General features: G+C 38.8%; 6 protein-coding genes across 14 annotated transcripts; 3 read left to right on the plus strand and 3 right to left on the minus strand.

The window, feature by feature from the left end:
• The first annotated feature begins 993 nt into the window (after window positions 1–993).
• On the plus strand, window positions 994–15,598 carry LOC135468615 (sodium/hydrogen exchanger 9B2-like). The gene is made up of 12 exons (XM_064746960.1): window positions 994–1,284; window positions 1,621–2,219; window positions 6,976–7,063; window positions 7,483–7,665; window positions 8,244–8,425; window positions 9,986–10,095; window positions 10,587–10,751; window positions 11,141–11,249; window positions 12,386–12,522; window positions 13,060–13,137; window positions 13,625–13,694; window positions 14,424–15,598. The coding sequence occupies exons 2-12, from the start codon at window positions 1,715–1,717 to the stop codon at window positions 14,810–14,812; spliced, it is 2,016 nt and encodes a 671-aa protein (XP_064603030.1). The 5' UTR covers window positions 994–1,284; window positions 1,621–1,714; the 3' UTR covers window positions 14,813–15,598.
• A 3,176-nt stretch (window positions 15,599–18,774) lies between these two features.
• On the minus strand, window positions 18,775–19,248 carry LOC135467227 (uncharacterized). Its single transcript, XM_064744990.1, has one exon. It carries the CDS (start codon window positions 19,246–19,248, stop codon window positions 18,775–18,777), a length of 474 nt encoding a protein of 157 aa, XP_064601060.1.
• Window positions 19,249–22,093: 2,845 nt separating this feature from the next.
• On the minus strand, window positions 22,094–29,202 carry LOC135468389 (serine/arginine-rich splicing factor 4-like). The gene is made up of 5 exons (XM_064746625.1): window positions 28,925–29,202; window positions 27,907–28,074; window positions 25,020–25,637; window positions 24,154–24,557; window positions 22,094–23,219 (listed from the first exon to the last, which is right to left on the minus strand). The coding sequence occupies exons 1-4, from the start codon at window positions 29,200–29,202 to the stop codon at window positions 24,173–24,175; spliced, it is 1,449 nt and encodes a 482-aa protein (XP_064602695.1). The 3' UTR covers window positions 22,094–23,219; window positions 24,154–24,172.
• Window positions 29,203–32,250: 3,048 nt separating this feature from the next.
• LOC135468390 (serine/arginine-rich splicing factor 7-like) lies at window positions 32,251–40,933 on the plus strand. Of its 2 annotated transcripts, none has more exons than XM_064746626.1 (6): window positions 32,251–32,310; window positions 34,881–35,089; window positions 36,564–36,794; window positions 38,345–38,401; window positions 38,927–38,974; window positions 40,063–40,933. In XM_064746626.1, the coding sequence occupies exons 2-6, from the start codon at window positions 34,905–34,907 to the stop codon at window positions 40,127–40,129; spliced, it is 588 nt and encodes a 195-aa protein (XP_064602696.1). In that variant the 5' UTR covers window positions 32,251–32,310; window positions 34,881–34,904; the 3' UTR covers window positions 40,130–40,933. The 2 variants fall into 2 exon arrangements, with proteins under 2 accessions (XP_064602696.1, XP_064602697.1); XM_064746627.1 differs by lacking the exon at window positions 40,063–40,933 and adding an exon at window positions 39,284–39,472.
• A 2,480-nt stretch (window positions 40,934–43,413) lies between these two features.
• Window positions 43,414–52,589, minus strand: LOC135468391 (RNA-binding protein 1-like). 6 transcript variants are annotated; one of them, XR_010444220.1, is made up of 7 exons: window positions 52,471–52,589; window positions 50,346–50,580; window positions 49,673–49,807; window positions 48,748–49,196; window positions 47,612–47,659; window positions 47,315–47,359; window positions 43,414–44,208 (listed from the first exon to the last, which is right to left on the minus strand). XR_010444220.1 is itself a non-coding variant. In XM_064746630.1 (7 exons), the coding sequence occupies exons 2-6, from the start codon at window positions 50,555–50,557 to the stop codon at window positions 46,035–46,037; spliced, it is 468 nt and encodes a 155-aa protein (XP_064602700.1). In that variant the 5' UTR covers window positions 50,558–50,580; window positions 52,471–52,589; the 3' UTR covers window positions 43,414–44,205; window positions 46,026–46,034. The 6 variants fall into 6 exon arrangements, 4 of the variants coding, with proteins under 4 accessions (XP_064602700.1, XP_064602698.1, XP_064602702.1 ...); XM_064746630.1 differs by lacking the exon at window positions 48,748–49,196 and adding an exon at window positions 46,026–46,062 and having other exon boundaries at window positions 43,414–44,205; XM_064746628.1 differs by lacking the exon at window positions 48,748–49,196 and adding an exon at window positions 46,026–46,062.
• A 247-nt stretch (window positions 52,590–52,836) lies between these two features.
• Window positions 52,837–58,585, plus strand: LOC135466470 (probable splicing factor, arginine/serine-rich 6). Of its 3 annotated transcripts, none has more exons than XR_010444119.1 (6): window positions 52,837–52,945; window positions 54,666–54,886; window positions 55,116–55,268; window positions 56,303–56,759; window positions 57,794–57,850; window positions 58,110–58,128. XR_010444119.1 is itself a non-coding variant. In XM_064743961.1 (6 exons), the coding sequence occupies exons 2-6, from the start codon at window positions 54,672–54,674 to the stop codon at window positions 58,399–58,401; spliced, it is 474 nt and encodes a 157-aa protein (XP_064600031.1). In that variant the 5' UTR covers window positions 52,837–52,945; window positions 54,666–54,671; the 3' UTR covers window positions 58,402–58,585. The 3 variants fall into 3 exon arrangements, 2 of the variants coding, with proteins under 2 accessions (XP_064600031.1, XP_064600032.1); XM_064743961.1 differs by lacking the exon at window positions 56,303–56,759 and adding an exon at window positions 58,398–58,585 and having other exon boundaries at window positions 58,110–58,154; XM_064743962.1 differs by lacking the exons at window positions 52,837–52,945; window positions 56,303–56,759 and adding exons at window positions 52,995–53,172; window positions 58,398–58,585 and having other exon boundaries at window positions 58,110–58,154.
• The last annotated feature ends 1,429 nt before the right edge of the window (window positions 58,586–60,014 follow it).

Consider the following 60,014-nt stretch of genomic DNA (forward strand, 5'->3'; position numbering starts at 1 on the left):
ACAAAGTGGTTTGTGGTGATAATTTATTATATGTTAGATTTAGGTTAGTGATTTATCACCTGTGTAGAAGCGGCACAATCCACTCGTCTTGATCCCTGATCAGACAGACTCGAAGAAAGCCAAAGTCCGCTTGTATGACACAGTTCTAAAAGCCACTGTTTTGCCAACATGTACTTGTTACGTCATTCCAACATTCGGAAGACAATCGTATAGTAGATGCATATCATCTAGCCATCTGGTTGATTATTCAATACGTCTGATTTATTGGTTAATTCACTGCCCTATAACTAGTTAAGGTAACTATTTCACACCAGTGTATGTTTGAGAGGTGTACAGAGGGCATTTGACGATATATCAACATGACGTTTATAGTATTATACGAGCAAAGAACAATACACGGATCTGAAAAACGACTGGGAGGGTGTGACGGCGTTTGGCATGACGATGTGTGTTGCTTGAAAACAAACGTACACTGTTTGTCCGATATAAATCTGTCCAGTCCTGCCCAGATCTGAAGAGTTGGTGCGATTGGTGTAAACAATTGAACAATAGTCAAAATACTCACCATATCGTGCAGGAAAATACATAAATGTTGATAAAGGTCATAAGAGAAAACCCACATCGGTGTTGACCGGTGCATTTAGGGAGGGGAGTAAGATATACTGAACGGTTTTATATCTCACATCTGAACAGCGTACTAATATTGTACTCTACACATACATCCGGTGGACATATATAAGTATTTGTGCCTCTCGACATTGCGCTCCTCAAAATGTTTTTTTTTAAAACACTTTATCTGTCAGTTAAAACTTTTTGCAGTCGGACTGGTCTTTCGAAATGATATGTTATATAAAAGAGTCATACAAACGAAAAATGTGTAATTTAGATTTAAGCAATTATGTGTCAGAAATTAATGACTTGTATATGAGGATGTCACGTGATATGCTAAACAAGCTCAGAGATTCCTGTTCCTCGCAGTCGGCGTGGATTGGAGGAGGTCTGCTACATGCAAGCTGGACACTCTGCTGCTTGAATGACAGGCGGGTCCCTGTGACTCTTCTCCAATAGTTTAGTTTCTAGGTATAGCATAAACGCGATCCTGTAATCTTTCTCACTGACCCACAATTGGTCTGTTCAATTGTTAATACGTATACTGAGGTAAACGATTAAGAAAAAAAAACACAATTGGAATAGACAACAAATAGTTCGGGAGTTCAGGAGCTCGATCATATCATGGACTTTTTTCTCCTCATCCAAAACACCTCGACGGGATAAAAACATGGGGTAGGCCATATATTTCTTTCCCCAAAGTGGTTGCTTTAATACCTATGGTAAGAGCTATTAAGTGTCTTATAAAATGACTTCTTATATATTTATCTAAAACTGCTCGAAACTTCTATTGGAGCTTCTATCATTCATTTTTTGTCAACAATTTTTGGCACTTTTGTAAAGGTTAACTTTATGGTTTTGTTCAGTTTTAGTTACCTGAACGTCTTTACATTGACTTTGCTTGTTTTGAACATATTTCTATTGTAAAGTAATGTGATATTTTCCAGAGGTACAAGTATTTTCATTTAAAGGTAACAATTCTTCAAGAATTATCATCAACTGATTTCTTAGACACTGTGAGCCGGGAAAGCGTTAACCAGGAGTTGTATACATCAGTTAGCTTCTATCACCAAACCTATCCATCCCCACCACCACAGCGTCCATAATGTCCGTGAAAAGCTTACCAATATCAAGGCCTAAATCGGCCTTGGACGGACGGAGAGATTCGTGTCCAACTTGCCAGAATCTGCCCGCTACCCCCAAACTTGGAAAGAAAACTCCTTTGGACAATGACATACTGATTAACACCATCAACTACGCCCGAAGACGTTCTGGAGCCGAGCAGTGGCTAAAGAGATCTGGTGTTCAGAGATCAAACTCTAGTATCAGCCATCGTTTCTGCTTCCCGTGTCTGGCCAAGTACCGCAAGCCCGTCACAGATGCTCCGATACAGCTTAAACTTCGTTACATGTTCTCCTGCCCTCCCCACGGGAAAGTGGCCTTCTGGATGACCCTGGGTCTGCAGGCTGTCCTGCTCTGGGGCACTCTGTGGGCTATCCTGGGCGGAGACCTGCTCCCCGGGGGTAACATCTTTAGCATTGTTGTCCTGGCCATCGTCTGTACGTTCCTCGGCCTCCTCCTTGAGTTCATACGGTTACCTCGTTTGTTAGGTGAGAAGCATTTGCAATATATACCTAAACACTCTAATAACCAACGGTGTACTTTCACAGTAATACTTACTGCCAGTTTGGGTTGTACCGTAAATTTCCGTAGATGAGCAACTCTCTTCTGACTGTAAATTGACACCCTATTGCGAGGTTACATGAGTATGGTTCTGCTCAGTACAGCATCGCCTTATGGTTTGTTTCCGTAGTCACCCTATTCCGAAATTACATGAGTATGGTTCTCCTCAGTACAGCATCGCCTTATGGTTTGTTTTCATAGTCACCCTATTGAGAAATTACAGGAGTATGGTTCTGCTCAGTACAGCATCGCCTTATGGTTTGTTTTCATAGTCACCCTATTGCGAAATTACATGAGTATGGTTCTCCTCAGTACAGCATCGCCTTATGGTTTGTTTCCGTAGTCACCCTATTCCGAAATTACATGAGTATGGTTCTCCTCAGTACAGCATCGCCTTATGGTTTGTTTTCATAGTCACCCTATTGAGAAATTACAGGAGTATGGTTCTGCTCAGTACAGCATCGCCTTATGGTTTGTTTTCATAGTCACCCTATTGCGAAATTACATGAGTATGGTTCTCCTCAGTACAGCATCGCCTTATGATTTGTTTCCGTAGTCACCCTATTGCGTAGTTACATGAGTATGGTTCTCCTCAGTACAGCATCGCCTTATGGTTTGTTTCCGTAGTCACCCTATTGCGTAGTTACATGAGTATGGTTCTCCTCAGTACTGCATCGCCTTATGGTTTGTTTCCGTAGTCACCCTATTCCGAAATTACATGAGTATGGTTCTCCTCAGTACAGCATCGCCTTATGGTTTGTTTCCGTAGTCACCCTATTCCGAAATTACATGAGTATGGTTCTCCTCAGTACAGCATCGCCTTATGATTTGTTTCCGTAGTCACCCTATTGCGTAGTTACATGAGTATGGTTCTCCTCAGTACAGCATCGCCTTATGGTTTGTTTCCGTAGTCACCCTATTGCGATATTACATGAGTATGGTTCTGCTCAGTACAGCATCGCCTTATGGTTTGTTTTCATAGTCACCCTATTGCGAAATTACATGAGTATGGTTCTGCTCAGTACAGCATCGCCTTATGGTTTGTTTTCATAGTCACCCTATTGCGAAATTACATGAGTATGGTTCTGCTCAGTACAGCATCGCCTTATGGTTTGTTTTCATAGTCACCCTATTGCGAAATTACATGAGTATGGTTCTGCTCAGTACAGCATCGCCTTATGGTTTATTTTCATAGTCACCCTACTGCGAGGTTACATGAGCATGGTTTTGCTCAGCACGCATCACCTTATGGTTTGCTTTCGCAGCCAAGCTGTAAGTTGTGAAGCAACAAGCACGTCCCTATGGAATGACATTTGAGCGTATATGCAGTTCGATAAGTTCATAATAGCTGTAACTCAACATAGGTCCATGTATTAATACAGTCATTTTCACAGCTCTATATGACTGTGTGAAGTGTTTACGGTACTTCTCACAATTCTAAAATATTGTAGCGAGATTTAATACAGTACGTATTGTGAAATTTGGAAGTGGAGAACAGACCACAAGTAGGAATATTCTGGAAGTAGAAATACATCTAACACAGTACACAAGTAGGAAATTCTGGAAGTAGAAATACATCTAACACAGTACACAAGTAGGAAATTTCTGGAAGCAAAAATACACCTGACATAATACACAAGCAGGAAATTCTGGAAAGTAGAGATACACCTGACACAGTACACAAGTAGGAAATTCTGGAAGTAGAAATACACCTAACACAGTACACAAGCAGGAAATTCTGGAAGTAGAAATACACCTAACACAGTACACAAGTAGGAAATTCTGGAAGTAGAAATACACCTGACACAGTACACAAGTAGGAAATTCTGGAAGTAGAAATACACCTGACACAGTACACAAGTAGGAAATTCTGGAAGTAGAAATACACCTAACACAGTACACAAGCAGGAAATTCTGGAAGTAGAAATACACCTGACACAGTACACAAGCAGGAAATTCTGGAAGTAGAAATACACCTGACACAGTACACAAGTAGGAAATTCTGGAAGTAGAAATACACCTGACACAGTACACAAGCAGGAAATTCTGGAAGTAGAAATACACCTAACACAGTACACAAGTAGGAAATTCTGTAAGTAGAAATACACCTGACACAGTACACAAGCAGGAAATTCTGGAAGTAGAAATACACCTGACACAGTACACAAGCAGGAAATTCTGGAAGTAGAAATACACCTGACACAGTACACAAGTAGGAAATTCTGGAAGTAGAAATACACCTGACACAGTACACAAGTAGGAAATTCTGGAAGTAGAAATACACCTAACATAATACACATGTACCACATTCTGGAAGTAGAAATACACCGAACACACTCCACAGTAAGAAATTCTGGTAGTAGAAATACGCCTAACACAAACTTATAAAATTCTGGATGTATAGGGTAAGTGAGTGAGTGGTAGGGGTTTATCGTGGCACTTAACAATTTTTCAGTCATATGGGTGTATAGAGATATGCCTATCACAGTATACAACATGAAATTTTGGAAGTACACATACACCAATAGCACAGCGCACAATTATTACATTTGAAAGTAGAGATACACCTGACACAGTACACACGTATATGGAATTATATAAGCAGAACTACATGTACGCTTAACACCTTTCCCAATTATGAAATTCTTATAATTCTTGAAACAGAGATACACCCAACACAGTTCACGAGCGTGATAAACTGGTGCACTCAACAGTGGAGTTAAAAATTATGGAAGTATAATAGAGGCACTTTACATATAACAAGTATGAAGTTATGGAAATACATTTTTTTAAACGCAATAAAATTGTAAAACTGTACACTACACATCATTCAGAGTACAAGTAGGAAAATCAAGAAGGGATGGAAACGCATCACCGTTCAAATTTTAAATTGGGAAGATATAATACAAACATACACTTGCGATACAAAACAAGAGTGATCTTCTGTAACTTGAAAATAGATACTTGCAGCACATGTCAAGGCAAATTTTAAAGACACGTAAACTTAATACAATACAAGAGGGAAATTCTGGAAGAAGAAATGATGAAGCTAACACAGTGTATGTGCTTGATGTTTTCATAATAGATTGAGAATAAACTACGTAGAGGTAAAGTAGTGTAATTTTGAAAATAGAACATGTTACATTGCACAAACGCAAAATTCAGGAAGTAGAACAAAGAAAATGTCCGGGGGATTCATCCACATGTAAGCATCCTAACTGTCATGCTCACAACTTTTATTTCCGTACGGAATGACGAGTTGAAAGTACAGAAAGTTTATATATATATATATATATATATGGGGACGGTAAACGCCATTACAGACCAATCCCTCACCCCTTCGTATCACCATAGTTCAACGGTATCGGTATAACATGATGTCGTCTTCACATTTTCAATTAAGTATATTTCAATCCACGCTGCTTTACATATATAATACATCGTATATTTGTGCATATATTTTGATTCTTGTAACGTATGGTCACGATGACTGATTCTAAATCAATTAAATACTAAAAGACTTAGGAAAACTGACACGGTATATATTACATTGTACATTAACATGTATTGCTTACAGATCCTTGTGGACTTTATTACTGACTACTGTGTTGTTAGATATGAAATAATTTCACTGTCAGGGCGCATATGGGCATGAGATAAGGTAGACCGTTAAATAACATATTAACTGGGTTGCTCAAATAGACGTGTAGTTTGGCTGTCAAGTGGGGTATACCAATCTCACATAACGAGGACACCTCTAATGCCTGGAGACAGAAAAACTCCAACTGATCACAGCAGAGCCAGATCATTAGCGTTGCCCGCCCTGGCGATGTATGTCTCTCTTCTTTAGTATATTCTGCTGACAACCGTTTAGAAAAAGAAAGAATAAGCAGGAACATTCATTGACACTTCAATAGAGAAAGTGGGGCCTCCGTGGCTCAGTCGGTTAGCGCGATAGCGCAGCGTAATGACCCAGAAGCCTCTCACCAATGCGGTCGCTGTGAGTTCAAGTCCAGCTCATGCTGGCTTCCTCTCCGGCCGTGAGTGGGAAGGTCTGCCAGCAACCTGCGGATGGTCGTGGGTTTCCCCCGGGCTGTGCCCGGTTTCCTCCGACCATAATGCTGGCCGCCGTCGTATAAGTGAAATATTTTTGGGTACGGCGTAAAACTCCAATTAAATCAATCAAAAATCAATAGAGAAAGTGAGCGAACGATATGAGTCAACTGCAAACCGAAGTGCCTCAAACACTTCGAAAAATGCTATATTTATAGGTTTACAAATTCAGAATATTCCAAGCCCTGAATTCCTGTTGGAATTCACTTATGATGAAATCAGAATGTGGGTGTATGGGTCACATGTATGTATTTTGGATTATTTGGTAGGGTAACCATTGTAAAACATTTTTTTTGGTAAACCTTGTCTTATAGTTCTAATAGTTAATCCATTTCCTTTTACAAATCACATATTCCAAACCATTTTGTTTTTTAAATATAAATTGGCCCTCATATACATTGCATTTTGTTTATTCTTATTTTATTGGGCGCATGAAAAATATGAAAATATTTTTGCTGAAAATAATAATAATCTAGCGTAAGATGAAACTGTTCACTCCAGCCAACTATTTTGAAACTTGGTGAATGTAAATCCTTTGTAAGCTATTTTATAAGTGCTCTTCTGCTACAGGCGTCTTACTGGGTGGGATCTTATTACGCAATATACCAGGAATTTACATCGTAGAAAACATTGACAGAGACTGGTCATTTGCCATCAGGTATGCTTAGCCATGTTTTACCCAATTTCTTATTTTTCTTAATATATGAACAAGCAACACTTTCGTATGCTGGAATACTCTTGCCAGATGTTGAAAAAGACTTTTGTTAAACAGCTAGTTTTCAACATTGCCTTCAGTAATTATGCATGACTTTGAGACACAGTTATCGTCAGGTTGTATTTGGTATTCTCAATGTAGCAAATAAAAAGAGAAATGTGCATACGTATGCCAATAATGCAAACATGTCTCTTCGCAAAATGTACATAACAAATAAAAAAACAGTTATCATTTGTGAAAATTATCGATGTTAGGTATTAAGTATTACTGTCACCCCCTAAACGCATCCGAGTGAGTTGTTCAGCAATCTGCTCTGGCAATGCGCATTATAACTTCCTTGTACCTCTCTGTTCTGTTACCAGGAAGATCGCAGTGGTGGTAGTCCTCATCCGTGCCGGAATCGGCTCCGATCCCCGTGCTCTCGTTCAGCGGAAGTGGATGATCCTGCGGCTTACCCTGTTCCCTGCGATCGTGGAGGCCGTCGCCGTGGCGCTGGCAACGCACTATCTGTTGGACTTCCCCTGGCTTTGGTCTTTCATACACGGGTAAGCACCTGCAACCCATCGGATGCATTCTGTCGGGTAAAAAAATCCTTAGGTAAGCATGCGTGTATTAAATTATACCATTAAATCCATTGTGATGTCAGCATCAGCGCAGCGTCCAATGTCTTCGAATAATAATACGTCTACGGTGTGTTCCCTTCGTCGGTATGATCGCAATTTGGCAGACGATCGAGTAACAATAGGACGACATGGTGTGACAACATTTTCAATATTCTGAAATAGGCGTCAAATCGCATGAGGAAACAAAAGCCTCTGAATCCAGTGATGGCAACGATGACCAATAGTGGACTATTGCCGCGAATTCCATTGGCCGCTGAGAAGTTGGACGCATCCGTAAATACGTGATTCATTATGACTGGTGTCGTTTAAAGATAGTGAAAACGAGTGGTCACTACATCGGTAAAAAAGTTGCCTTTTACATTTATATGATAGCACTTACCTTTAAGGGTTGAGGAAACAGGAGTGTCAGGGTTAAATGACCCACTTTTGGCAAGCTAAAGTATCCCGTAACAAGAGTTCCATTTCTCTTTCACTGTTGCAATCTGGTTCGTGTTTTGCAGATTTGTCATCGCTCCCATGTCCGCGGCTGCTGCAATTCCATTCATGCTGCAGTTCCAATCAGCGGGCTATGGCGTTACCAAGGGAATCCCCACAACTATCAAGTTTGGGGCCTGCTTCGACAATGTTCTGGGTATCAGCATATTTAGCGTCTTGTTGGACATAGCATTTGACCACGATCAAGGTGAAGACATAAAAAGCATTTTATACTTTATTAAAATACAAAGTTATTAAAACAGACCTGAGAGAGAATATATTTGATTTCTAACCCCGTCGCGAGGACTTCTCTTTGAGGAAAAATACCTTAATAATAACTGAAAATAACCTATTTTGACTCTGAAGCTAATTACTTTGTGTAGGCCTAGTGTACTTACCTTTGTTTCGCTTTAATGTATCCTTTCGCTTCTTTGTACCTTAAAGCAGAACTTGCAGGCCTGTCACAGACAGGTTTTGACCTCAGATTTTATCATTGGCACTATCGATATATGTCAGATGTTCCCTCGGAAGACGACTATACCTCTTGACCAATTGAATGAGATCCCTTGTCACATTCCAGCTTCCAGTCGTTTGCTTGCAATGTTTAGCCATAAAAATAGCCATTTAGCCATGAAATATTTATTACTAAATGAACGTAAAACACCAATCTATAGAATCAGTTCTGTAAAGCATTACTTGAACTGCTATGCTGAAGGTCTGAAGATAACAGATAAAGCTGTGTTCTGTACTGGATGAAATGAAACAGTCATTTTGGACAAGACCACATAGTCTTAATGATCTTACTCTTCATGCATCACATCGTTCGATATTTAAAAAACTTTAACAGAGGCAACAAAAATTCAACTGATGCTAATTGTTCAACTGGAGCATTTAATTCATATTTCTCTTCAGCAGCAGAGCGTCTTTGCTAAAAAGTCTGATCATATGGCCTATCTTTCTGATCCTAGTCGTGTGACATTTGAATTTTCCAGTAAAAGATAATGTAGTACTTAATACCATGTGTATTTTGAAGTCTTCCTCGCCCGGTGTCGATGGTATTATAATGTCAGTCTTAAAACTTGTTGCCAGTTATATTCGTAAGCCTCTTGTCCATATTATAAATATATTCTTCGTGCCATTGTCATTAAAACAGCTTGAAGTACTCACATGTACAAATCTGGCGAAAGTAACAAAGTTGAAAACTACAGACTAATCTCTGCAAAACATTCGATAAGCAAAATAAATGGAAAGAATAGACACGAATATGACAATCGAACATCTTAATGCTAATAACATAATTGCAGATAGTCAGTACGGATTTAGAAGCAATCATTCTACTTTTTTGGAGTAAGTGCTCTTTATAACAAACGTTACATTCGTTGCATTTCTGGGCCTATCAAAAGCGTTTGACACAGTTGACACATCGAGATTGGAATAAATTGTCCTTGTGTCTGAAGTCTATCAGTTCAACCTCACTTTCTAAATCTAAACTGACTGAACATTTATTTGTTCCCTAACCGTCTGATTCCTGTGTTTTACCCTACCTTATTGATGACATCAGAATTATTCACCGTGTATAATTGCATGTCACTATCAGTGTTTCCTGATTTTGGGATTGAACAAGTTCTTCGGAACTTTACTCCCGTCAAAAGGTAATATGTATGTGTCTGTATACTCCTGTTATATCTGTATGGTGAATGAAATGAAATGAAAGAATGAATGATATTTGGTTTGGACAGCCTTTATATTCTAATCCGTGTATTTACAGCCAGCCTGCCGTACACGATCCTGATGAAGGGCCCGGTACAGATGATCGTGGGTCTGGCAGTGGGTGTCGTCTGTGGAATAATCCTCTGGTATTTACCTCACAAGAACAGTGTAAGTGCATGGTAGCTGACTTTATGTGGAAACCATACAACTCTGGGGCATTGGTAGACCTATATGTCCACTACAACAGCCTGCTAAAACCAGTTAACATAGCTTTTAGGATGACATTAATACAGGGACATCCTGTTTGTTAGACTCATATACTAGTATAAAGGTTCAGAGAGGAAAATAATATGGCCTACAATAAAAAGTATGATTTTTGTTGAGGGTTTGTTTTTTGGATATCTGCAGTAGCGGATCGTTAATATTTCTTTCGTTATGAGAAGATAAACAGTGTCGGAGTAAGGATTAACGCCCCTTAAACATACACATAAAAATTTACACGAGAAACAAAAAGGTGGAATTATGCATGAGAACTGCGAGAAATACTAAGGTGAAATGCTTTTGATTTTCATCAACCATTCAATCAACTTAGCACTCAGTCAGATGTGACCATAATATCTTTCCTCACTGTACGCTCTGTTTGGTTGTGGGTGTTACAGAAGAGGAAAGTGTTATACCGGACCACGTTTCTGTTCGGACTTTGCCTTTTGGGTGCCTTCGCCACGGGCACGGCTAGTCTGTCATCCGCGGGTCCGCTCGGTGTCATCTGTACAGCGCTGGTAGCCAGGATCAAATGGAGACTTCAGGGATGGACAGGTGTTAACGTGAGCAACCTAAAGACTTCCTTGCAAATACTATGAACGTAATATTCCAAACAATAATATTTATTTATTTATTTGATGGGTGTTTCACGCCGTACTCAAGAATATTTCACTTATACGACGGCGGCCAGCATTATAGTGGGAGGAAACCGGGCAGAGCCCGGTGGAAACCCACGACCATCCGCAGGTCGCTGGTAGACCTTCCCACGTACGGCCGGAGAGGAACAACCGATAATATCCCATGGGTTTATTCGTTCAGTTATAAATTGCTATGCGCTGAAGAAAAAAAAAATCCATCACAATCTCTTTGTCTTATAAGTATTAATTCTCGTTCTTCAACATTTGCTGACATGCACCTATCTATATACAAACACTATTTTTCCTCCTATCAGGATCCAATACCTCCAATATTTGCACACATCTGGAAGATTTGCCAGATTCTGTTGGCTGGATTGGTCGGTTGTCTGCTGGATGTCAAGGATTTGGACTGGGAGGTTGTTGGTTAGTATAGCTGAGTTTACCTTACCACGATATCGCAAGTCAAGGGTTTGGACTGGCAGGTTGTTGGTTAGTATAGCTGAGTTTACCTTACCACGATATGCATATGTCAAGGGTTTAGACTGGTTGGTTAATATAGCTGAGTTTACCTTACCACGATACGCACATGTTAAGGGTTTAGACTGGGAGGTTGGTGGTTAGTATAGCTGAGGTTACCTTACCACGATACGCACATGTTAAGGGTTTAGACTGGGAGGTTGGTGGTTAGTATAGCTGAGTTTACCTTACCACGATACGCACATGTTAAGGGTTTGGAATGAATAGTTGTTGGTTAGTAGCTCAACTGATTATAACAGAGTACACTCATATCAACCTATCAACATAGATTTGACCTATGAGGTTGTTGGTTAGTGATTCCCATTACTATACAACAATAGGGACTTCATCTCGGAGGATAACTATTGGTTACCATACCACAATGTGAGCACGTCACGGATTTGAACTGAGAGGCTCTCTCTGTTCTCTATCTGTTTACCATATCACGGTACGCACAGGTCAGTGATTTCAGTTTGTCATCCCACAACACAAACCTCAAGGACTTGAAGTGGGAGATTGTTGATTTCTAGCCCAGTTTACCATGATACAAAACGCACATGGGTATCGAGAAGAATCACCCCGTTCATACTGGCTTGCTTGATTCATTTGTTTAAATGGTTTACGTGTTCATGAACGTTTTTTTTACAGGGTCGTGGCCCGTTAAATCCCAATCATACATACATACATGCATACATATATGGGCGTGGTCATTTGAGAAAAACATCCGCATTCGCAACGCACTGACATTCGTTTGACATAAAGTGCCAGTCCAAGCATATGTGACCACATGTGTAGATCAAAATTATACGACTTGATAGCAGAGCGACACTTACGAATATTGAACTAGCTTGGTTGCATCCCATTTATTGTACATACTTATGTGTATTTACCCCATACAGTTTATTTAATTTCTTACAAACGTTACCTCGTTGTAAACCGGTGCAACAATGTAATATACAAGAGTATACCAACTGGACATACAACCCCAAGTGTCAACACTGATAACCCCAGCGTATCTGTTTTTGTACATTGTATGTTTACAGGCATTGTCGTTGCCACCATCGCTATGGGAATGGCGTTTCGTCTTCTCACGGCATATGCAGTCGTACAGTTCACCGATCTGAACGTCCGTGAGAGGCTCTTCGTTATGATTTCCTGGATACCGAAAGCTACAGTTCAGGTATTTAATTTAACTCTGATGCATCCGTAGACCGTATGCTTGACCACACGAAAGAACATAACTATTTCACTCAAATATACAACAACTCACAACCCGTACACAATACTGTTAAGCAAGAGGAAACAAATTCCGTCCAAAATAATTTGGGTCAAAGCTGTGCAGTCTCTTGAAAATTTCTGCGTTTGCTGCGACATTCTGTGGGCAAACTAGTAACGTATTACTCATTTATAAAAGAGAACATAGTCCAGACTTGAATCGCCACTGCGCGGCAAAAGGTACCCCATTTCTTGACCTATATGTATAATGCCCAAATCGAGGGTGTTGATCACTTGTATCGGTATTATACAACAATTTATGATTTACATTTTACATCATATTATAGTCGAAATATCAAAATCATAAACGAGTTTTCTCGAACGTTTGTGTAGACGGGAAGGATTGAGCTTTGTTAAGTTTATACGTTTCATTTTCAACCTTTTTGCATTACCATCGGATCTTACACATAATTTCTTTCTCTGCTCAAACCAAACTGCACAGGCAGCGATAGGCTCACTGGCATTGGACCGGGCCCAAAGCAGCAATGCATCACCAGAGGTGGAGCGACGTGGAGAAATTGTGAGTCTTGGGGAATACACATTCACTCATCACTGGAAAGCCCATATATCGTATTGTTTGGTTGATGTATATTGTTTGGTTGATGTATTGTTTGGTTGACGTATAGTGTTTGGTTGATGTATGGTTTGGGTGATGTACAAATACAGACTAGAAGACATGAATGTGTACAATAGCAATGGCTTTAACTATTTCATACACAAAAGGTACATGTACATCTCCATTCGTTTATACGTATGTATACTGGAGTTTTTGCTTTGACATATTATAAATAGCACTTTTGCTACTTCTTACCAACAGAAAGTAAATCACTTTTTTGAAGGGTTTATTTCTACCTAAGATTTATCAACCACATATGAAAAACTAGAGAAGTATACAAAACGTATTTTGGTTGAAGACGAACATTGGTTAACAAGTGAATTTAACCATTTTAGCCTAACATTAAGCTAAGGCACATACCTATATGTATGTATGTATCTACATGTTTCAGATTTTAATGTCGGCCGTGTTCGCCATTCTCCTAACAGCGCCACTGGGAGCCGTGCTCATCGCTAATTCAGGTCAGTCAGGCTTTTCATTTGTCTAAGTAAGAGAACTTGTAACATATAACCATGTAATATGATCTATAGGCGTGAGGATATGTCTTTAGCCAAATTACAAATATAACTGAAGGTAAGACTGTCTTTTGCTATTTCCATTCCAGAACTCTCCGAGCTCATTTTATGTACGACTACTGTGACAATCCAAATAAAAACTTGTTCAGCTAAGAAACTGGCACATTGGGTCTGATTCTTCCGGAATTATTCAAACCAGAAAGACAACAAGCATGGTCTTGAAGTTCAGAAGTGTTTATGATGCTCTTTAGTTCCTCAGATTCCTCATGTTTTTCCTCTCAGGGGACAGGCTTCTGAGCAAAGTTGAACCCATCAGATTCCTCATGTTTTTCTTCCCAGGTGACAAGCTGCCAAGTAAAGCTGAACACCATTAGAGTCCTCGTGTTTTTCCCCCAGGTGACAAGTTGCTGAGTAAAGCTGACGCCATCAGATTTTTCGTTTTTTTTTTTTTACCCTAGGTGACAAGCTGCTGAATAAAGCTGACGCCATTAAACTTTTCGTTTTTTGACCCTAGGTGACAAGCCGTCAAAGCTGAACACCAATGTTTTCCTCATGTTTTCCCCCTTAGGTGACAAGCTATAAAGTTTGTCACCATAATATTCCTCGTGTTTTTCTCCCAGGTGACAAGCTGCTTTAGTTGAACAGGATTAGATTCCTCATGTTTTTTCTCCCCAGGTGACAAGCTGCTAAGTAAAGCCGAACACCACGAGCACGCCACTGAGGATGAGTTGGAGAATGCAGGGTATGATAACCTGGTCTTCAACTGGGACAAATTCTCCAGACTCAAGGAACCTCGCGGAAGTTGTTCAACACTGGTTGGGAGTTCTCCCGAAAGTGCGACAGGAAGTGTTCCTGGGGACAGCCCTAAGGTGGGACACAGGTCTACAAGTAACAGTGACACAGTTTCTGACACAGGAATCGAGTCTTTGTCCACAACAAACGGCAGTTCTGGCGCCGAAGACAACAAACCCAAGGCTATTTTTCATATTTTGTCTGAAACGCCTCCTACGTCAAAAAAGCAGACGAGACTCCTTTTGGAGGAAGAAATGTCGACACATCTCTGACTATTAACCCGGTGAATTCATTTTTACACAGCTGTATTTTACTTCTTGATTTTTATTTTTTGATATTTCGTTATGTACAAAATGATATTGTTAATGAAGCATTATGTAATTAGTGCGCAGAAGATCTTCTAGTCGGATGTGCAGATTATATCTTTGCTTACCGGTAACTACATTGTCCTAAATTGTCCTAATCTATGATTACTGTGGAAGTTTATATGTAAGGAGAACATTTATAACTACTCAATATTTCTTCTGAAATTCCATTTAAAGTGTTTTTGCGTTTACAATATAAACTTGCATAACCAAGTAAAGAGACCAGAAATGCATGTAAGTGTACATATAGTAAGGGAAAAACCATACATGGCGCTTTCCACAAATTTTTTACAGACTGCTAAAATTACCGTAAGTGTCTCCACCAAACGTGTATCATGTAGTAACATACAGAGTCGCACCATTACGGATACAGGTATACAAACTACGACAAATTGTTAATACGCATCATACATCCTTTAAAAAAACATTATGGCGCCACTTGAATATATTTCCTCGCCTAATGGCCATTCGCGTCAAAGCGGGCCTGACCTTCTCTTGTGCATGTCATGTGTCTTACTCAACAAAACAAGGTTATGTTTTATGTCAGGCGGGAAACGTTCCCCAATCCCGTTATAGCCGGGCTGCTTTCCATAAAAGATATCTGTATTCCACTCCGCATTCTCTAGATGTATTGCGGCATGGCTGATTTTTTGTTGTTGTATTTAGACATATGGCTTCATTAAAGGCTCTCTGTTTTACGTTCATAAATGGCTTTTATTATTTTCTCACCGTGACAAATATGCATGAACCGTGTCTATACCCGTAGTTTTCGTCATTGTTCGTAGGGTGTCATCCCACCATAGTTGGACTGTTTCGGAGGCCTAATGGTTACAATGTCACCTGGAAGTCAAGAAATCAGGGATGAAACCCCGGTCGGGTCGTACCAAAGACTTTAAAAATGGTACTTGTTTCTACCTCGCTTGACGCTCAGCACAGAGAGGTTAGAACAAGTAAACAGGGCTGGTTGGTCCGATGTCAGTATAATGTGAGACTGGGTGGGGTGTCATGTATGGTGTTTTCGGCACGATTGTTCAGTGACGACAGCGGTTTGTCGGCATTTCTCTCGCCAAGAAAACATATTATTTGTACATATACCTAATGACTCCTCGTCGTTATATGACTGAAAAATTTCTAAGTACGGCGTAAAACCCCAAGCATTCATTCATTCATTCCGGCCATTGCTGACTTTCTGCAATAGGACTTTTCCTATTGTTTAGCGTTGACAAACCGTATATAGTTTATCGTTATGACTATAAAATACCTTTTATTTAGTTGACCTGCAGCTAGAAAATGTCGAATTTAACGCTTATAAATAAGAGAATTTCCAAAAGCCATGCATCTTGACGCTGAGGGTCAAATGATCAATCCAGTTGCCACTGCTAACACGGTACAGTGCCATCATTAACCCTGCGGTGTTGCTCAAAATTGAAGGTCCAAAAATGGTCCGACGGTTAGTCACAAAGTACAGTTCCACCATTAACCCTGCTGTACTGCCCAGAAACAAACGTCCAAAAATAATCAAACCCTTAGTCAACAGTCACAAGCTACCGTGCCATCATTAACCCTGTGGTACTGCTCAGAAATAAAGGTCCAAAACCAATCAAACCCTTAGTCAACAGTCACAAGCTACCGTGCCATCATTAACCCTGTGGTACTGCTCAGAAATAAAGGTCCAAAACCAATCAAACCCTTAGTCAACAGTCACAAGCTACCGTGCCATCATTAACCCTGTGGTACTGCTCAGAAATAAAGGTCCAAAACCAATCAAACCCTTAGTCAACAGTCACAAGCTACCGTGCCATCATTAACCCTGTGGTACTGCTCAGAAATAAAGGTCCAAAACCAATCAAACCCTTAGTCAACAGTCACAAGCTACCGTGCCATCATTAACCCTGTGGTACTGCTCAGAAATAAAGGCCCAAAACCAATCAAACCCTTAGTCAACAGTCACAAGCTATCGTGCCATCATTAACCCTGCGGTACTGCTCAGAAATAAAGGTCCAAAACCAATCAAACCCTTAGTCAACAGTCACAAGCTACCGTGCCATCATTAACCCTGTGGTACTGCTCAGAAGTAAAGGTCCAAAACCAATCAAACCCTTAGTCAACAGTCACAAGCTACCGTGCCATCATTAACCCTGCGGTACTGCTCAGAAATAAAGGGTCCAAAACCAATCAAACCCTTAGTCAACAGTCACAAGCTACCGTGCTATCATTAACCCTGCTGTACTGCTCAGAAATAAAGGGTCCAAAACCAATCAAACCCTTAGTCAACAGTCACAAGCTATCGTGCCATCATTAACCCTGCGGTACTGCTCAGAAATAAAGGTCCAAAAGCAATCAAACCCTTAGTCAACAGTCAAAAGCTATCGTGCCATCATTAACCCTGCGTTACTGCTCAGAAATAAATGTTCAACAATAATCAAACCTCTAGTCAACGGTACTGCGCCATCATTAACCGTGCAACATTTCTCAGAAATAAAGGCCCAAAAATAGTCAAACCCTCAGTCACTGCTCACAGTGTACAGTGCCATCAATTACCGCGCGGTACTGCTCAGAATTTAAGGCCCAAAACACAAGCTGAGCGGAAGGCTACGGTATGTACAGAAACAGCACAGTATTTTGTGTACATTTAGTCAGTGGTCACTTGGTACAGTGTATACAGCTACTGTATTGCAGCTGATCGTTATTATCATGTCACACTCCTAGTTGTGTTCGAAAAAAGGTAGTTCACCACCATTGCAGGGAGACAGCAGAGAATGATGAGTTTTTACTAAGTTTGTAACTGACTTGTTTGGACGGGGTAATGTTGATCGATCGCACATATCACCTGTCCCACCAAGCAACGTCATATATCACTAAACCCATCAGGGACCTGCCTTAGAAAAGATGTTGCATGGTGATGTATCTCTTCACTCTTCTCATATGATGTCATGGAAGTTACAGCAGCCGTATGCTGCGTAAGAAAGGGTAATTCATGGACGCCCTTTCTTACAAGTTTCAGAAAGACCCACAAGCCATATTGGCCATATTGGTGAGAGAAAACCGGTCTTTAACAAGCACTCCCAAGATTGGCCATGGTGGCCAGCAACCTACAGATGGTTGTGGGTTTCCTCCCACAATAATGCTGGCCGCCGTCATACAAGTGAAATATTCTTGAGTACGGCGTAAAACACCAATCAAATAAATAAATAAATAAACAAATAATAGTTGGTTGTAACGAAGGCCCTAGAAGCATGGAGAGTAGGGAAATGTAGGTGGTTATACAAGAATTTATCAACAGTTCATCCAAGTGTAGTCAGGTACAATCTCTCTTTTATTGTCAACTTGTTATTTTTGTTGCTAAAACAGAATTGCTACCCATAATAATATTGTTTTACTTCATCCCGCACAGGTAACAACGGGCACATTTGTGAAGAGACCATACATCTTCCTGGTGTTTAATATCAGAACTGATGGCATACTGATAGCAGCCCATATTGCTGCACTTTTCCTGGATTTCTATAAATGAATTACATATACATATACAAAATTATGTACTTAAACAACAGTGAAACAAGTACAAATTTCAAATCCATACTTACACAGCAAGTTTAAAACAATTTCACGGAGACATAACAGATAACGCGCCATAACAGAAATTTATCAACCATAATATTGCATTCCAGCAAAACAAGACCACAAATCAGCCAATATCTCATTCTGATAGATGGCTGAATACAGAGCAGAAGACGAAAAGATTTAGACTGCCCAAATAAATACAAATTGAGACAACACAGAAAAAGTATTGGCAGTAATTGGTCAAAATTAAATCTAGCATAACAAAGGAAATACGGTATACAAACAAGAGGCAAGTCACAAGCTGAGACTTAAGTCCATATGGCCACTGAAGTGTCATTCCTCATAATAAACAAGGCTTCAGTCCACATGGCCACTGAAGTGTCAGTCCTCATAACAAACAAGGCTTCAGTCCACATGGCCAACGAAGTGTCAGTCCTCATAACCATCAAGGCTTCAATCCATATGGCCACCAAAGTGTCAGTCCTCATAACCAACAAGGCTTCAGTCCATATGGCCACCAAAGTGTTAGTCCTCATAACCATCAAGGCTTCAGTCCACATGGTCACTGAAGTGTCAGTCCTCATTACCAACAAGTCTTCAGTCCATATAGCAACCAAAGTGTCAGTCCTCATAACCAACAAGGCTTCAGTCCACATGGCCAACAAAGTGTCATTCCTCATAACCATCAAGGCTTCAGTCCACACGGCCACCGAAGTGTCATTCCTCATAACCAACAAGTCTTCAGTCCACATCGCCACCAAAGTGTCAGTCCTCATAACCATCAAGGTTTCAGTAAAACATGGCCACCAAAGTGTCAGTCCTCATAACCATCAAGGCTTCAGTCAACACGGCCACCAAAGTGTCAGTCCTCATAACCAACAAGGCTTCAGTCCATATGGCCACCGAAGTGTCAGTCCTCATAACCAACAAGTCTTCAGTCCATATAGCCACCAAAGTGTCAGTCCTCATAACCAACAAGTCTTCAGTCCACATGGCCACCAAAGTGTCAGTCCTCATAACCATCAAGGTTTCAATCCATATGGCCACCAAAGTGTCAGTCTTCATATCCAACAAGTCTTCAGTCCACATGGCCACCAAAGTGTCAGTCATAACCATCAAGGTTTCAGTCCATATGGCCACCAAAGTGTCAGTCCTCATAACCATCAAGGCTTCAGTCAACACGGCCACCAAAGTGTCAGTCCTCATAACCATCAAGGCTTCAGTCCATATGGCCACCAAAGTGTCAGTCCTCATAACCAACAAGTCTTCAGTCCATATAGCAACCAAAGTGTCAGTCCTCATAACCATCAAGGTTTCAGTCCACATGGTCACCAAAGTGTCAGTCCTCATAACAAACAAGGCTTCAGTCCATATGGCCACCAAAGTGTCAGTCCTCATAACCATCAAGGCTTCAGTCCACATGGCCACCAAAGTGTCAGTCCTCATAACCATCAAGGTTTCAGTCCACATGGCCACCAAAGTGTCAGTCCTCATAACCATCAAGGCTTCAGTCAACACGGCCACCAAAGTGTCAGTCCTCATAACCAACAAGGCTTCAGTCCACATGGCCAACGAAGTGTCAGTCCTCATAACAAACAAGGCTTCAGTCCATATGGCCACCAAAGTGTCAGTCCTCATAACCATCAAGGCTTCAGTCCACATGGCCACCAAAGTGTCAGTCCTTCTAACCAACAAGGCTTCAATTCACATTAGCACTACAGATCTATTCATGAACACAAAAGCTTTAAGGCCACAAGAGCACTATGCATCTAGTCCACATGAACACAAAAGCTCTAAGATCCAGTCCACATGAGCAATGAAGCTTTAATCCACAAGAGCACTACAGATTTAATCCACATGAACACAAAAGAATCAGAATCTACACCATCACTAGGACACCAAGGAATCAGTCTACACATAAAGCACTAGGACACTAAGGAATCAGTCTACATATAAAGCACTAGGACACTAGGGAATCAGTCTACAATAAAGCACTAGGACACTAAGGAATCAGTCTACATATAAAGCACTAGGACACTAGGGAATCAGTCTACAATAAAGCACTAGGACACTAGGGAATCAGTCTACATATAAACCACTAGGACACTAGGGAATCAGTCTACATATAATGCACTAGAACACTAAGGAATCAGTCTACACAATAAAGCACTAGGACACTAGGGAATCAGTCTAGATATAAAGCAGTAGGACACCAGGGAATCAGTCTACAATAAAGCACTAGGACATTAAGGAATCAGTCTACACATTAAAGCACTAGGACACTAAGGAATCAGGCTACATATAAAGCACTAGGGCACCAAGGAATCAGTCTACATGTAAAGCCATATGACACCAAGGAATCAGTCTACAATAAAGCACTAGGACACTACGGAATCCGTCTACATGTAAAGCCAAGGACACCAAGGAGTCAATCTACATATAAAGCACTAGGTCACCAAGGAATCAGTCTACACATAAACCGCTAGGACACTAAGGAATCAGTCTACACATAAAGCACTAGGACACTAAGGAATCACTCTACACATAAAGAACTAGGACACTAAGGAATCAGTCTACATATAAAGCACTAGGTCACTAGGGAATCAGTCTACATATAAAGCACTAGGTCACTAAGGAATAAGTCTACACATAAAGCACTAGGACCCTAAGGAATCAGTCTACATGAGGATTAAGGATTTGTCCACATCTGCACTAACTTCATTATAAACCCTCCTCTAAACAGCAATATTAGATGTCAGACATCTATACAACATAAACATGATTAGTACAATGATGATATATCAGGATCACCGGTTAACAGACTGCGATTAAATTGTATACCACTGGTAATATCAGAGTAAATTTGAAACACTTGACAGAACTGACCAAGGAATGCAACTTTTATGTTTAGATTATATACAATAAAATTATGCCAACCAAAAAACCTAGAAACTAAGTACACGTTAACCCCTTAACATAATGAATACAAAAAATATTTAGAGAAGTCCAGGCTTCAAGTAGCACCAAGAAATGCTGACCGCTAAAATGATGCATTGCTTAGTCCATTTTTGTGCTTCAGTTACATTTTCCATTGCTATTTAAAATATATGCATCGGAACAGATGAATGTCCAAGAACTAAAATAATTAAATAATACCAGAAATACTAACATCACGGTTTAAAAAAACATGCTGCCATACAATAATTAACTCAAGCCAGGTATAACAACAAGAAAAAAAAAATGAATACCAAGCAGAGTGAGTGAGTGCTTGGGGTTTAACGTCGTACTCAACAATTTTTCAGTCATATGACGACGAAGGAATCATTAGGGTGCATGCACGTGTAATGTGCCTCCTTGTTGCAGGACGGATTTCCACCGCTCTTTTATTTAGTGCTGCATCACTGAGACGACTTACCGAAGGCAAGTAAGCCGCCCCGCCCGAGCCATTATACTGATACGGGTCAACCAGTCGTTGCACTATCCCCTTCATGCTGAACGCCAAGCGAGGAAGTTACAACTTCCTCTTTTAAAGTCTTAGGTGTGACTCGACCAAGGATTGATCCTGGATCTACCGGTCCCGAAGCGGACGCTCTACCAACTGTGCTATCCGGGCCGGTCAATATACCAAGCAGAAGACGAAAAGATTTAGACTTTTGTGTACCAATGTATTCATGAGCCCACATTTGAAAGTGAAAACATTATTTCCCATCAATTTGTAAACTGAAGCAGTCAGTTCAACCATTTGGACAACAGTTCATGATCAAACCTGTAAAACATCCCTCACACAAAACGTAACCCCACAGATGCATGTGCATTCAACCTCGCAGAGAGGCAATTGAAAAAGTACACACTATAATTGGAATGCTTACTGCTGGGTACAAGAGCATAAACACTGCACTATTCGCATTAACATCAAGTGAATATTAAGATCACAATCTTGATAATCTGTGGCATTATTTGACATATCATATCTATAACAGAGATGAATGGAACTACACCCACCATTTCTACAACTATTGCACATACAGTGTACTAATATCCTAAAACACAGAATCTTGCACTATTATATGAGTAACATTTGTAACAACGAATTATTTTAGGTGATACATGTATCACTGAGGCCATGATCGCACACGGATAATCAGACAGATCAAATATATCAGTTTTACATCTGGAATGAAGGCTCTGTTTGTTCAAAAGTGGCTTAACAGTTACCAGTAAGCCAGGCATAATTTAATAGTTGGTACCAGTTTGGTCTCAATAAAGACCTAGTTATAGGCCTACTTTGGTCCAGGCTTAAGTGAATACATCCAGACAAGTTGAACTCTTCAAACATGTACACTAGTGAACAACTGGCCTCTGCCTCAAGCGATCTTAGACTTAAGTCAAAATTTTAATCACTCATTTTCATACACTCCACTCTGTTATTTTTGTGCAATACCTTCCCCAGGATTTACGTTGTCCAGCAATATTTTGTTACATCAGAAATAACAATTTTAAAATTGGCCTGGCCCAAATCTCACAAGGTCATATAGCGTAAGACTGCTATGTCCACCGCCAAACAACGAGATGAGCAGGTCCTGAAGTTTGGACCACAAATATCACTTGTAGCGAATAATACATCAGTGTGCAGTGACAACTGGTCATGCACAATGCAAGATGCAATATGACCTAATGGCTTCCCTCACAAACACTGGTCAGAACAAACTCTTCCTTTTCTTAATGTTATTCCAAATCCTTCAAACACTGGTTCCTGGAATGAAACATCATGTACAGTTTTACAACACATCATGTTCAATTCGAATTTTCTAAGATAGTCTGAACACAATGGCTGGAAAAAATCAGGACAGCAGTTTGTTCACACAATATTATCTCAAAGATGATCTCCATCTCTAACAAATACACGTGTTTAATAGATGGTATAAACACATCAAACCTCATGTTTTCTGAAGTTACAAATTATGTCAGGGCGATATCTAGAAAAATACTGAAGGTTCTCATCCCAAACTTTGAAAGTGACCATGCGTAAAGAAATTTGATAAAACCTAACTCAAAATGATGCTTTCTGAGAACTTAATAAGACTCGTCAATGAAAGAAATTTCATTGGTACACCATATCTATATTAGTTCAATATACTTATTACATGTAGTTTTACTCAAGCTTGGTCAGTTTGGGAGCCCAAATGTTTTCTGGAGCTAAAATGGATCTTGATTCAGTCCGACATGCAGCCATTGTGAATTATGCACACAGAAAATCAAATCATTCTGGTCTCATACTCAACATAGAAACAAGACTGAAAATGGAGGTAATATAACTAGTTTAAAATGAAAACATCACCTGAGATATGGCCATCTTAAACGTGTTCTGACACATACACAGAGTTCTTATTTAAACAGATGATCATAGCTTTAATATTGGTTGCATGCTGGTCTGGCTCTTGAGAAGTAGCAAAGAGTTATTTTTGTGTACTGCACTGATGAAAGTTTGCTTAGTATGCTAGCATCCTGCATACAATAGCCAACTTCCACCAAGCCAATTTTAACATAAATCCAAATTTAAAATGTATATTAAGTGCTTATTTTTGGATCATAAGAGTTAAAACCCTAAGATCCTAAGAGGTTTAAAAAGTGTAGAAAAGAAATTCTTAGTAAAATCAACTAGAGCTTAATACAATGTAGCTACTTACATGAGAATTTCATGTGTATCTAACTGCTGCCTTTCACATCTGCATCAGGACTGAATTGGAGAGTTGCCACAGTAGGACAGGCATCAGCTGCCGTGCGAAGAACTGTATCAGAATCAAGGACAGGTTGGATGTTGGCTGATAACTTTGGACCAATGCCTGATTCAGGTTTAGATTGACTTGTGATTGTATCATCAGCAGTGTCCATGTCCTGATAATCAGGAACTAAGGACCACTTAGAAGCCGTTTGTGCTTTGGTCACAGAACTGGATGTGGTATCTTCTGCCTGGACACAGTTCTTCATGTCACCAATGGCACTGCCGTCATGATTGTTCTCTTTAAGTTCTGCATTTCCTGACTTTGTCTTGTCATTTCTCGAACTTTCACTATTCTTTATAGCTGAACTTCTAAAAAAAAATATGTCACAAGTCCAGATTGTAACATAAACAAATGTACATTTTGATCAGATGCAATTGTGAACTTGTGACAAACTGATTGGAAAAAGAATGAGCAAGCATGGAATACAGAAGATCACGGGTTAGTTGTCCATCCTGCCAAATAATTTATAATTCTCTGGGAATTGTTTTCTAGATCAAGAATGAAACACATAGCTCATTTGCTTAACAGCTTGGAAAAATTACAGATTAATAGCTAAGTAAGGCATTTCATACTTGAAGTACTTACAGTACTGCCACAGATGTAAAATTGTATCGAAAAACAGACAGAAAGACAGACAGACATGTACAATTGTGCAGTAGAGGGAAACTGCCAAAGATTTTGTTTTTGAAGACTGTTTCAAGATATACAAACATTTACTTTCATGCCAAATGTTGCGGTCAGCAAAGGCAAACAAAATCAAAAACATTTACCTTTCCTCGCTACAACTGCGGCTTCTGCTTCGGCTTCTGCTGCGGCTATTATGGTCTCTACTACGACTCCTTCCGTCCCTGCTTCTGCGATGTTTGCTGTACTTTTTGCTGTCCTTGTTATCACTCTTACGATTCTTGCTGTGGCTCATTCGCTCTTTGCTGCAGCTCCTTTGGTCCTTGCTATGGTTTTTGCGGTCACTGCTGTGACTCCTGTGGTCTTTGCTCTGCATCTTACGGTCTTTGCTATTACTTTTACGGTTTTTGCTGTTGGTTTTACGGTCATTACTATTGCTTTTGTGATCCTCACTACGGCTTTTGCGATCCTCGCTACAGCTTCTCCGATCCTTCTTCAAGTTGTTACCACGACTGCTTCGGTCCTTACTTCTGCGCCCTTGACCTCTACTACGGCTCCTTCTGTCATGACTATGGCTCCTTCCCTCATGACTACGACTTCTCCTCTCTGGACTACGGCTATTTTGTCTCCTACTCTCTCTGCTAGTACTCCTACTATTACTGCGACTGCTAGGACTTCTGCTACGACGTCTACGACCATGGCTTCGTGAACGCCGACGCTTTGATCGTCTTGAAGCAGACCGGCTCCGTGACCTTGAATATGACCTTCAGAAATAGCCAGTCACATGTATTTGTTAGGATACAATAAAAATGTTACAACATGTATCAGCGGCAGTAATGGCTTAGTAAAAGAAAAAATAGCAGACAGCCAAATAGGAGTACAAACACCAAATCATCTCTGTTGTATATATACATATATATATATATGTGTGTGTATGTACACGGGAGAAATAAAGTGACCATATGTAAGTCAGTATAAGAGGTAAAATGTTTTTCTCTTAATATTTAACAAATTTATAACAGCACATTTCAGACATTTTCATAAAATCACACATATAAAGGGATAATGTCAAGTGCTATGCATCATAATTTGTTTGATAATTATCAAATATTCACAGTCTGAGTTTGATAAAGACTAATACAAGTAAGAATGGTCAAATTCAATGTGAACTTGAGTGTATAGACAATTAATGTTCTACAGATTTAGGGTCACTGTATGATAAGAGACTGATGATGAGAGAAGCGGCTTGACATTATCCCCATTTGTGCCGAGGCTAGTTGACTACACATGTACATAATTGGGGGTGTCAAATACTCACCACCTGCAGTTCTGGGCCAGGTGTACCCTTTACAATAAATTGAGCAGCACTAGCTCTATCCACCATCACACACCTGCTTTCTTTCACTCCTTATCTAGGATCCACCATTTTAAGTCATACAGGCCAGGCCTGACACAAGCCTAACCAATCTACCATACTGTTATCACCAGGCCTGAATCATGAAAACACAGCCACAGAAAAAAAACAGTACTAATTCATTCAAAATAGAGCCCAAAATGTACTTGTCAAACCCACAATTATATAAAGGAAGTATAAGGGAGAAAAGGATTGCAGCAAACACAAAAGCTGAAACAATGACAATATGATATACCCATTTTCCGTCTGATAATGCTCACATTTCACTGATGTAATCTGTACTTTTAAATATACAATTAAACAACATCATAATGGATCCAATGGAAATTTTGAAGCTAAAATTATATACCAACCATTTAAATCCCAGAAACAGTTCAAAGTAAATGCATCCAACCTTATGCAATATAAGAAGTGGACACATAAATATGGCATCGACTATACAAAACTTAATAAACTTAACTTTTTTTCCTTACATAATCTTACTTGAGATACTGCATCCTCCCAAACAACAATGTTAAATATATTTACAGGAAAAAAAGGCACAAAAACTGGTTTACGATGTCTTGTTAAAGTAGGTACTCAGCTCTCTAGCAATGGTTGGAGACAGTGATTTGTCCTGAAGTAGCACAATTGCTGTCATTCTAAAATGCTGTTCACAGACCAAGCAATTTTCAAGCACTTTTTGTTTCTTGAATTTTTCAATTTTCTTCTTGAAGAACCCATACACATACATACTAAATTTAAATATGAGACAAATGTCAGTTTGATTTGTATTTCCAACACCAATTTTTGAAAGGTCATTTGCAATTCAACAAAAAGATGTGCCATTTACCCAGAGATATCTGGAAGCCTAATAGTTGAATTTCACCTAAAGTTTGGTATATAGAAAGACCTTAAAATTATACTATGACATTTGTTTTTTTCTCACAAGAAATTAACCAAACCCTATATGGTGACTGAATCTATCAGAAACAAGCAAATTGTGTCACTTCAAAATATTAAACTTCAGGTGAAATAAAGAATAGTAAAAAATCACACAACTTTAAAAAATATAAACTTTGAGTTCACAATGAAACAGGGAAAGAGAGAGGACACAAAGGTTAACAATGGCTAATGTTTATACTGGGAATAACCATCGGCTTCATGAAAAAGACAATGAGGATTGTGGATGTACATTTTGTTTAAATTTTCAAATTTTCCTTTAAGATACACTTAAATCCAGCCATGACTTGACCAACATGACGTGCACTGATAAGACAGGCTTTTAATAGAAAAAACTAAGATGTAATAATGCTTGATCCCGACTTGGCAAGAGTAATCTTAAATTTTTGAAGGATATTACACTCTTGTATCCATTTGAGAAGATAGCTTGGTTTACGAGAGAGGAAAAATAATCACTGCTTTTTGCATTCAAAGCTCAATGCATGTGGTTGGCTGTAAAATATGTGGTTCACATTGAACCACAAGAGGTCAAATCTCCTAAATGCAGATTAATAGTTCATAAATATAAGTTATCTTGCAGAGAAAGTAAGAAATTCACCAAAGATAATCTTAATGCTACCTTAAAGGTAAAAGAATTCTATGTACGTTAGAAGAAGAGAGACTGATTAAAGGGTTACCTTTTGCTGTAGCGCCACTTGCTACCCCAGATGTCATTGCAATCTCGTGAAAAGTGACCCTTCTCACCACACTGGTAACACCTTAAGGAAGGATCAAAACTCTGCCGCTTTCTTCCCCGTGTTCTAGGACGGGCATAGGTTACACGTATCCTTCCACCAGAAAGCACCCTGGAAACACACATTTGTATAAAACTCTTGGAAGGAAAGATGGAAGGTAAGTAGGCAAATATATCTGTGCTGTGATTCACACTGAATAATTATAAATATAGTACACTTAAGTCATAACTCCAAGAAACAAAAAGAAAAACATGTTTGCATCGAAATTTCAGTTTAACCACAATCAGGAAGATTCAATAAGCCAATTGAAATATCAAAACAAACACGCTTTGCTTGTCGCTTCTGAGATCTATGGCTGGTCTATTGTGTACATGAATGTATGTCTGTCCTTTGACTATCTTGACATTTATGCTGATTCAACTGATATACTTGCTGGGTGTACATGCTGTGCCTATTGTGGAAAATTTGTGTTTATATTTTTATTTATTTATTTGATTAGTGTTTTACGCCGTACTCAAGAATATTTCACTTATACGACCGCGGCCAGCATTATGGTGGGTGGAAACCGGGCAGTGCCCGGGAGAAACCCACAACCATCCGCAGGTTGCTGGCAGACCTTCCCACGTACGGCCGGAGAGGAAGCCAGCATGAGCTGGACTTGAACTCACAGCGACCGCATTGGTGAGATACTCCTGGGTAACCGACTGAGCCACGGAGGCCCCTGGTAAAATTGTGTATGCAAATTAGGGAATGGTGACATCATAAATCTATTCAACAGCCACTGCACTATTCTATCCAGTCACAAGGACTGTAAACTGACGACAAATACTAACACCTTTTCCTTCTGTGTAACACCTCAACCTATAGGTTATCATAAACATAATATTCGAGAAAAGAGAAATATAAGAGAAAACACTAAACAATATTTCTACAATTGATGTCTTGTCTGTAGGCTACTTACTGCCCATTCATCTCCTTTATAGCCATGTCAGCTTCCTTTTTGCGTCTGTACACAATGAAAGCAAAACAAGGTGGGTTTTTGGCAACCCAGATATCAGTGATTTTGCCAAATTTCTCAAACTGTTTGATGAGTTCCCGTCGAGAGGGTTCAATTCCCAGATCTGCCACATGAACTCTGAATTCATTCTGATAGGGACTTCGACTCCGGCTCCGGCTCCGGCTCCGGCTCCGGCTTCGGCTACGGCTGGAGCTTCTGCTGTACGACCTTCTTTTACCCATATTATTTTTTTAACCTGGTGTAAGACAAGGCAATAGTTAAGTTGGCAATCTATGTACATGTTGAAACAATTACACAATACACAACTTAATTAAGACAAACATACATTGTTAAACATGGTTTGATAGTTAATACAGGGCCCTATGCACTGGAGACTTTCAGAAATGTTTTCAATGACATTTAAAATTATACAGTTTCAAGTGAATGGAGTGGAGCTCATTAATTAATACTAATTCTGGGGTGGCTTCATTGGCCATGTCATTTAATGAGCTCTCTTGAGGAGCATCTACACTCTTCAAAAAAAGAAACGCAAAACCCAAATATCAATGTAAATTTGATGTTATTCAAGGACATGTAGATCAGCGGAAAACAGAGATACATGAATGAAATTTTATGGAGCAATGCATTGCTATGTTGTCCATATTTCATGGGAATAACAGTCATCACAGTCATTACTGCTGTCCACCTTGTATGACCACCTCCAGCTGCTACTACTGCCCGACACCTCCTGGGTACAGATCGAATCAGTCGTTGGATGTTTTGTTGCGGAATCCTTCTCCATTCCTCCTGCAGCATGTGGAACAATTGTTGAAGATTCCTTGGTGGAATACGACGTTGACACACCCGTCTATCGATCTGATCCCAAAGGTGTTCAACTGCGTTTAGATCCGGGGATTTGGGCACCAGGGAAGGGTATTGATGTTGTTATTGGCCAGGTAGTCCACGGTGGCACGTGCTGTGTGGGGCCTGGCGTTGTCCTGTTGGAAGAGCTGCCGTTGAAGGTCAACAAGGCGAAGGACGTGCGGGCGGAGAATCTGGTTGATGTATCGATTGGCCGTCAGATTGCCTTGGACAAGCACAAGCTCCGATCTGCGGGTGTATGAGATCGCTCCCCACACCATAACACTCCCTCCACCGAATCTGTCCACCTGTCTGATGCAGTGAGGAGCAAAACATTCATGACGTCGTCTGTAGACACGGTCTCTACCATCACGTCGCCTGAGGAGATAACGGGATTCATCGCTAAACCATATGCGCCTCCAGTTTGCCAGGTTCCATGGCAGCACCGTGGTACACCATCTCGCTCGTCGACGTCGAAGTAGTCATGTCAAGGACGGGGCAACTTTTGGACGTTTGGCACGTATTCCTACTTCTCGGAGACAGTTCCTGATTGTCTGATCGGAAACTCTTCGGGCTTCAAACTGTTCTTGTGCTGTGTCCCGGGCGGTACGATGGCGGTCTCGTAGGTGGGTTACCCAGATGTACCGATCTTGGGCAGGTGTGGTGACTCTAGATCTTCCTGATCTTGGACGGTCATTTGTCAAATTTGTTTGACGAAATCGATCCCACAACCGAGTTATTGTGCTGGGATGAACTTTGAAGATCCTTGCCACCTCACTCTTTGATTCGCCAGCTTGCAATCGTCCAATTGCCTGATTTCGGTCGGCAGCGTTGAGACGTCCCATTTTCGTGTATAGTACTTGCAAATATATTGGATAAAATTGTGAGATTCGTTTGGGTCCTTTATAGTCACATGCTGTACTCATGTTTTGCACGTGACAAACAATCATTGTGCCTGAACTTCGTGCTGCACGACATCAACGCACATCATAACAATCCTAATTGATAAAACCGTTCAAAACCATTTTTGGTTGCGTTTGGTCAAGGATGATCTTCTGAAACATTCCAGTAACAATGTGCAACCCTACAAAACTGTTTGAGTTAACATGTGTACAAAATAGTAAGAATCATTTTTGAATTTCATTTTGCGTTTCTTTTTCTGAAGAGTGTATATCCGAAAGGCTAGATTTAATAGCAATGATGTGGCCGACCATAGTGTGACTAGATGGTTATATGAATGGTCAACAAGTTATTATACATTTAAAATATGATTAAGAGTTGGACAAGTGAAAAGCTGATCACTTGAAGAACAAGATTTCTATACTGTTATTATATTACCATCAAAGATGGAAGCAGTGAAACTCCACTACCACGGAGCTACATCACTGACACAAATTATGTTACCCTTACAGCGCTGCTATTGAGTTACCCTACAGCCACTGTGTTACCTTGCTGCAACTGAATTACCCTAAAGCCACTGAATCACCCTACTGTCACTGAGCTGTCCTGTTGCGACTGGATTACCCTACATCCACTGAGTTACTCTACTGCAGAAACTGAGTTACCCTACGGTCAAAACCGAATTACCATACTGCCACTGAGTTAACCCTCCTGCACCCGAGTTACCCTACTGCCACTGAGTTATCCCACTTTCACTGAGTAGCCAAACAACTACACAGTTACCTCACTGCTGCTGAGTTACCCTACTGCCACTGAGTTATCCCACTTTCACTGAGTAGCTACACAACTACACAGTTACCTCACTGCTACTGAGTTATCCTGCTGCCACTGAGTTAATTACCCTACTGTCAATACGTTGCCCCACTGCCACTGAGATACCACACAATCACCCAGTTACCATAGTGTACAACTGTGTAGAAATATGCATGGTGGCATCATGACAACTTGAAATACAGTCATGTCTTAAAGCAGCAGTAAGCTACAAACTAGGCCTACCTGAGGAAGCTAGGCCATGTGACAGGGATAACCTGATAATGATATAACGTGGTAACAATGTCTAATGTATGTTGCATTAGACACCATACTGCCAGAAAGACTGAGTCTGACTGACTGTACATGTATCTTTGTCTGTAAAAGACAGGACCATCATGTGACCAGAACGTACCAAAAGGTGTTAAACCCGCCTTCGTTTTGGTGAACGATGGGTACAACCCACGTAGTCGGATCAATATATTAACCGTCTAGCAGAAAATACGACAGGGGCTTTTCCTTTTTCAACTCATTGTCGCAAGTTTTATGGGTGAATCTCTTGAAAATGAAATTAAACGATAATTAAAATGTATTTATTTAGAGGCCATGGGACATATGTGGACTTAGGTCATTTTATAAAATTTTCCAATGAAATTAAAAATCCATTTTCGAATATATTTGTACTAGTTGTGAGTTTTTAAATTCCGTTCATCCTTTGAATCAAACCGAGGCTGGCGTCGCAGGAAAACCCTGTCGAGAGGGAAGGAAATTTTTGCTAGGTATTATCTTCATACTTTTGCCGTTTACAGAATCTTCTGTTGATTTTTGTTTTGTGCAGCATGTTTGCTCCGCTATTTTTCATACTAACTTGACTTGGTAGGAGCTAGGTCTATGCCAGTGTTAGGTATTCACGGTCAAAAAATTTTCAGACTTGCCCTCTCCTGTTCACGCTTGGAGTTCAAGGACAAACATTTTTTAACCGTGCTTGCTTTTCACAGACCACAGTCAACAACAAAACAATTATTACCTTGTTTAGCTATAGTGTTATCTGTTTTAAGCTGTTTATATACTGTTAAAGGCTTATGTAAAGATGAGGGTTATATTTACGTGTAACTTTCTACGTCACTACCTACGTCAATTTATTCATGCTCCGCTGAATCCTGCTGGCTAGATATGGAGGAAATCCTTTTCAGATGTAGTTCACGTGACAAAGGCATGTGACACACACACATGCTCATTCAACCCTTACCATGTTCATCTGTCTTAAAGGCCTATAATTACCATGTTCTAGCACATCTACTCGAGTGGTGTAGAGTGTAGACACCCGACATGCTGTCTGCTGGAAGTTTGAATCCAGAGAATTTCACAAGTAAATCCTTTCAGAGAAAGTATAATTTGTGAAGCAGCATTAAATAAATGATAGAGAGACATGTGACAGAAACTAGAATGATAAATGTCTTATTAGTGCTCTCGTTCTTTCTATGCAAAGTGAGTGAGTGCTTGGGGTTTAACGTTGTACTTAACATCATATGACGATGGACGAATCCTTAGAGTGCATGTAATGTGCCTCCTTGTTGCAGGCAGATTTCCCCCGCTCTTTTATCTAGTGCTGCTTCACTGAGACACTTTACCAGAGGCAAGTAAGCCGCACCACCCGAGCTATTATACTGGTACGGGTCAACCAGTTGTTGCACTATCCCCTTCATGCTGAACGCCAAGTCTTAGGTGTGACTCTACACAACTGTTGTACAAAGGATAGACCCTGGATCTACTGCTCCCAAAGCGGACGCTCTACCAACTGTGCTTTGACGGCTGGTAAATGTAAAGTGAACATCAATTCATGTGACCATGAGAAAAAAAAATGACATCAGAATCTATGGGGAAATTAACATGTAAATAGAACCCTAGTCCTTACAACTCCCCTGTTAAATCCCTTCATTTTTATTTGAAAGGTTATGGAATATTATCTATACGACTGTTGTACAAAAGTTTCACCAAAAGTCTTGTCGTATCTAAACCACAACTTACCAAGAGATACTTTTCAAGTGCTGTAAATAAGCCAAATCAGCATTTCAGGAGTCTGGCCAGTGCACAGAAATTTGGATGAGACTGGTAGGGGGTTTGACTCTTGCAAATTAATGCAACTGAAAGAGGTGACTTTACCATTGTTACTAGATAGAATACATATCTTACTTGAGTATGTTTGCTTAATAGCACAGCAGCTATCCTAAAATCACATTTTTTAGCGACGTTAGTTCAAACCAGGTTTTGGTCATACCAAAGACTTTGAAAATGGCTTTGCTGCATCGCATAGCATTCAGCACATATAGGTTAGAGCAAGGAAAGTGGACTGGTTGTCTCTGTGTCAGTTTATTTGACGGAGGCTAATCCACATTTTCTGTTTAGAACTTGCAGCAGATATTGTAATAAGTTTCAGTCAGAAGTCGCTCCATTTGAATTGAAATTAGAGGTTCCATACAATGTTGCTAGTGCTGAATTACCTGCGCACCTGATCTTCTTATTTCACCTACATAGAAGCACTGGTCTTTTAATTGTTTCCTCTTAATTAGCACTCCTGACAGCTCAGTTGGTAGAGCATCCACTTTGGAAGTGGTAGATCCAGAGCAAATTGTGGGTCAGATCACACATTGGTCCTTAAAAAAAGCAGTTTTGACTTCCTTGGTGTTCAGCATTAAGGGGACAGTGCAAGGACTCTTTGACCCGTATCTGTTTAATGGCTGGGAGTGGGGCAGTTTACTTGGCTTTTCTCGGTGAAACAGCAATAGCTAGAAGAGCTTTGAAAATCATGCACTCTAAGGACTCGTTCATTGTTATATGACGAAAATAAAGCATGACTTTAAACTCCAAGCACTCACTCTTAGTTCATAGTTAGATTTTTGCCCAGTAAATTCATTTAAATAATATTTTGATTAACAAAGTCTTTAATACATGCTTTCATTTGCACCTCCTTTGTGTGCCCGTACGGCTTATGTCAAAGGCGTCACGCCTTAAAAGTTGGGAGACCCGGGATCAAACCAGGGTCGGGTCATACCAAAGACTTTAAAAAATGGTATATTGCTACTTTGCTTGACGCTCCACACTGAGAGCACTTTATCACAATATCACAATAAGTTTTTGTCAGAAAATTTGGACCAGACTGAGTAGGTTTCATGTCTGGTGTTAGGGATGGTACTTCAGTGATGGCAACAATGGTAGCATGGACTCACAGTATATCCTATGTCCACACGCCTAATGACTCATTGTGACTGATAAATATATGATGTAAAACTCAAGCATACATACCTACATAAGTAATTGAATACTCACTCGTGAAATTGTTGTCTTACAGTCCAAGACAGGAAATTTCTCCAAGATGTGTACAAAAGTCTATGTTGGAAACTTAGCTAAGGATGCTACAGAAAACGAGTTGGAGAAGGCCTTCATTAGTTATGGCCCTCTAAAGAGTGTTTGGGTCGCTCGAAATCCAGCAGGATTTGCATTTGTTGAATATGAAGATTCTCGTGATGCAGAAGATGCTGTGCATGCCTTAGACGGAACGTAAGTATACTAGTCACAATTTGTTGGAATATTTAATATCTATTCTTTGTGTCTTTCTGCCTTATAGTGCTACTTAAGTCGTGAGAGAAACCATGTGAAAGTATTAAAATGATATGAAAGATTTACTTTATGTTAATACCATGGCTCAAAAGCATTTACGATGAATAACACTTTCAACTTGTCCTCTGTAACCAGACCCCTAGCCAGGATTTATGAAAGACGTGGAAGGTGTCCTAGCCATAAAAGCCGGGTGTCCGGGGGCCGCATGTCCCCGGCCGTCAAGAACTTGCCAGAACTGGAGATGGCTTTAATGTGATTTAAGACCAGTTTAGATCAAAAATCATAGCTTAGATATATGCTAATATTAATGCCATGTCACCAGTGGAATGTATCAGTTAAAGCTTCTCCACTGTTAATGAAAAATGGATATTTTCTCCTTAGCAGACAGTTAAAGTTAAATTCTAAACAATCAAGAAATTGTTTCATATATGTTTGATTCATACATTTATTTATTTGATTTCTTTTTGTATTTTTGTGATTTTCACTACACAAAATACAAATAGCACCATGGACATGAATATTATTTGTTCAGGAATTATTACTAGTAGTTTCGGGTAAGAAATTTGAAACAAAATGGTCCTGTGAGTGACGTCACTTAATTCAGTCAATTATTTGTAAAATTTATACCATTAGAATCATACTTTTTCTCAAAAACTACAAAAAAAAAATTAAAATTTTCTTGAAAAGTTTTGACTGATATGCTTGAAAAGTACTTTCGTATATAAAGATTTTGTTATTCTGTAAATCACTTGAAAGTTGTCATCGTCGTTGCTTTTGCTTTGAAAGTCATTTTTTGTGCGGTTCAGAAAAAAAAGAGGGAATAAACTTTTTTTGTGTGGCTAGTCTTTCGTGGGTGGACTGAAGCTTCCTCTCCAGTGGATCCTAACTGGACCACTGCCGTAGACAATGGTCTAACGTTCAAGTTTAATTGTTGTGCAAACTTGTCAATGAGAGGTTGTTGATACAAGGCTGAATGTTAAAATCTCAGAAACCTCCTTTCATGGTAAGGCTAACAAAGGTTTCCAATTTTATAGTTTCTTTTCGATATTTGGAGGGAAAAAAATTGTCCCGTTATCAGAAGCATTGTTCCGTGAATATAAGACAAGCCAATAAAAGCATTTACTGTACTGTTTGGCAGAAAAGAACAGCAAAGGAAATAAAGTGTTTTTTAGAGGTAGTGCATTATGGCTTCACAGAGGCATGGCAGACGTCCGGATAAGCATGGTGCTGTGCCACACGATTGACTAGGGGTCTGGTAACTATAACATGTTGTATGAAATCAAATGACAGTCAAAATTTTAATATTTGTATATCATGTGACTTGTTTGGTGGATGTTAGGGTACCATACCTTGTGATGACCATAGCGTATCTTGTAAGTAACTGCGAATAAATGGTTAACGATGTTTATTGTAGAAATATTTGTGGTGGTCGTGTTCGAGTAGAGATGTCAACAGGAAAATCCAAGCCTAAGCCCTGGCTGCGTGGAGGAGAAAGAAGTCGTGGCCCACCTAGAGGAAGACGTCCATTCCATCCTGAAGACCGTTGCTATGAGTGTGGTGGGCGTGGACACTATGCCTATGACTGTCCCCAGCACAGAGGTGGTGGCAGACGAGACAGGCCCCGCAGGTCTTCACGCTATTCCAGGTCTGTTGAGCTAAATATTGGTTGTACAGCCCTCTGTCATGTTCGTTTTAAGAATTTTTGTTTTCTTCCTTTTTTTACTATATGTTTTTATTTCATATTAAAATCAAAAGATGACTTATGAGTCTATGAAACAGGATAATGGTGTTTTGGTTATGTTTAGCTTTTTGGATAAAAGTGGTACCTGGAAAATTGAAATCTTTTTAACATTAGCAGAATTTTAAGTTATACTGGATGTTTATTTGATGTATAGTTAACCAAAGAGCAAATGCACATCTGAGAGGAATACAGAAAAACATAACATCATTCCTAACTTTATACTGAAGTTTTCATTTTGCAGTTATCAGAAGTTGTATTCATTTTGATCTTGAAGTGTTTGTCAGTTACATGTTACTGTTTTCTGTTCATGTGGAATAATATTGAACATGTAGTCTGTGATGTTGTAGGTTTATATGCAGATCTAGAGCTTACAAGCTAAATATTTTTGGTCAGTTTAATTCTGTAATTATCTGTGATCTTGTCACATAAGTTACAGATCCAGTCAGATAAGCATTTTAATATGGTTCATTAAAGTTATGTTATGTATTTAAAAACTATACTTAAAGCTTGTGATTAATATTAGTCATTCAGATATTCAAAGGTTTGTCTTTTTCTTTCCAATGTTAATTATCTTTGTGTCCAGTGCAGATGGTGTTTGGGTTTTCTGTCTTTCAGTAAGGCTGTGTATTGCATTCAAGAATTATGTCTCGTGCATGACATAAATATTTTTTGGTGAATGTTTTGTATAATTGATATATATATTTATATTATGTCTGAAAACTTTTGGCGCCTGATATAATAATTTGCGTCCCTGCATTGCAGACTTTTCCTGATTGAGGAAATTCTTCTTCATCATGTTAGATATCATCCTTGAGAAATCTGCCAGACAACTCTCTGAGTTCTCCACTTCAAATGCTGACCCCTGATCAGCTAGTCAATACCATCACCACATCCAAATTCTGTGCGATTGACACCCATCAAAACGGCTGCCAGAGAACACCCTGCCGAAAAGTCATTGAATCTTACGACACTTCTAGTACAGTCGATAGTGAGGACCGTCCTCTTGAAATCCACACACCAGATCAGCCCAATTAACTACCCAGTTTGTGTAATTTCATCCGAGTGCGTAAGTCAAGCAAGGTTCAGTTTGACCCATCTGTATCTTCTGGTAATGCAGTGGTGGTAGAATTAGCTCTGTTGAACCTTGCTGATTTTGTAAGCATTTCAAGCCCGTCATTCTAGAATGTACTACTTTCTATTTCCCACTGGGCATTGCTGTTTGCCCAGAACGCGAAAATATCTGTGGTAGTCATAATTGTCGCCATGACATTTTGCCGTTAACTAAATGATGTATCCAGTTTAGAAAATGCTTTGCAATTTTTTTTTTTCACACTAGTCATTTGTGTGGTATTTATCTGATACTGAAAGTCTGATTGCTTTCTGTTTCTATGACAGTCTGGAAGTCTGTGTTGCTTGAGTGAAGAACTAACATAAACTATGTTTTGTATTTTAAGATCACGGTCTCGATCCCCACGAAGGAGGAGCTATTCTCGCAGCCGAAGCAGGAGCCGGTAAGATTGTTATCTTTTACCCTTTTTTGTTTTTGTCTTTTGAAATTTAATACCTGTGTGATAACTTTTTGTACCCCATTTCTTTCTTCATGCCTATGACTGAAATTTACAGTTGTGAGCATTTAAAACCAGCATTTTTGCCTATATCAAATTGAAGTTTTGTCTTTACTCCTTGTAAATATTTAATTAGACTTTTTAAGCTGTAATTTATATTTGTCAGGCTGTAATTTATATTGGTCAAGCTGTAATTTATATTGGTCAAGCTGTAATTCATAGTTGTCAGGTTGTAATTTATATTGGTCAAGCTGTAATTTATATTTGTCAGGTTGTAATTTATATTGGTCAAGCTAAAATTCATATTTGTCAGGTTGTTATTTATATTGGTCAAGCTGTAATTCATATTTGGCAGGTTGTAATTTATATTGGTCAAGCTGTAATTTGTATTTGTCGGGTTGTAATTTATATTGGTAAAGCTGTAATTTATATTTGTCAAACTGTAATTTATATTTTCTGATCTTCACTCAGGAGCCCTGTGCGCACAAGTCGACACAAGTCATACTCTCGCTCAAGAAGGTAAGTACTCTACTTCTGATTACTCTGGCTTTATTCCAAACCAGGAGGCGTATATAAGTTAGTATTACAGGAGAACTTGGGAAGTTTGGGTGAACTAGGGATAAGCTGGGAATACTTTTTAACAAAAACATCTGTGATAACATATTGTGTTGTGTTGTCAGAATGCCTGTTTTCTTTAAAGTTTGACAGCTCACAATTTCCCAGGACAAAGGCAAAATGAGTTTACATATAATTCGTCAGGCAGTCAAGTTTAAGGTGTATTATTTACCATAAACATTATGTGACCAATAGACACTTTATTTACCATAGACCAATCCTCCAGCCTAAGGAGATACATACAGCTATAGGCCGTCTGAAGAGCAAGGCCGCTCTTTGAGCAGTGGTTTACACTCAGCCGTTGTTTCCTCTCAGTCATCGGATGCCTCTGTGACTTGTGTCACCCAGACACAGAGTATGACCCAAGCCGAAGAAGTTGTAGGCCTGAGTCTGCCGAAATCGGCTTTATGTGATCATCTAAGTCTTGGCAACGCTACTATCTCAGGAAGCACCTTCCATGTAAGCGTCAACTGAATCTACAAGTTTCTCCATGAAATAAAGCGTTCACTTCACAGTTTTGTTTTTATTAGTTTGGCTTAAAACTATCATTCCTGTGTCATCACAAAACTATTATGTTCAAATTTAGAGCTCGAACTGACATGGTGAGGTCCTGTCGTGAAATGTGCATTTATTGGTCCATAACTGTTATGTGCCTCGCTTTGATTGGATGATTTATATCCCACCCATCCCATTGGCATGCACTTACCCAAAATCATAAGAAAACAACCTAGACCGTTGCATAGTAACAAAAAGGAGAGGGCGGTTGTTTTTGATGTTATTTTTCCCCCTGATGGCTCCATTATTTCTTAGTGGTATGTTAGAATAGAAATAAAATGTAGTTTGCCATGTTTAAATCACCAGGTTGTGGTGGTCCCGTCTACTGTGCATTATCTTGGTAATTTGAACATGGCAAACTACGTGTTGTTTCTTAATCACGGTTAGATTTCTTATGATATTTGTAGCAATGGTTCAAATATGACTTTTCTGTGCAGCCACTCCAAATCTCCAGAAAAACGCCGCAGCTACGGGGATAATGGACGGGACAGCGAGGACAGATAGGCTGGCGAGATGGTCAGGAGGTGGGAATCTGCATTGTGTACGGTCACAAGACGTCCAGGCTCTGTGCATTGTCACATAAGATTATAATCGAAATCTTAAATGGATTTTATTGTCAAGCATCATGGAGGGAACAGCGTATGACATTAACATGGTGATCTGTGAAATAAGCTGACTATTGGTCCAGCCTGGCCAAAAACCATTGTACATATACATGTTTTTGTGTGTCACTCTGTTTAACTCCTTCATTGATTATGCCATAACTGAATTTTCACTTGTATTGACAACTGATATACTGGTTTATGTTCATAAACTTCGTTTTATTCATAAACTTCTTTTATTTTCCGTTGATAGAAATGTAGTTCAGTCGAACAATCCGTATCACAGATTACTACAAACTTTTACCATGAATAGGCTACCATTTTTGTGGTCGATGACTGCGATTACAGTGATCTGATAGAAGTGCTTTTCAGTGATAAAACAGGACTTGTGTATGTCTTTGTCTTGCACAGCGTTTGTGCTCATTTAAATCGGATAAAGGTCACCAGGATCACTGTCAAGACCTCATCTGTCCTATGTGTAATGTATAAGAAACTGTCTCACATTTATTAGCCCTCTTTGGTTATATTATACTGTTGTATTTCTGAATTGATGCTGTGAAATCCAGAGATTAATTATGGACTTTTTAACGTTAAATCTTTCTAAATTTTCTTCTGTCTGTTATAAAACCATAAATATGACAGTGTTTGTATGCCTTCCTTTTGAAATTGTGTGAAATAAATATGTTCTGATTCTGGTCTTATTTTATTTACAGTGTTACTTTTCGGATTAGTAAAATGAATCTTACTTACAGTGTTAGTTTTTGGATTAGTAAGATGTTTCTCTGTTAACAAAACTTAGGTTTCCTCCAACCATAATGCTGGTCGCCGTCATATACCAGTAAGTGAACTATTCATGAGTACAGCGTAAAACACCAATGAGATAAATTAACCAAACTTTCCTGAGCCCTTTCTCACATGTCTGTATTTTTTTTATGCCAAACCAGTGGACATCCTTTATATGATCATAGAGTCTGATGCTCTGTACATTTCCCATGTGATTAAGTTTTATACAATTCACTATTGGGACTGGGGTGATGAAAATATGGTCGTTGGTTTGGACCATTTTTGAGTCCATTTCAAAGAGTATAATTTTAACTGTGTTGTAAACATTCCCAAATTACTGTGCAAACGTGTGAAAAGGTTGAATTGTTGAAATTTGGACAACTTTCTCAAGTATACCATTTATGGAAAGTTTGGTGGACTTTGTGAGTTTCCACTAGTGGTGAGATTCAATTCCTTGGTCGAGTCACACCTAAGACTTTAAAAGAGGAAGTTGTAACTTCCTCACGTAACATTCAGCATGAAAGGGATAGTGCAACGACTGGTTGACCCGTATCAGTATAATGGCTCGGGCGAGGCGGCTTACTTGCCTCCGGTAAGGCATCTCGGTGAAGCAGCACTAGATGAAAGAGCGGTGGAAATCTGCTACGAGGCACATTACATGCACTCTAAGGATTCCCTTGTCGTCATTTGACTGAAAAATTGTTAACATTACGACATTAAACCCCAAGGACTCACTCACTCACTCAAAAGTAAGTGGTTAAAATTAGATGTCCATGTAGCCCGAAGGCTGAGCTACACTTTCGTGGACAACACTTGTTGTCTGGTGTTCATATCTGAAAGTTGCATGTAGGAAGGTTTGTCAGTAACTTGACCAAGGTCAGTGGCTCACCCCAGGCACCTCATCTTCCTCCTCCAAGACTGGCTGCCATCTTATCAGTGGAAAATGCTCAAGCATGGTTTTATACAATAAACAAATAAATAGAATCTGGTTCTGCTTTGTGATACAGTTTAAATATGGGCTTAGATCGTCAGAGGCCTTGAATGTCCTGACAAAAAATATGTTTGCCAATCCATAAAGAATTCTTTCAAAACCTCTGATCTGGGTACATTGACGACATCTGTTCAATGAGTAAATGGGAACCCTGTGCAGTTGGATGCATTACACAACTGAAAAACTTCAACATCAGTCCTTGATCTAGTTGCAGTTATGATATTCATTCAGTGACAACAGCTGGGCAATCTTGACATCCATCTTGACATTCAATGCTCATCTAGCTGCATTTATGACATCCATTCCTTGGCAAGACCTGGGCAAGCTTAAAGTCCACTTATCTGGTTAAGTCAAGATATTTTTTCAGTGGCGAAACATGAAACAATCTTGTCAATGTCTCATCTTGTTTCACTGATAATTTTAGTTTATTGGAAAGACTCATGGTGTGTTACACCATTACACTGAATAGTTTCACTTTTACGATGACTGGAAGGCCAGAGAGAAAGGAATACTTTCCATGTGTTATTTCAACAGAATTCCACATTAGAGTGCATGACATATTGCTGTGATTTCTTTGATTGATGTTTGAGACCATACTTGAAACTTTTCAGTTATACAGAGGTTGTTCACTTTATGGATGGAAGAAACTTCAGGGCTTGTTTCACTATACCTCACAAACCACCAGCGGGAAACACACAAATTCTGTCCAAGCTCAGGTATAAACTCTCACTTTCTTGTCCTCAGCAGAGATTCACAGGATTCATGAACTTAAATGATACATAAATTGCTTGATTTTTAATTTTTGAATACAGGGAATATGCTGTGGCAAAACATTGAAGAACAAAAAAAAGTTTCTCAGCTTTCTTCTCTGGGCATAAAAATTGTTTTAAACTGCAGTTTTCCAAAGGTTTCAACAGCCAGTCAAGAAATTGCGATGCTATTTACTTGAATGATTATGATGTTTGACATCTTACTCAAGAATATTTCATTTATACAACGGTGGCCAGCATTATGGCAGGAGGAAAGTGCGCAGAGCCTGGGGGAAATCCAAAACCATTCGCAGGTTGCTTCCAGACCTTCCCAAGTAAGGTTGGAGCCGAAGAATCAAGACACTAAGCTAGTCCCGCACTCCCACTGTCTTCAGAAACGTTACTTCCGAAATATAAAATATGCCACGCAAAATATTTATCTCATTTTTTTGTCATCACTTTCTTTAAACCCATATTGTTCACTTTGATTTCATCATGGCTTTAACTTTCATTTTTATGAAGATTATTTCCAGATGGAGAATACACTGATAAAACATTCAGCAAATACTTCATCATAGGCTAGTGAGGCCCAGTCTAATTAGTTATCAATCTACGCAGACAGATTCTTTTCTGGAAAGAAAGACATACAAAAACGAGAAAAAATTAAAAGACACAATTCATATATTTATTTCACATCATGAGCCTTAGTACAACAGACAGAAACTGTACCCCTAAGGATACTTGCGCTCTGTTTATGAATGGAATCCATCTACTGTACAACCAACAAACAGGTAAAAATACATATACAAGTAACAATGTTGTAGGGCACCACATGTGACAGTGTGTTCGGTACATGAAAGAAATAGCAAAAGAAATGAATGAAGCTGATGAACAAGTAGCAGGCTGTCTCAAAAAAAAAAAAATTAAACTTGCAGCCTGATTCTTGTTATTTCAACCTCCAATGACATTTGTAATATATATCAAATTCATGTGTCAGAATTCCACACTTGCTAAAAATGGTTCCAGTTCCCATGCTATTCAAGACTAATATTACCACAGGTAAATAAATCATTTCTTTAGTTAATTGTGTAGCTTCGATAATAATATTCCGGACATGTGTTTATGCACCATATAGATGTAATGCTGCCACAACTGATCACTTTGAAGGCAACTTATACTACAGAAAAGTACACTGATAAATCTAGACAAGTAAAATGAATGTTTACATTTACCTCATAAAATTCTTTACACATCGAAAGAAAAAAAAAATCCTGCATAAAACAAATAAAAGGAATTCACGCATGTGTCTACAAAATTTGCAATAATGGTAAATGAAATGTTGACTGTTTAAAAACATGTCGGTTCCATGCACAATGCTCCCTCCTGCAGGAGCCCAAGGACTGGGCTTTGCACTGTAGTATCTAAACAGATCAGCTTCAACTTCCTCTTCAATATCTTCTAAAACAAACAAAAGAAAATAACAGTTACAGTAGGGTGTATAAATGATCAAACTTGGCCGCAGTAAAATAAAACTCAAAGTATAATTCCCTCCTTAAAACCTTGCCCTTTCATAATAACATGCTATGGGCATTTATGTGTTAGGTACTGGAACTGCTACATTTGAGCAGACTGGTGTTAAAATCAGCAACCATACATTGTTCACATGAGCTCAATTTGGTTTATGTGTGAATAAAACTGGAGTGTCAGGAGTAAACTACTGCCATATACCTGACAAACTTCCCGATCTCACTGGTCAGGGCTGATTGGTTGCAGGAAGAAGGTACTTAATTTAATTCAATATATAAATTGATTTTGCTAAATTGTAACACTCAAGGACAAATGACTCCTCATAAAGCCAAGGAGAAACAAATACACCTTAGCAATCATTTGACATCAGAATACAATGCTGAATCACAAGGAACTGATTGCCTAGTGGTCTGAGGCATGGTCACCAAGGTTTATTCCATTTGAAATAATTTTCAGAAAATTAGGTGGTGTCTGGGATAAATTATCAGTGTATGGATAAATGATGGAATTTTTCCATATTTATATGTACAAGGAAAGTATGGAAAAGGCACCATTTGGAGATGTGTGTCCAGGGCCAAATTGTTCAAATGTGTATTAGCAATTAAACCCAGAATTAACAGTGTCTGAGCTTTAATCTCATTAGTTTTATAACTGGTTAGGCTTGCATTAAGATTTAAGCTGTTCTTCACTTTTAATACACTTCGGAACAACCGGCCTCAGATGAGAATGAAACAAGCAAAAGCAAAGAAAAAGATTCAGATGAATTCAAAGTTATTTGCAGTACAATTATTTCTCCAGACAATTAGTTCACATTTTAGCTTTAGCTTAAAGCTACAGGCAAAGCACAATCTCACTGATTAAGGACTCAACCATCCCCAAAAGCCAGCAGTTAGGAGGAAATGTTAGTAAATACTTGGTCATAATTTTAGATAGGGCGAGAAGTGTTAAGACACGCCAGCCTGAGGCAGTTACAAGCGTTAGCTACACGTAGGTACAAGTTAGTGTTAGATGCAATCCTGAGTTACACACATGCCTGAGTTAAACACAAGCCTGAGTTTGATGCAAAGCTGGGTTACAAACATGCCTGAGTTAGATACAAACCTGAGTTTGTTGCAAGCCTGGGTTATACACATGTCTGAGTTAGACACAAACCTGAGTTATATGCATGACTTGAGTTCCTGTAAATGACCCCTTATTTCATCCATAACTAACTAGCCCACATTTCCGGAGTCCGGAGAGTTCTATTGATTTTAGAAAAGTGTTTTGAGGTTTGCCTGGAACATGGGATGATATTCTACTGGAATTGTAAAGTTTCACAGAACTAGAAATACTATTTTTTGACATTTATTTGCCTCTAAAATGCTTATGCTTAGGTTGGGGTGGCTGTAAAACCATACTGAATCTTATGATAAATATTGTATTTACAAAGCAGTTATTCAAGAAGGTGTAATACACAGGACCATTAAAGATTTTCATTTCTGGTTTTAATCTGCACATGGTCACACAATCTCTTAAACTACTACATTTTGATGCTAGTGAGATATTTCAGAGTTCCACCAATGAATCCTTAGTACTGGTATTATAAGAATGCTATAGCCTCCAATAAATCTTCAGTAAAATAAGAATGCTACAATCTCCAAACACATCATAACCCTAACTGCCATGATTTTTACATGTAGCCGCACCAAGGTTATACCCACCACCAGAGGGTCCTTTTAGAGATAATGTATGCACGGTAACCTACATACCTGTCTTGTCTACTCTCTATCTGAGCTGTCACGTCGTCTACAACAATATGTATAACAGCGGGTTCTTTTCACAGCACATTTTATACAGCACCATCATTATGGCAATACATGTGTTACAGCAGGTGTTTGTTCTCTCATAATTAATACCTGATTTCAAAGACAATCAGAGCAGCCTGAGCAGCTATTAACTCTGGAAGATGGGTCCTCAACGTTTGAAGCACTTGCTCATACTGCTACAGAGAACTTCCAATTGCAAGGAATATGTACAAATTTTAAATCATGTAAATCACATTCTAAATGCACGAATTAAAAGCAAATATATTATAAAATTGTCACATTTCTTAATGTTTCCTACACGTGAACTTAGAAAATTAAACTGTTTTGTTTCAAAAGCAAACCATTAATTTCTATACTTAATCTTCACACTCAATACATTTATGATATTATTTTGTTAAAAGTTATGGGAATTTTATGATGGTGTCTTGGTACATGTGCACAGAGACTTATCAGAAAATTATTGCAGCACAGTGTTTCCTGGCCATAATACACTGATTCTCAAGCGCTTGTAACATCATGGATGTTAACCACACGTAAGCATTTTCCCCGGTATGTCTCCTGAGAAATGGCTTAAACAGCAATACATCATTTCCTGGAGAATTTTGAGAAATTTTTTTTTTTTTTTTGGCTTTGGTTGATTTTCTACTAATGAACTAGACAGCATAGCTCTGTCAGCTGGCAAAGGTCGGGCATGTATAACGTATTTTCATAAAGATTATGGAGTGTTGGCTCAAAATATCATTATGAATAAAACTAACCTAATTAACTGATGATACGGAGTAAAATATTTTTTGGATATATTGTTAATTTCAGACTTTAATACAAATTTATTATCTCAATGTGACAATACAGAGTTAGTGACTATGAATAAGTAATAAATCTGGACATTAATCCTTTAATGTAGCTATTGGGTGCTTTTTGCGCCAATTTTCTTTTCTAAAACTTTGAGAGAAAAAATTGTGGTCCACAAAACTTGTTTTGAAATAAATTTTACTTAGTGAAGTGTAGGTCTTAAACTGTTTACTGGTGAATAAAACAAAGAGCATTTTTTTCAAAAACAATCTCCATCACAAGGCTTTTTAAAGCAAGGCCACACTGTACCTATATATGTATCAAAAGATGCTTTTGATCAATATTTTCTCAACTTTTCAACAGCAAGCTCTGAATGGGTTGCTTTCAAGTAAATGGAAACTGACCACAATGAAAAGAATGAATCACCATGCAATACCTACCTCTTATCTCCAGACCAGCCGCCGTATTTTCCAGGAGAATTGGATCTATAAGACAAAATAACTTGCAAGAAGTGTGAACATGACACCAAGGGCTGTAATTTCAGATATTCTGTTACACTAAGTATTTTTATGGAGACTGATACTAAGAATTATGATGATGGGACCACAACCATAACTACCAAGAGGAAATCATGTCCATACTTACGCACATGAGAACAATGATATGCATTTCTAGTGTGATGCTTTAGAATTCAGATTCACGTCAAATGTCAGGAAATAAAAATGTAAATTTCTCACCTGCTTCTACTACGACTTCGGGGACGCCTCACTGGGGGTGACCTGGACCTGTTGATCAAACAAATCACTAAACTGCTAGTTTCACCAGAAAATAAATACGTCTGATATAAAGCACGGCTATATGTTTTTACATACTGGAGAGTACATATCAAGTGCTGTATGAAAGCTCAGCATGTGACTGCTCACATTATATGTAGCATACCACTTGTATACCGTATCCAGACTCTCGTGAACAGACTTTCCTTCCAAAGGCCTTGAAATTTGAGAAGAATGATCTACGTTATTCACTGATGACAGCACCTCTTAAATTTGATAAAAGATATGTCCACCAGACATTCTCCAGCAAATATGGGTAGTAAATTAGATTTGCTCGAGCTTTTCCTCCATAGATATCATCTGATATAATAAGTGCGATGATTCAGAAAGTATTGTGAAAGAAACACATACGATATTCCTTAACATCTGAGCCATCAAAATAATAGCCACGTCCAAGTACAAAACAGAACACAAGTGACCATAATTTTGTCAGAAATGGAGAATTTTTGAAAAAAGCTGCCCAAAGCTGTTCAAGTCCATAACAGCCTTAATTTTGTCTGAATTCTATGTATGGGTCCAACACTCAAACCTAATCTGTAACTGGTTATGATGAAGGGAAATATCAAGCTTTAATTCAACACTATTAACCATTTTGTAAAAAAAAAAAGTCTAGAAAACCAATAAAGTTGAAATTTAGATAATAATGGCCATAATTTTATAAAAATTAGGTGTAGACGTTCAAAACTAACCCAACCCAAAACCTGTCCAAAATAGCAATAATTTTGTTTTATCTGGACGTAGGAGATGCAAAACTCCAAACTGATCTGTAACTTGTTATGGTGAAGCCATGTGCTAATTTTCAATTCAATTCAATGAATAATTTTGAAAAATTATGGTATGGAAAACAAGTGTGACGGGCAGTCAGACAGGATACAAAACTATAGTCCCAAACAGGTACCCGCTGGGGACTATTAAATAAAGACGTTCCTTTCCACAATCTCAACCATCCTCATTTCATAGGGCCACAGATTACATGTTAAGCACAAACTTATCCCAAATTAAATGCCTACTGAATTTCTGCCAAGGTTAAACCAGATTACCTGTCCCGCCAAGCTGTTAAACTATTGGACAGTAAGTGTTCTATTGGGAGATTTTGTCAGGTGTGTTTAGACTGGACTTTAAGTCTGGGTCAGCGTGTTGTGTTGGTGACTGTGAGCGACCTGAAGAGGAGGGAAGGGCTGTCACTTGGAGCGGAGGCTAGGCTGACTGAGAGAAGGTGATGGGGGTTGAGCTGAAGTTGTCAGAGCAGCTCTCTACATGGGTCACCGCTGATATATCAGGCTATCAGGCTGGAGCTGTGAGCCAGTTGAGTATTGGCGCTGGGAGCGTAGAAAGACCGACTGCTAACTGACCAGCACCAGGTCAACAGGTGGCTGGGCCGATGGGGCTAAGATGAGGTCAAACAAGGTGGCCAATTAATTGTAAGTTGAACAGTGTTGATAATGATGACTCAGTTGGTCTGATGACAGTGTTGAGGTGAGGCAGACACCTGTAATTAAGCGGGGCAGTGAAGCAACGTTAACGATGAATCTTATCAAAGAAATACAGGAAGATAACAAAGTGATCATGCAACCAAACCCCACTTCCTTTCACCTCTGGCAACAATACAATAAGTAAATGTGGCTGATAGTCCCCTGAAATTTATAGCTTGTAATGATGTCTGGCCACTGAACAGTATATCTGACAAACATGCAACAACAAATCAACAAGATGTAGGATACATATTTTTCCAATATGTAAATTTTTCTTATACTTCGAACAAATATAACGATGATCCAGATTACACTCAAAAAAAAATCTCTTCCTACTTTTATCACACTGTCTTTACAAATAACAGAAGTTAGCACAAGCATTTACAGTTAAGTCATAATGAGAAGGCATTCATCAACTGTGAAGGATGGGGAAAGCATTCCAAGAATCTGATCATCCGATTGACAGGACAGTAAGAAATGATGGGTGTGGTACCTAGAGCGTCTCCTGCTGCCTCCATATCCTCCACCGCTGTAACCCCCATACCCTCGCCGCACAGGAGGACCTCGACTGCCCCAGCGGGATTTTCCACTTGACATCTCCACTTTAACTCGCCGTCCATTTATTCGCCTGTGGCAAAATGGTAATTATTAATAGTTACCCAGAACACAGAAAATTAAAACACATCTATGTAGTTGTACTGGACATTAAAACTGTCAAACCAGTCCCATCACATACAGCTTAGACTTTAAAGTTTCTACTCACATCCTATCCAGTTCAGGCTCTGCACTCTATCAAGAGCTTGCCATTAAAATGTACTCCATCGTACCCATACTTCCAACACTGGAAGACATTCTTGGGACGTTAATTAATGTTCTCTCTACTGTAAAAGCACATCAACAGTTAATGCCAAAATAAAATACTGTGTTTGGGTGGAAATGAAATATTGTGTTGGGGTGAACAAAATTTGGAGCTATCACAGACATAAAAATATGCATCATAAATCTTGACTTAAGAATACAAACATATAGCTGCATTTATTAAGTTGAAGAAAATAAGTCCAGTTAATTTAGACACACACATACATGTAGTTTTTAACAGTTTGTCCAAAGATGCTTATCCGATGTTTTTTCAAAACAACTGGAAAGAGGTAAATGTAGATACGTACGTCCCGTCTAAAGCTTTACAAGCATCTTCAGCATCTCTATGATCTTCAAACTCCACAAAAGCAAATCCAGGGGGGTTTCTTGCAACCCACACATTTTTCAAACGTCCATAACGACTAAAGACATCTTCTAATTCTTGTTTTGCTGCACCATAACCAAGTTCTCCAACATATACTTTACAATCTAGCTTCCAATCCTTTGGACGGTCAGACATATTTATCTTACGGCTCCTTTAACCTGCAAAGGAAACATATGAAACATTAGAAATGTATACAGGGTCCTGCCAGACATGTCTGTCAGACAAACTTTTCTAAAACATCAAATGGGCAAATGTTTTTTCATAAGAAAATGAAATATTTGCATTATAATATGCACAGCAATAGCTTAAAATGGCTGAGAATGCATTTTCATGCATAAACAAAATCTGTGGCCTTAAGACCACCAGGAATTGGTCCGTTCTACCTCACTTGATTCAATGAAAATTTTTTTCAAAAATTCAAGTAAGGGCTCTACAAAAATTCCTGGATCCAACACTGAATATATTAAGGCTTTCAACCCATTTGTAGAGATTTATGCAATATCTACGTCAGCTTTATTTTATGCACATATCTGCTCCACAAATTTACACTAAAGCCTATTTTCCAATCATCTTCATTGTTATGCCTAGATTTTGTCAAAGAGGATTTACTTTTACATTAGTTATGTTTACATACATCTTGAACTACCAATTATGATTTTACACTATTTATAACCTTTCAACATGTCTTTTGGTTTGGAGAACCATCGCAACCAAACAAACATATAAGAAGTGTAAAATATCTCCAAATATCAGACCAGAGTGTATTTATTATAAAAAAGAAAGAAAAAAAAATTAAGAAAGAATTTATCGTAATATTATTTCTGTTCTAGGCATAGTCCTGGAACTCCACAAACTATTCTAACATACGGCCTTTTGGTCGACATCATAATAAAAAAAAGAGTTCCAAGATAATGTGAGTATGGAACATACAGCCTTCCAACACTGTTCCAAAAAAAAAATCTAAAAAATTAAATGAAAGGATTTTTATGCATAGTTTTCAGTTTTCTGATGGACCTTACTTCATATTTTAGCATTTTATGGACTTTAAGCATCGTTTTCATATTGAAGAATCTCAGAATATCAAACAAGCAGGTAGATTGTAACTTGCTGAATTACACTAACCTTAGCTAGTGTAAATTTTATCAGAGTAGACTGTAGTTCAGGTAAATATAAAGTTGAGGCCGATATTCAACCATTTCTTATATTCGCCTGCCTCAGCATTCAAATACTGAATCAAAAAATGCTTTACAGAACAAAGTGGCCCTTAAAAAACACTCTAAGGCAGCAGCCCATACAAATTTCTGGTGTGAACTGAAGGGAATAGCACCTATATGTCCAGTCAGTGGAGCAAGGAAAGTCAACTCAAAAGATTTCACTTCAGACTTGCGACTATCCTCTGCGCACCTGTTTCGCTATTGATGTTTTCTGCCTATGGCATTACACACAATCTTGATTTTGGATGAAGCCAGTGTGTTGGGACTGCACAATGCGACTTAGAACAGAGAAAGTCAACGCATGTTTAGATTTTCTACACATACATGTGACTAGTCTGGGTGTATTTAAGTGTGTACGAGTACTTAAAAAAGGTCTTTTTCTCCTCATTCCACAAGAAATCGCCACGTGCAGCCATTCTAGAGTGCTTTGAGGAATGGACCAACAGTTCAAAGATTAATCGCCGAGGCCGGTAAGTAGGCCTATCAGAAACTGTTGAAAATACACCTTAAAGTTTCATTTAATTTAAAGTCGACTGATCACCCATGACCAGCTAACATCGTGGTTTGTTTTAGTTTATGATACTGACACACACTACATGTCTACAAATGCTAAAACGTCAGTCTTTATGGAGAATAATGATCATCGGCGCTTAGTAAGATTAGAACAGTAAGACTGCCTGTCCACTTTACATGTACACAGCAGCCTACTTGTTCAAATGCCCGGATGTTCCTGCAAATGATTTTATGCTCAGAATTTTAGACCTTCTAAATGCACACAGCTTAAGTATTCAAAAATGAAAACTAAACCAACCATACACAAATAAGAAATATTACCAAGTAGTAATGTCAGTGGCCAATTAGTCTGAAAAATAAGGCAATGGTGGTCGTAAAATGAGAGTCGTAGCTTTGCACCCTCTCACACTCGCTACACAATGTGTCGGCCACTACCCACAATGCAACAGCTGTCGGCGGAATGCGCCGACAATTTCTTGAATATTTGTCAAATTAATAAACAGCGCAAGTCCGGCTGTAATGATTTAAGACGCTTCCATATATATTGTGCAGCAGGGAATCATTTTGTTTATATAAGTTGGAATAACACACGGTATTCGTCAAAGAACAACACAAGTAAACATTACGGCTTTCAAGACGTATGATGATCTCTTTTCTTCGGCTCTGAAAACACGATCCTTATTTTCACACATCTACCGGAATCGCACGAACGTTCACGGGCTTTTGCGATTGAATGAATCTGTGATTTGTAGAAGAAAGAAGGTTCCTGGCGAAGTAGGCGTGGATTTTATATCTGGTAGGTGTTCCAGTCACTAGAGTCATTTGGTGAAAAGGAGGAGTGTATATTTGTGGAGAACGTCTAGTTAGAAATTCTAAAAGGCATTTAAACGAAGTGGAGGCTAGCGACTCTCAACTCATCATCTTGAGATAGGCTTCATTCTTCAGGTTTTGTCATCCAGCTCAACTAAAGATTTTGATCTCCCTGCGGTTGAAATGAAATAACAATTTATTTGAAATGAAATAGTAAGTTATTGTTTCTTACAGTTTAATCAGATGGAATGTTCTTCATGAAGAAATTTTTGGAAGTTGCATAGATGCATTTATAATTGATCGTTTGGAACGCTGAGCAATGCATTCGTTCAGAATAGTTGTCAACAGTTCGCCAATATCACGTGCGAAAAGACTGGCCATCTTCATATTTTGTTCAGACCTAACACAAAATATCATTAATGGATGAATGTAATATTCATGTGTGCTATCTGAAGTCATTGTGAGGAAATATTGGTGAAAGATGGCATCAAGCAGAATGTAGCATCCTGTATGAATAAGCCGAATCAGCATTTCAAGGGCTCGTTCTGCAAAGCTGTTGCCACGCTGCTTAAAGGGCATTTGCAGACAGATATCAACAAGACAGGTGGGGGCTCTTGTTAACTACCACAGCTAGAGAATGTGATTTTACGTTTGGTGTCAACTGTGCCATCATGTCAACAGATAGATGTGTATTCAGGTTAGCAGCTAAAGTAAAGTGACATCTTTTATCTATGTTAGTTTGCAAGAGCCCTCACCTGTCTCAGCAATATCTGTGTGCACTTGTGCGACCCCAGAAACACCGATTGGGCTCATTTTGGGGCTGGTCTTCAAACCTGAATGATAGATCGAATAGGTTTAAAGACAGAATTTGAGAGGGGTGGATTAAAAAGAGTGAAAAATAACACATTTCAAGATATCCAAAGATCAGTCATTTGTCCACCCTCGTATAGTCAAAAAGTCTTGAATGTGTTAAACAACAATTAGATAAATGAATAGATTTAAGTAAGAATTTTAAACAATTTTCAGCTACAGGTAACATTAACGTCGTAACATTACATAGGTTGCAAATACCAAGGCGACGTATGTCATCAACATTTTACCTCATGGTTATTAGGCCAGGGTAACATTACAGCCTTTTAGAGAAACCAGACCCAGGAGTTTTCTCAGGGTTGGTGACAACCAAAGGTTTCACATGGATCCTTCCTGATTCCCTCCAGAAAGTAAATGTGACATTTGTTATACAGGGTGTCCCAGAAGTCTCGCATCATCCAGGTTGAGGTTGAATGCTTCAGCTGCAGAGCGGTGTGTTGCCCCATCTCTTCCAAACATAAAAACCAATTCAACTCTTTCTTGTACTGTTAGTTTATTAGCCATTAGTAACTCTGAAAGAGAGAAAAAAATTTAAAATCAGTATTAAATCAGAAACACAGAAAAAAAAAATGAAAATCAGGATGGGGCACGACTTCTGGGACACCCTGCACAGGTGAAACATTCTTTAGTATTGTGTTAAACACCAATCAGTACCTAATGTCAACCACAGATGTTTTAGAAAGAAAACCGGTTTGAGTCACTTCTGATGTATGATCGAATCTAGGAAAAGGTGGTGAGGTGAACTTACATACATGTATGAATTGATAGTTGGTGTTAACTTATTGGTTAATGTGCCCATTCTAGATAACCAGATTATTGTTGTTATTATTACACAGGTAACTATGTCCAGTCGTGATGGATCCGAGCGTAAATTGGATTGTAAGGTATATGTAGGCGATCTTGGGTACGGGGCAGCCAAACAAGAGTTGGAGGACATCTTTGTACGCTATGGTGCTTTAAAGAATGTTTGGGTTGCACGCAACCCACCTGGTTTTGCTTTTGTTGAGTATGAAGATCCCAGGGATGCGGAAGATGCTTGCAAAGCTCTAGATGGGTCGTAAGTACCAGAATTGTTTTCTTACATTGTTCTCGGATATAGAAAGTAAATGTAAATGAGTAATTTGAGCCCAGTGTTGTATTTTTGGATATTTTTATGATCTGTTTTAGGAAAACTTTACTTAGTGACTTAGTGAACAGTACAATATGGGAGTCAGAATTTTTCTTCAGCCTTTTCATTTCTGTTTTTAATGCTTACTGGCTGTATCGCTTTGTTTAACTCTTATCAGGAAAATGAACGGGAGACGTGTTAGAGTAGAGCTGTCAACTGGAAAGTCTCGCTGGGGTAGTAGAGGCCCTCCTGTACGCAGAAATCGTGGGGGTGGATATGGTGGGGGTAGCAGCTATGGTGGCTATGGAGGCAGTCGGCGAGGTAGATCCAGGTAAGGCTATTAATTGAACGTGTAATTAAGAGTTCATTGCTTGTTTCACTTGCTGAATTTCTCATATTGTGACCTGATATCCAAAAGTTTACCATCTAAATAATTCTTTTGTTGATGATGTTTAAGAGTGGCCGGTATAAAATGTATTGCAGTTGAAAGACAGTTTTGTATTTTTTTTTTTTTTTTTTTTTTTTTTTAATATCTAAAGGCATAGAAATGAATTTTCGGTAATGCTATAACTGGTTTGTTATTTTTACATAAATTACGAAATAGCTATTTAGAGTTTTCATGTCAAACAACTGGTAGTCTTTTTTTCTTATTCAGAGTACATCTTGACATGTGATTAGCTTAACTCAGTTATTAGTTAGACTTCAAGATTGTTGCATTTCTTTCTCTCTCAATTTTTCAAATGAGTGCAGAGTTTGAATTTTATATAAATAGCTCATGAGGAAATATTGAGATTATATAGGTTATTTTCCAACATTACATATATTTTCTCCATATTGGATGGATCCTATGGGATAATTATTTATTTATGGCTTGAACTCTGAAAAAAAAAATTGTGTGTGTGCATGATGCACATTTGTTAAGACTGTCACGCTGTGATTTTGGCATTTCTTTGATCTCAAATATGCAATTGCAAGTTTTAGGCTAAAGATATCATGTGGTTGATATATCTTATAACAGTTCATGACAGTATGTGTGTTCCCTTGTCCGACAGGTTGACATCTATTCCTCTTAGGAACTTGATAAAAGTAACCTGTGGTCTATAAATCAATTTAAAAAGCGTTCAGGGGATTTCAGTTTCATGTTTCTTATAAACATTAAAAATTGTGTTATGAATATTTGTAAGCATTGCCAACATAATTTATTTTTTGTTCTATCTGTGCTCTCCTGGTTTTAGTGGACCCTGCATGTGTTTGTCTTAGTGGGTACAGACAGGTATTATTTGTAACACTAAGGTGTTGTTGACTATTCTAGAAAGGGAATCCTGTATTGTTCTTAACATTGCCTCACTGCCCCACTTGTTACAGGGTCTCACTCAACTCTGTCATCTGACAGACAGCGCCATCTGCCAACAACACTTAAATACCTTCGCCAACTTGGCCCCAACATCATCTAAACCTACATCCAACTGCCAGCTGGCTGGCATCGTCACTGGCTCGCATCACCATGCCCACGACCTTTGACACTGCGATCCGCCCTGCACGGCTCATAAGCCCCTCGCGAGGCGGTTCACCTCTGACCCCATCTCCTCAGCTTTTGCTGGAGTCGCCATTCCCCCGACTGACATCCGTTTATTACCACCTTCAATATCACCAACTGGAAATACATCCGAGTTGTGGACTATACACATGTATAGTCCCTTCTCCGACAAAACATCTCAGCCCTTCGTAATCCCCAATTATTCTACTCTCTTCGGGTAACTGGCATCAGTTTAATCTTGCATAACCGGTCTGTAGTTGCAGCGTTTCACATTGTTTATGGCAGGTGAGTTTTTAAGAGTCAAAAGGCATTTGGTTCTTTCAGCTGTTAATTATGACCCTTGTACATTTCCTCAATTTCCAGACCCAGGTGTTGGGCATATGGAGAAGCCCACCTCAAACAGCATAAACTTGTCCTTCACGGTAGCTCAGCCAGCTCCTTGTAGGACTGATTCTGTATTCGACCTAAAATTTTGACCAATACTGAATTGCTCTTTTGCTGGATTTTGAGAGTTCTTCTCATCTGTGAAAGATGTTTTAAGGTTTGTTTGGAAGGTATAGGCAAGATGATATTCAACTGGAAAGAAAGGATTTTCTGACTTTCAGCACCAAAATTAATATTTTATGACCATTATTTACCACAGGTAAGGCACTTTTGGAGAGTTTTTAGGTCAAATGCAGTGTATGAAGTTGATGTTCTGAAATGCCAGATTTACCTGTAATCATACATGTACTTGCAAGTGATGGGAAATTGCTTGCAATTTTGAAAGGTTTACCACAAAAGCTTCTCCATTGCTAATTTTTAAACTTCGATTTGTCCTGTAAGATGAAGTATTGCACATGATTCAAGTATATATGCTGGTATGGTCATCAAAAATGGCCATGATTGTTACAAAGTTCAGAATCGTCGTCTATGAAACAAAAACATCAAACAACCGTTGGAAAGACTTAAATTTACCATAGTGTTTACCTTTGGAAGGCTGACATGCATGTCTTTGTGCCAGCTAGTACAAATTTGTGACTGTTACATTTAATGTTATTCTGTGATTCCCATCATCCAAGGTTAAAGCATGTAAGTCCAGGATGTCTCTACTGTGCAGCCTATGCTTGTAAGTCATACGCATACTTCATGTTTCCACTCATTTTATGAGTGATCCAAATGTAGTCAGGCTTACATATTACCTGAATACATTGCTTGTGCAATTGGCTGTTATACATGTAACTGAGGTTTGAGGATGGCTTCCTTTTTGTATTTTTTTTTTAACTTCATAATAATACCCAATTTCCATGTAATGCCAAACTGTGTTGCCTTGGTTACAGGTCAAGGTCACCCCCTCCACGACGACGACCCCGAAGTTCCAGTGCCAGCAGAAGCAGGTGAATATTAGATGATTAAATTCTGTGTAAATGTTCCACTTGGTTTAATTGTTCCACAACTTAGTGTATGTAGTGCTCATTTTTACTGAGTACGGATACTCATTCTGCTAGCTTTATCATTCTGTTAAACGTCATTGCAGATCTGGTTCGCGTTCCACTTGGTTTAATTGTTCCACAACTTAGTGTATGTAGTGCTCATTTTTACTGAGTACGGATACTCATTCTGCTAGTTGTATCATTCTGTTAAACGTCATTGCAGATCGGGTTCGCGTGACAGATCCAATAATTGGAGCCAGAAAGACAGGTAAGTGATCAGCCAATCCTACAGGTACCACATCTCTACACATATTCTACTGTCCATGTTGTGAAACAGTAGGAATGGTAAGAATTTTTTGTGCTAAGCTTGTGTAGCCATTATAAACCTCTCAGTGTTTATTTTAAAAAAAATACAAGACGGGTACATTCTGACTTTATGATATGTTGTTTTATCTCACAGATGGTAACCCAGTAGATTGTGTCTTCATGTGCATATCTGTTCACATTGTAGATGATTGGGGAAATGACACGAGCAGACAACTCCGTTCTCCTTGTTGACCAGAAGAGTTCTCCCCCTTGGCAATTATTTGGCGTCATCTTGTCGGCTCAACATCATTTTTATTCACTGCATTTTAAATTACATGTCTTTTTTTTTTTTAATTTTAAATATGGATTACACTAAGATTTTTACTTTATACCAATAGCATAATGACATCATTTGCCAGTGCACACAGTGTATTATTGGAGTTGAAGTGGGGTAACAGCTGATGTGAATTGAAGTGGGGTAACAGTTGATGTAAATTGACAGTTTGATGTTGGGAAGATATCGTGCTATTGATGTCCACCAAAACCCCCTTTCAGCTTGTAAAACCCCTCAATTTTCAGGGCAACATATATGAATGGGAAGATCATGAAGTTAAGTTCTGTGTTACTGTAAAGTACTTATTATCAGCTGGAATTTATTTTTGTGGATTTACTGGAAAAATATGTTCGTGGGAATTAATGTTGGCATATTCAATCAAGGAAATACTGAAACAATCTGAAAAGTGTTTAATTTTCCTTGTTATATTATGGCCAAAATTACTCAAGCACATCAAACAGGGAATAAGAAGAGTGGCTTTAATCTTCCTTTGTTCCCTGCGTTGTTGTTACTCCTTGTAATCTAGATAAGAGATTAAGACAGTGAGGGATGGATTATCACTATGTAAGAAGATTGCTTTTGCACCTACCGCGAGCAGTATTCAAATAGGTGTCACTTGTTTTCGCACCTTTGATGAGTACTTTTAAAAAAACTGGCAAAGTGATCTGTCATTCTTTATCAAGCAACATAATTAGTTCTGGATTGTTTCGTTTTTAATCATCTTCTGTATCTGATAAAAAACCACTAACATTGACACAGCTGTCATCAAACTGTCGTTGCATTGTTCTACACAGATAACAATTTGTTAGAAGCTCACTCATAGGTCCACAGGAGAGAAACAACCAATGGGATAACATGTATCAAAGTGACATTCGTTGAAAGCCAGCACTTGTTGGTGTCTACTTTTCATTCACTTTTACCGGTATACCGAAGATTGAATGAACTCCCACTTTGTTTTATACCCACCAAGCCCTATCACCAGAGTTTGTATATATTTAAAGCCTAATTTTCCCCCCTTGCTGTTAAAGTTTAGTTGTCCTGCCGGCCTTTCTTATCACAACTCCTGTCAGTTCGGTGTAACTTCATTAATACTACCATCTGAAGAATATGATTCAACATTGGAATTTTTTTGGGCTGGAATTAATATTCGCAGTAAATTATTGACGACGAAATCCGAAAATTAGTTCCACAAAAAAATTAAGTACTTCACAGTATTTAACCAGTGAACAGCAACCTTGCACTGTTTGTTGGACAATACTGGTTTGGCAATTGTTATTTGCCATATCCTCTCCCATCCAAGTGAACATGGTTATGACCAGTTGTATTTCAGTTGCCTTCTTTCACATTCTGCAGTGCAGCGCAAATTGGGCATTGGTGTCATTTTGCTACGGGAGTATTGTATTTAAATTAAATAAATGATGTTCTTTAATGTTTTAGAGATTTTAGATATAAGCAATGTTTTAATCACAAGTGTTTTTTTTTTTTTTA

Source organism: Liolophura sinensis, chromosome 6, assembly GCF_032854445.1.
Source record: "Liolophura sinensis isolate JHLJ2023 chromosome 6, CUHK_Ljap_v2, whole genome shotgun sequence".
NCBI lineage: Eukaryota > Metazoa > Mollusca > Polyplacophora > Chitonida > Chitonidae > Liolophura > Liolophura sinensis.

Excerpts from the sequence above, each read along its gene's own strand:
- LOC135468615 (XM_064746960.1), top strand. The coding sequence starts at position 1,715 with ATGTCCGTGAAAAGCTTACCAATATCAAGGCCTAAATCGGCCTTGGAC. Across the intron at positions 7,666-8,243 it reads CTTTGGTCTTTCATACACGG|ATTTGTCATCGCTCCCATGT; the intron begins GTAAGCACCTGC and ends CGTGTTTTGCAG. Across the intron at positions 10,096-10,586 it reads ATTTACCTCACAAGAACAGT|AAGAGGAAAGTGTTATACCG; the intron begins GTAAGTGCATGG and ends TGGGTGTTACAG.
- LOC135467227 (XM_064744990.1), bottom strand. The coding sequence starts at position 19,248 with ATGGTTATGAGGACTGACACTTTGGTGGCGATGTGGACTGAAGACTTG.
- LOC135468389 (XM_064746625.1), bottom strand. The coding sequence starts at position 29,202 with ATGGGTAAAAGAAGGTCGTACAGCAGAAGCTCCAGCCGTAGCCGAAGC. Across the intron at positions 28,075-28,924 it reads ATAAAGGAGATGAATGGGCA|GGTGCTTTCTGGTGGAAGGA; the intron begins GTAAGTAGCCTA and ends GTGTGTTTCCAG. Across the intron at positions 25,638-27,906 it reads AAGTGGCGCTACAGCAAAAG|GTCATATTCAAGGTCACGGA; the intron begins GTAACCCTTTAA and ends CTATTTCTGAAG.
- LOC135468390 (XM_064746626.1), top strand. The coding sequence starts at position 34,905 with ATGTGTACAAAAGTCTATGTTGGAAACTTAGCTAAGGATGCTACAGAA. Across the intron at positions 36,795-38,344 it reads AGGTCTTCACGCTATTCCAG|ATCACGGTCTCGATCCCCAC; the intron begins GTCTGTTGAGCT and ends TTGTATTTTAAG. Across the intron at positions 38,402-38,926 it reads CGCAGCCGAAGCAGGAGCCG|GAGCCCTGTGCGCACAAGTC; the intron begins GTAAGATTGTTA and ends ATCTTCACTCAG.
- LOC135468391 (XM_064746630.1), bottom strand. The coding sequence starts at position 50,557 with ATGTCTGACCGTCCAAAGGATTGGAAGCTAGATTGTAAAGTATATGTT. Across the intron at positions 47,360-47,611 it reads CGAAGTCGTAGTAGAAGCAG|ATCCAATTCTCCTGGAAAAT; the intron begins GTGAGAAATTTA and ends TTTGTCTTATAG. Across the intron at positions 46,063-47,314 it reads GGCTGGTCTGGAGATAAGAG|ACGACGTGACAGCTCAGATA; the intron begins GTAGGTATTGCA and ends ATATTGTTGTAG.
- LOC135466470 (XM_064743961.1), top strand. The coding sequence starts at position 54,672 with ATGTCCAGTCGTGATGGATCCGAGCGTAAATTGGATTGTAAGGTATAT. Across the intron at positions 54,887-55,115 it reads TGCAAAGCTCTAGATGGGTC|GAAAATGAACGGGAGACGTG; the intron begins GTAAGTACCAGA and ends AACTCTTATCAG. Across the intron at positions 57,851-58,109 it reads TCCAGTGCCAGCAGAAGCAG|ATCGGGTTCGCGTGACAGAT; the intron begins GTGAATATTAGA and ends ACGTCATTGCAG.